The 72089-nt window shown below is 30.0% G+C and overlaps 3 protein-coding genes across 3 annotated transcripts; 2 read left to right on the plus strand and 1 right to left on the minus strand.

Moving 5' to 3' along the window:
• Nucleotides 1-4200: 4200 nt before the first annotated feature.
• On the minus strand, nucleotides 4201-6829 carry LOC129289904 (uncharacterized). The gene is made up of 4 exons (XM_054926658.1): nucleotides 5011-6829; nucleotides 4729-4933; nucleotides 4437-4627; nucleotides 4201-4352 (listed from the first exon to the last, which is right to left on the minus strand). Exons 1-4 carry the CDS (start codon nucleotides 6827-6829, stop codon nucleotides 4201-4203), a joined length of 2367 nt encoding a protein of 788 aa, XP_054782633.1.
• Nucleotides 6830-26723: 19894 nt separating this feature from the next.
• On the plus strand, nucleotides 26724-31249 carry LOC129290208 (uncharacterized). The gene is given in 3 exon segments (XM_054926924.1): nucleotides 26724-26977; nucleotides 29749-30332; nucleotides 30335-31249. Coding segments are annotated over 2 exon segments (1017 nt in total). The 5' UTR covers nucleotides 26724-26977; nucleotides 29749-29806; the 3' UTR covers nucleotides 30826-31249.
• Nucleotides 31250-44248: 12999 nt separating this feature from the next.
• On the plus strand, nucleotides 44249-51423 carry LOC129291275 (vesicle-associated protein 1-2). Its single transcript, XM_054928551.1, has 8 exons — nucleotides 44249-44456; nucleotides 44609-44679; nucleotides 44818-44899; nucleotides 45148-45263; nucleotides 45365-45529; nucleotides 45632-45682; nucleotides 48583-48660; nucleotides 50776-51423. Exons 1-8 carry the CDS (start codon nucleotides 44405-44407, stop codon nucleotides 50884-50886), a joined length of 726 nt encoding a protein of 241 aa, XP_054784526.1. The 5' UTR covers nucleotides 44249-44404; the 3' UTR covers nucleotides 50887-51423.
• The last annotated feature ends 20666 nt before the right edge of the window (nucleotides 51424-72089 follow it).

Raw genomic sequence — 72089 nt, forward strand, 5'->3', positions numbered from 1 at the left:
AAAAAGGATCTATCCATCACAAGGTTGACCTTGTGAAGTCCCATAATGTCACTCCCTCATTCGCACAATGTTATATTGTACCAAACCCATATATAATGGGTGAGTGAGTCTGCCACTCTATGTGAACTTTCATTTTCTTCCTCTTTTTTTCTTTTTTATATTGAATGGAGGCCTTTCATACATGCAAGGGTCGAGAGAAAAATCACACAGATCTTTAGAAGTAAGAAGTAATACTTAGATCATGATGAATTGTAAACAATCTAATATGACTTATGTTGAGCACTGGATGTTGATAGTGCAGAAGCCACTTATTATAATAGAATTTCAGATTTAAAAATAATACCAAAAAAAAGCCAATATATAATATAACTTACTTCTTTTAGCATAAGCTAACTTCGGTAATGCCAAATTTTATTGGGAGAATTATGTTAAAATCTTACACAAGAAAATTAATTGCTACAACACTGGCCTTAGTTCAATTGTTAATGAACTTTGTAATAATTAATGTTCTTGTGTGGAACTTATATGTAATTTTTTCAATTTTGTTTCATTGAGACTTAAAATTAAACTTTCATTTCTAAAATATTAAACTCAACCTATCATATCTTTAATAGGAGCATTGTTAGAGGAAGTATGGAGCTCTTGGACCTTCTGTGTGCTGCCAATCAAAGAAGGGAATGAAGAAAAGCTGAGATGGAAGTCCATGAAGCCAAGCAAGTGTGCACCTTGGAACTGCTCATGTGTTGAGTAAACTTTGATCAACCAGAACATTGTTTTCAGGGTTTTCAAACTTTTTGATGGTTTCGTTGGCAATTTGATTGTTTTTGTGTTGCATGATGTTGAAGAAAGCTTGGCTTGTTGTTATTAAGGGGCTTGGAAACCAAGTTGATGAAGATGACTACAATATTAATTAAGAAGAAAAGACTCATCTTTTTTATTGTTATTTGACTTTGATCCAATTTGACTAATCATTCCACAACTTAATTAGTTCTTTAACTTCGTCTACAATCCATGTTAAATTTTTCTTTATTAAGTATGCTTAAAGATAGTTTACTTCATCAAAATAACTTAAGCTAGTTGATTAGACACATTCCAAACTTCATATATTCATACTCTATATATTTTCTAATTTCTATACGTGAGACTTCTTTTATTTCTAATATTTTTCTACTATTTTTTTTTCAATTTCTTTTTCTTCTTGCCTAAGCTTGTACTTTATATATTCAATTTTTTTGTCTATTTTTTGTACAAAAAGTTGGACACGCATTAACAGTGTCACTCCTTTTTCACTTTAACTCACATCTAGAATGCCCAAACTCCAACAAATGTGCCAAAATTAAAGTGTCATGCCCCAAAAATAGAGGGTGACCGGCACAGGATGTGAACCACCACACATCCCTTAAGCCTTAAATTGGGTAGTCTTTCCATGACTAAAACATAATTATGCTTTAGTTTGAATTAGAACATGCATAAATATTTTTGGTATTAATAAAATATTTCAATATTTTTGTAGAAATTTTAGCAGAACCTCCTCTATAAATAGAATCTACCAAAAATTTTACAATACAATATCTCAATAAAAAATATCAAGTCAATCAGGAGCAGAATTCCTTCCAGCCAGCAGACAAATATATAACAATATAAACAACCTAGCCACAGGCTATGTGGAACACCTAACAACAGACAAATAAAATTTCATAATTAAAACTTTACATCAAGAGAAAGTTTAACCGTTGGCTCCTCCACGTCTAGGCAATCATAAACTCCTCAATGTTTAGTAGGTGTTTCAACGTTAGCTACACTATTTGAGACCAAAATTATTTCCAGTGAATAACGTCCGAAAAATAAATAATTAAACATGAATAAAAGGAAAGTTAAAAGAAATTATGTAAATTAAAAAAACACAACTATCTCCATGAAGATTTAAATAAATTCAAAATAAAAGGATTCTATATAACTTTAAATGAAATCTTAAGCCATTAAATTGTCATATCAAATATTGTTATCCCTTGATTTCAAGGAAGAAAATAAATGAAATGAGTAACTATAAATAGATTACTAATTAAAAATCAATAGGATATGAAATCATTAAATAATCAAATTTATTTTTTATGGAGACTTGTCAGAACAATTAACAAATGTGGACACACAGTCCACGAGAGCAAGTAACCAGACGTGGCCAAAATCACAAAACAGACGTGGACACACAGTTCATGAGGGCAAGTAACCAAACATGGCCAAAGCCACAAAACAGACATAGGTACAAGACCCACGAATAACAGACGTAAGAACAGAGCTCATGAAAATCAAACTAGCTAGTTATTGACCATAGCGCGCTAAGAGCTAACGAAACTGCCATTAGCAACTAGTGTTCTATATGCAGTCCTATTTTAAATTCACTTTCAGACATACGAGAAAATCATCACTTCAAAGATATAATTTCTCCTTTCAATATCAAACTCGCATGAAACATACACAAACATTAAATTTTTCCAAATATGAAAATTCATAACCAATATCTTATAAACTATTTATCAAATTTCATATTTGGCTTTATCAAATTAAGGATTAATAGAATTTGTAAAAGCATTTTTCGTCAATCTAAAAAGTATAAATCATGATTTCAAGAAATAGATAATTTAATTAACAAGAATAGCTAAAGCAAAAAAAAAATGTATACATATCTGTAGATTGTTAAAAACAATATTTTGACAAAGAAAATTTTCTAACATATAAAATGATTGGAACGTTATCCACTTACTTGAAGTATTCTCAAAATTCAAAGTTTTGCTTCTTATCACTTCAATCGAGTTTTTCTTCCTCCAAACATCCTATAGAATCATAATAAAGTTTTTTTATATTAAATACTCAACTAATATAATAGTTCCTTTTCAATCTTACCACCACCAATGTTAGATTATAATACATTTGAATCTTCAAAAATTCGAGGCTTTACATCACTTAAAAAAATTCTCATTTACATTTTTTGTCAAGGCACCAAATACACAAACACACACACACACACTCTTCTAACCCTCTCATAAAAACTCTAGTATTCAAATATTTCATCAATGAACTATCCACCTCCAATGATTCAATTAATCACATGTTATTGATTTCATAGGCAAATCTCCTTAGCAACTTTTAAGTTAAATTTCATAGATTAATAACAGTTAAGTTATCTATACTTTTCACAAGAATTAATAAAATTTTAAAAATATTCAAAATCAAGTTAAATTTCTTCTAACAAGCATTTTAACAAACATCTTATAAGTAGTAATCTCCAAGTTTCATGTCTAAGTCCTTCTATCCTAATCTAATCCTAACCAATTCTTCAACCTCAACTAGTCCAAATAAAATTCAATTTAGCTCAAAATTCTAACCCATATATATTATTATCAAACTTTAAAATAATTTTATAGCTTAATCTCCATTTCCTCCTCCCTACCCAGCTCAGCAACAGCAGATTTCCAAAAGAAAAACAAAATGCAATTTCAATAATGTTATATCACACCTCACACGCACTGGTTAATCTAGAGAAAGAAGAAGAAAAAATCAAGGCTGCTCAATTAATATGAACCGGCGATACATGAAGAAAGAGAAGGAAACAGAACCTTAACTGAATAGGGGAGGAAAAGGAAGAAATGAAATTAGCAACACCAGACCAAGCAGGAAAAAATTTGCGACCAGCACCTCCAACCCCAATGACTTGATTCCTCACAAACACCAACTACACGGACGTGAATGGTGAGAACAGAGCATAACGAGGAAAACAAATAAGGATGAGGAGGATGACGGAGAGCTGAGCGTTGCAAGATAGTGATGAACACCCACAGTTGCCGGCGACACCAAGGACGATGGAGGGAAGTGGAGATTGAGTGATGAAGGTGAGGGTTTTGCCTCTCTTTGTCTCTCTGGCTGCTGAACACGAAAGTGAGGGAAAACCAAGGTACTGAAAACCGGCCCGGCCATTGAACCGGTCAAGGTTGGGGGTCAGGGGTCAGGGGTTCAACCGCGGGTCAACCCGGATTCAAACCGGACATAATAAAATAATATGATTTAAATAAAAATAAATTCTCTAAGACTTAATATCTTATATAATATCACATACAAGTCCAAGATAATCATCAAAACATCATTAAAAACACAACATTTAAAATATTCATCCTTACAATCCTTTAATCATCAAAAAATCTAAAGCTAATAATAATCAACACCAAAATCCTCATTAATTTCATTCAAATCTCCGGGAGTAAGGATTGAAACATTAGGAGATGATTGAGAGAAACCAGAACCACTTCCAACATCATCATTCAAATGTGGATGCTCTGAAATATTCATATCTTCTTCCCCTATTGATGACAAAAATTAACATTAATCATTGTGTAAAAAATAATTATATATTATGCAATATAGACATGTTAGTAAGTATGAACCTTCATTATTTCTCTCAGAAGCTGATGAAGCTACAACATTCTCATTATGCATAGCACTTTCCAAATTAGTGACATCATCAGCATCAAACTCAGGAGCTGGCTCTTGTTCCTCTTCAGCAATCCAAAAGTCCAATTTGTCAATAGATTCATAATCAATTGGATCAAAACTTGTCTTTTTCTTCAATTGGCTCCTTTAATGAGATCAAAACAATCAAATATAAGAATATATCTACCATGAGATAGTAATAAATTTTTATTTATTAAAAACATTCATAACTTTTATTTTTATTACCTATTCTTCAATCGTAGATTGTAGTTTGTAAAGACTAAATCATTTAGTCTTTGATGTTCCAATCTATTTCTTCTTTTGGTATGGATGCGTTCAAACAAGCTCCAATTTCTCTCACAACCAGAAGAGGAAGAAGTTTGGCTAAGAATACGCATTGCAAGATTTTGCAACTCTGGAACAGAACTTCCATAAAACGACCACCATTCATCTGCAAATAAAAGAGAATTAGTTATATGTTATATGATAAATAAAATTACCATGATCATGTTAAATATTAACACTTACAAGGGTCTAGCTTCTGTGCTGCTCTATGACATGAAGCTTTATCAAAAGATTCTTTACGGTCACGATACAAGCTCAACTGCTTCATCATCACAATATAATCAACATCTTCATTTTCAGTTGACTCAAACACTGAAAGCATAGCATCCATTAACCTTCTTTTATGAACAAAGTCATCATCATACAAGAAGGCAGGGTTCAACAAATATGCTGCTGCATGAAGATTGGTCTTCAAGTGCTTATCCCATCGGGCTTGGATTATATCTGTGTAAGGCTTGTATTGGTCTTTCTTATTGGTGAAGACTGCCTTAATTGCTTTTTTTGCCCTTTGCATGCCTTCATAAACATAAGGCAAAGAAGGCTTCTCATCTGAATCAACAATTCTCAACAACTTTATAAGAGGAGACACAATCTTCACAACTTCAAGACATTCATTCCAAAACCGATTATCTAATATGATGGCACTAACAATTATTCCAGCTTCGGTCCTTGATAATTTGTGATCCACAAAATGCTTATCAGTGATTAAAGCTTGTAAGTCATGCTTGTGCATATATATGCTATGCAATGTGATAAATGTTGTAGCAAACCTTGTCGCACCAGGACGCACAATTTCTTTCCAACCCTTTCTTTTCCTGAGCCATGACAGAAAGACCATATGATTATAAACAAACACAGTGATCTTTGATGCCTTTGTTGCAAGTTGTGACACATGAGACATACTTGCAATATCTTTCAAAGTAAGATTCAAGCAATGAGCAGCACAAGGTGACCAATAAATACTTTTATATTTCTCTTTAATCAACTTGCCACATGCTACATAATTAGCAGCATTATCAGTCACCACATGTACAATATTTTTGGGACCAACCCACTCAATCACTTCAGAAAACAATGAGAATAAAGTCTTGGCATCTTTCACTAAATCAGAAGCATCAACAGATTTTACAAATACTATGCCATGTGTAAAATAGACAAGAAAATTTATCAAAGTTCGTTGCCTCACATCTGTCCAACCATCAGCCATGAGTGTACATCCATAAGTTTTCCATTTAGATCGATGACTCTCAATAAGTAGCTGACATTCTTTTTTCCAATCATTCAACAAGTTAACTCTAAATTCATAAGCAGTAGGACCCTTAAACCCCGGCCCAATTGAAGCAATAGCATCCATAGCTTTTTGAAAGAATGGGCAATCTAATGCATTAAATGGAATACAATTAATGATCGCCCATTCAGCAATGGCCATTTTTGCACTGTGTTGTGCTTCTTTAGTTGCAAATGCACTCTTAATGCCTGGTTGGGAACCTGGAGTTGTCCTAGAGGCAAAATAATTTTCAACTAGCATAGTAGGAGGTTTTTTTTTACTAGCATTACTCTCAGGGATTGACTTAGATGGAGCAGGTGTATTGGGTTCATTAGCATTAGACACATGTTCCTCCATGTCTGCTTGTACATCGACAAGCTTTCTCTTTTTCCCACTTTTTAATGATTCTTGCATCTGATAACGAACATCAAAAGGAACTTTACTACAGGAAACTACATTTCCACTTATACCAGCAAGATGATGCTTCAATCTATTTATTCCACCTCCTTTATAACTCAATGCACAATAAAGACATGTATACACATTTTTGTTGCCCTCTTTTCTTAAAGCAACATGTGCCCATGCAGGATCTTTTTTCCCGCGAACTGATGGGGTTCCAGATGTGGAGTCATTATGGCTAGCAAGGGTGGGATTGTTGGAATTGGGAGTAGGATTGTTGGAATTCGGGGTAGGATTCTCAGTTCCATCACTACTAGAATTACTTCCAATATCCATATTATAATTGTAATCTGCAAGCTATGATAATTTCAACATAAATAAATATCTAATGCAAAAAAAAACTAGAGCAGCCGGAGCAATCATAGTAGCCAAAAATCCAGAATACAGTACACAAATAAGAGCAACATAAAGCTCGAATTAATTTTCAACAACCAGAGCAAATCAGCATACATACAAAAACGTTTATTAACTGACTACTCTCTCTGAAGGCACAACTCTAAAAAAAAAAAGCAAAATCAGTTTAGTGATCATGTACTCATTGAAGGGATCAACTTGGCCAGCCGTTCGAGGCTTAAAACGAGTTTCTTTTCTAGCCTTTTTCCTTCCATTTGTAACATGATTGCCATATTCTACACTATGCTCAACGGTGCACAAAATGGCAATTTTAAAGGATACATCTTATTGACCATGGACCAAAATAAAGAGAATGGAAGGGGGAAGGGCTATACATAGAATATCTGACCAACATTTAGAAGACTCTCATGAGGGACATTGAAGATGACACTATGCTCCCTGCATATCTTCCTAAGGAATGCATATATGTAATCAACAGCTATTTTGTATATATGTAATCACGTTTATTTTATATGTATGTATGCTAAATCACGTTTATATATTTTAAGCAGTTGCAATTATGTAAACGTTAAAATGACAAAGAAAACAAAGACCCATATAAGGGAAAATTTAGTTGAACTTGAAATTTAAAAGAGCTAAGAAAAAATCGTTCAACACAAATCCGTGTTATGCAGAATAAATTCAAACAACAAACATCAGAATTTGGTGATTGCATCCAAAATCCGTAGCTCGTTTATTGAGAAAACCAGCAAATTGCAAGAGATTTTGTTGCATAAAAATGTTATAATTACCTGAGTATTAGCAAAGATGGCTTCTCACAGACCGAAGGAGGCGGATCCAAACACAAACTGCGATGCCATATCAGTGGATGAAGCGAAAATCAGATAGAGACAGAACCAAGCAAAGAAGCTGATGAACATCCTGGGTATTCTTGCGAAAGGTTAGGGCTGATTTAGGTCACTCGAGGGTTTAGCATCTAGATTCAGCCAGAGATGAGACGAGACGACGGCAAACCGGCGAACTTCGGACTGAGATAACGTGAAATGCGTTCGACCTTCGAATTCGGGATTCCTATCAGCTATAGCTTCGCTGCGAGATTGAGACGCAGAGATACTGACTACTGAGGCAGTGAGGCACAGAGCCACAGACTTAGGGCGTCTGATTTCTTTTTTTAATTTTTTTTAATAGGATGACCCCCAAAACGACGTCGTTTTGGGGGTTAATTTCTTTAAAAAATAATAACCGGCCAACCCGCCCGACCCGGGGGGTCGGGCGGTTTTACCCGGGTTAATACCGGGTCACCCGGGTTAACCCGGGTCACATGAGGCCACTTTGGCCATATGAACCAGACCGGACTGGTCTCCGGGTCACCGGGTCACCGGTCGGACCGGCCGGTCCGGTCCGGTTTTCATAGACTATTTAGAAAACTGAATATTTGGACCCTTCTGCTGAGCCAAAGTAACTTTATCAGATGAAAGAGAGAGAAAGAAGGAAAGAAAAATCTGGTGGAGGCAAGGGTAATTTAGTAATTTCATAGAACTTTTAAAAAAATGAACTCTCACTTCAGCTAGATTCGAACTTAGGACCTAGAGAATGGGATATACGCGCACTTCCACTACATCAACTTCCCTTCTCGTCATAACGGTCCCAAAAACTGATAAAATTGCAATTAAAATGTATTATTACATATTTTAATTTTATTTAAAATTCTTGGATTATTACAAAAAGCCTAAATCAACCCTTTGATCACACTCAATGGACCATTTAGAATTCATGCAACACACCATAATCAACCAAATACACATACATCACAAATTCAACCATCAACTCCCCAATTCTCTAAAAGATAAGGGGGAGGTATATTTACATTAAATAGTTAATATTCATCCAAAATAACCAAAATGCATTTTACTCTACTTGCATTAGTATTTTGATCCTATATAAATTTTACAAGCACATGACAACAACTCAAGGCATGAAATACATATAATATTTTCATTTATAATATAAGTAATTCAAAATAATGGTACAAGTCCTAGTTGGCAAATTAACCATCAAAAGACACATAAATAAAAATAAGAGGCCTACAAATAGGATTTACTCAAAATCCTATGCCTCTGGTCATTCTCCCCAATTCTGATCTGATGAGCTAGGCCCTGAAAATATTGAAGAATGAGGGATAAGTACAACCACTCAGTAACCAAGGTCAGCCTAGCCTATACAGTTGCATATCAATTAAAAATGGATGCAAATGCAAATAAACTCAATTATCATACACAAATAGCAATTATAGCCTCGACCACAACAATAAAAATCATATGACCGGGTATGCAACTCATATCATTTGATTTATCACAAACATATACACCTTGAGGTCGCAAAAATAACAATCATGCACCCTTAAAACACGCCAAACCATAATAATAACAACCATATGGCCAGAACTAAATGCAAGATCAATGTCAACCTTATACCCTCATGTTACCTCTGACATAAAACCAGTGGTTATTAAGTGGCTATGTCCACAACTCAGACTAACCTAACCTTCCACTTGTGAGGAGCTACCTGGCTAGGGTTAACTCACTCACTTGTGTACTATAGTTTTCCCTAATACTAACAATCATAAGGTGTCATGCCCTTAATCAAGCCTCCTCATGATGAGCTAGGCCTTGAAAATATTGAAGAATGAGGGATGAGTACAACTACTTAGTAGCTAGGGTCAGCCTAGCCTATACAGTTGTATATCAATTAAAAATGGATGCAAATGCAAATAAACTCAATTATCATACACAAATAGCAATTATAGCCTCGACCACAACAAGAAAAATCATATGACCGAGCATGCAACTCATATCATTTGATTTATCACAAACATATACACTTTGAGGTCGCAAAAATAACAATCATGCACCTCTAAAACATGCCAGACCACAATAATAACAACCATATGGCTAGAACTAAATGCAAGATTAATGCCGACCTTTTACCCTCATGTTACCTCTGACATAAAACCTGTGGTTATTAAGTGGCTACGTCCACAACTCAGACTAACCTAACCTTCCACTTGTGTGGAGCTACCTGGCTAGGGTTAACTCACTCACTTGTGTACTATAGTTTTCCCTAATACTAAAAATCATAAGGTGTCATGCCCTTAATCAAGCCTCCTCATGAAGTAGTGGAGACTAGTTAGGTTTGAGTCCCTCAAAAAATAAGTAAAACAATCCCAAATCAACCATAGAACAATGGCTATCTCCCAATTCCAATGGTTGATGCCAGGGCAAGTTTTCAATTCCAACGATAAGCTGTCAGTACCATGTGGATTTACTAATCTACTCCTCTCCCTAAGCAAACTCCTGCCAATAATCATGCTATGCACATATTGACACTTAATATGTCATTTTAACACAATTCATAACCTCATATCATATTCACATCATTTTCTCACTCTAACAAACTCCACATGTTAAATATCACATAATGCTCATTTTCATAATATCATGTTTACAAAACATCATCATGGGACATAAGAATAATCATATATTATTCCAGACAACTCAACATAATGTCACAAACACAATCATCACATTGCCAAAAATTTGCATCAGAGTTTTCAAACACCCAATAAGTTCTAAACAATCTCATTTAACAATTAATTAATTAACATACAACTATATAAACTAGATTTTCCTCGATTACGTCAAACCTTTAAGAGGTCAAAGGTTTATCCTTCAAAATACCAACTTCTAAAGCTTTTTATCAAGTTTGAATGGTGCCAATTGGGTTAATCAACAATAATATCACAAGGATAACATCATTACCCCATTTTTGGGCAAATTTTCCACATTATAACTCCACATACTCCTTTTCATCAAAGTCATAAACTAAATCTCAATCATATCCAATAGGTTTATTAAGTCTCAACAACTCACATTGTCATCAATGAACTATTAACCCACCATTAATGGCCATAAAACACTCCCAACAACTTTATTTATTGTCATTTTTTGGTATTAATGGTCCCCAACCACTAACAGCTCATAAAATTATTAATATAGGGTTTAAACACTCTAAACTACTCTTATTATATCCATTTTAGTCAATGGGTTCAGACCCATAGCTCATATGGACCGAAAATCACTCTCCCAACTCAAACCTTAACTTTAACCTTCATAAAAATGGAAGGAAAGGGAAAAGGAAGACATAATGTACTTATCTTATGAGTGAGGAAGCTTAAACATATCTTTAATAGTTCCTAAATTCATACCCTAGCAGAGTAAATCCTATGCCTTTTGTTTTCTCCTTTTCCTCTTCTCTGGTTTTAGTCTATTTCCTAATCAGTATATTAAAAAAGTTGGCCATACGCCGCGGTACATGGCATAGAGAGGTCCACCCTTCGTTGGATGCCTCTATGTGCCACAGTGAATGTTCCTTATGCCATGGCATGTGGTACAGAAGTTCCTTCTTCAATTCTTTCTCCCTTTTTAACACCTAGATGGCCCGACTTTACTTTGAACTCGTATTTAAGGCTGAAATCATAATCAATTACACAAATTAGACCTCTCTAGCCACACACCACATTAATTCACTTAATTACCCTCATTAAGCTTAGTTAATCAAGTTTAAATTTTTAGGATATTACAGAGTAAGCATACTCTTATGAGATCGTGGCAAAATCTCTAGAGCATTTATTAAAACCAAGCATGCACATGGCCGATAATGCATAAAACTATCGTTAACAATAGAGAATATGGGGGTATAACCTGATCAACATGACCTCTAGTATATAATTAAGATTTGTTGGTTTTTATTAGTCTAAGGCAGGTTCATAGAAACATGGTTTCATCATATTTGAAATGGTTATATTCCATACGATAAGCTTAGATAATCATGTTCCTTTGACACATGTGGGAGATTGTTATAATTATTGAGAGATTGTGTCAATAGAAAAGGTCCCATATTGATTGCATAAGAGAAGCTCCTAGTATATATATACTAAGGAAAGAAAGTAGGCTAATAAAGGGCTTGGAGAAGTGGACTCATGCACATGAAACAAGCCTTCATAGAGCAATCACAGTTGAAAATAGCCAATTTGCCTCCTGCACACGAGTTCAAGAGACACTAAATTCTTTTTGTCAAGAATTATTTTGCAAAAATAATTTCTTAATTTATTTTATTTTGCTTATCTGAAATCCTAGGTTTATGGATTTTTTAATTTTGAATTTCAACAGCTTCAAAAACGATAGTCTTAAACAAAATTAATTTTCCAAGATTTATTTACCAGCATTCAGTATCTAAGACCTTTATTACTCTAACGTTCTAAAACTGAAGATATATGGCATTTTATTCCTTGATCCGATGTGTTGATGGCCGTCCAACGTTCATCTGGGCTTAGCCTATATATACTTGTGTATCTAGTGTTCTTAGTACCTGGCTCTTGAAATTTTGACCCTCTTCTTCCCTCCTCCTCTCTGTTTATACTGTCTGGGTGTTTTATTATGTTACTCTCTGTAGTTTTATGCCCTTGTTTTTTAGGATGAGCTTATTTAATCCTAAGGAGCTGCCATGCGACCGATGATGTGTGGCAAAATAGCTCTTAAGGATAGTGTCCTTGGCATGACTCAGGCTAACATTCTGCTCCTTGTTCTCTACAATTTATTGGTAGGAAATTTGATATTAATATAATAATTTAAATCCACATTGTGGCCAAATCTGAGTGGATCATCATAGGATGCTGTGGAAGATCATATTTTATTCATGTCCTTTTTTCCTTATGCTGATGTCATTGAATATGTCATCTTTTACTTATCTTTTATTTATCGCTAGAAATGTGGACCTCATATTTTAATATCATGAATATCAACTATATATTGTGTTTATGGCTTGTGAAAAAGTGAGAACTTTTAAAACACCCCAAGGACAATTGAGTTGATGTGAACTCCGTATTTTATTCGGGTCTTAATAAATAAATAAGGTAACATTCATAATAAAATAATAATAATAAAGAGAAAATGGAAAATAGGAAAACATTTTATAAAAACAATTTATAAAATAAGAAGAATGGAAAATAGGAAAATATTTCATAACAAGAAAATAAATAAATAAAAAGTTAAAAGATCTTTGATTTGAAGATAAAAAAAATGACACAAATATAATCAAGCTAGATCACAATCTAATATAATAATGAGCTATAAATATTTAAATATCTCAAAATAATATAATAGAATATAATATAATCTAATATTATGATTTGAATATTTCAGAATAATATACTAATCAGGATATACTAATAAGTAAGATAACGATTAATCTTCAAATAATAACAACAAAAGAATATAAAAAAATGCTGATATAGATCATGATACAATTGAGATTCCAAAGAAACCTTAGGTACATGAGTTTATATAAAGAAAAGGTAGAGCAAGGAGATGGTTAGAGAGGCTCAGGAAACTATGTGAGAGAAATGATAGAGGACAAAAAATTTCTAAAGGTATATTCACCTTCCATACTTTTATATTGATCAAGTATTTCATAAAGTTGAGTCTTAAAGGTTGAATCTATAACCTTTTTGAGCTCCTATACATGATCTCTCCTCTAATTAAATTGCAATCTTTTGTCGTCATATGCTTGAACATTTTGTGCATAGATCATGATTTCCAATGGCTATTGTTTTGTTCTTCTTCATCTTGTGTCTTCATATGTAAGCCTTGCTCTTTAAACTTTTCTTCTTTCATGCTATATGCTATAATAACATGATGAGTGTTGGATTTCAATATGATTCTTTGATGAATTTCCAAATAGAATATAATTTCTAATATATGCATATCTTATGTGACAATTATTATTATTATGGAATTTGATTGTAAAAAACACACACACGTGGCGATGAATATCATAGTGCATTATTAAAAGTGTTTATATTTTTGATTGTGTGAGACTTTCAGAATCATTTCAAAGTTATATCCTTTTGATTGCGTGAGACTTTCATAGTCCATACAAGCTCATAAGTTAATTAATTTATAATCCTCCATAATGATAAATTATCGCATGTACATAGTTTTGAAATCATTGGTTGCATGAAACTTTCAGAGTCCTCACAAATTTATAAGTCAATTAACTTATCTTACGCAGTAATAAATTATCGCGAGTACATATTTTAAAATATTTATCCTTACACAAAAAAAAATTTCCTAAAATAAAATATTTTTTTCAAAGGTGAATGTATGAAGCTTTCATAAATCTTATTAAAATATTTTTCACAAAATTATTGCTCAAGATCTTGCCACAAATAAAGAAATAAATATTTTCATAAATAAAAATGACAAACCAACATTAAAATTATTTTGTAAAAAATTAATAATTAATATTTTCCTTGAAAAATTCTTAACCAAGAGACATACATTTTTACTCCCGAACTACGTGAGTTTTAATCCCTCAAAAGGATACATAGGCCCTAGAATTTCATCCTATATCAAGTCCAACTTGTAAATAAATAAAATTTTTTCCTTCTAATTTTCATACTTTTTTATCTTATTGTTTAAGGATAATTAATATATTCTTTTAAGGCCATTTAAATTTATATAGTTAACTTAAAGTATTCATTCATATGATGGGTGTTGTGAGGTGCCTAATACCTTTCGGCTACACAATCAATTCCCTTACTATTTTCTCTATACATAGACTACATGTTAAAAATATTTTCAAATTACCTTTTAAAATTTAGTGGCGACTCCAAATATTTATTTTTGATTCGATTTTCCTTCTCGAGAAATTTTGAATCATGCACGACAGCCGGTGTATTACAAATTTTTTTCTTAATAAAATATAGAAATTATATATTTTTGACCCCCATAAGTTAGCACATTATATAAACTGAGACACTAAATAGAATTCTCATTTTAATTATATAGTAGTTTTTACACATGTATAATCCAACTAGTTTAGTAGTTTGAAGATATAATTATCATAAAATTCACTTATTTTCAACAAGATAATGTTACAATTGCGCTTAAAGTATTGATGTCATTTAATTTTACTTTCATTTTATATTTGATGAAAGAAATTATGATAATTATTAATAAGAAACTTTGTCAAGCATTGCAATAAAAATCCCAAAATATAATAAATGTTATATGTTTGATGATATATTCTTTTAGAAAAAAATTACTTTTTCTTGCAATAACTAAGCCATTGAAATTTATTATATGAATGATTTTTACTATGATATATTAAATCTCATCAACATAAAAAATTTGTAATAATTGAGTATCATCACCGTGTTGATATAGAGTTTTTTAGAGCAAACAGAATATTAAATCCCAATGATATATCTAAATTATTTATTTGTATTACATATATATATAATTGAATATAAATATATACGTTGAAATATTTATATCATGTTAATTATATATATATATAATTTTCTTTCAATTATTATATATGTTTTGTTATCTCAACTCTCTTAATAAAATTTTCTGGCTTCACCCCCGACTAGGCCATTCTCATACAGTCAAGATTTGTCTTGCCAAAAACATCCATGCATAAAACAAATAATTTTACATTTTTTAATAATAAATGGAAAAGTTATAAGAATTTAATCTCAAATCTTTTAAAATTTTCTCTTGGTAGCAGGATAATGCCTGAGGGCGTTGCGCGATCGAAAATGCATTTGAGTGAATCGATACCATATATTAACTTCAAATACTAAGACAGTGAATTTATAAATCTTTTAACTTGTATACTTTTTTTTGGTCTAATTCTACGGAATGCGAAACTTTTAGGTCAATGAGAATCATATTTGATATCCCAAGATATACTTTTTTTATAAAAAAAAATTATATTGATATTACGCAGCCCGTACAAAAGTGAAATGATTTCCTTGTCTCCATCACATAACTATAAAATGTCTCTTGTAGGACCCATAGGCCTCTGGGGAAATATTATAATTTCAAGTGTCGTGCATTGATGATCAAAGTGGACTAGAACCAGATTGAAGGGTGAAAAAGTTATGATCAAAGTGGACTGTGAGAATTCAGATCCACTCTTTTGTCTTTAGAGAGAATTACAGTTAAATTTTAAAAAATTAAATTAATAATAATTAGATCCTCGTTAAAATTTGTAAAAAAATGAATTATACATAACTCCATATCAATTTAAATAATTATAAACAAAAGTCTTATTACAATATAAGTTTCATCTTATACTTAAATACTTACTTGTAATTGAAATTTTTGAATTTGTAATCATCTAAATCAAAGTTTTTAATTTATTTTTTAAAAAAAAATTATCAAGAACTTAATTATTATTAATTTAATTTTTTTGAGACGTTACTGTCATTTTTTCTTACCTTTATTCTCATTTTTATCTTCAAGTTTCCTCCAATTATTGAATAAGGTTGACTTTGTGAAGTCCCATATTGATGTTCCTCCCTCATTCGCACAATTGTACCGACACCCCATATAATGGATGAGTGAGTCTGCCACTGTCAATGAACTTTCATTTTCTGCCTATTTTTATATTGAAAGGAGGCCATTAATGCATGCAAGGGTCTGGCGTCTGTAGAGGTCGTAAGAAGTAACACTGATTATGAAGAAACCATATATATGAGCGTGATGTTATCATTATCCTTATAAGAACAAACTTGCTATTATAAATTTTACATCAAAGAGCCTCACCAGAAAATTGAAACTTACAAATTTAAAGGATTTTCTGGCCTAGTAGTTTTTTTGGGATAAGTTTTTTTTTTTTTAAATTTGTGCTCATAGCATTGGTGATTTCATTCTTATGAGTCTTACATTGAGAAGCTTTAAAAAAAAATAAGGTTTATAAATTTAAAAAACTCTCAAACTCAATGGACTAATATTTTAGAACTAAGCTCTTCCTTTACATTTGTACCTATAATTAGTGGTTGTACTGAGAGTCCATCACTTGCATAAACATATATAATGTAATGATCAATTTCATCATGACTGCTATGCATTAATTAGCCAACAATGAAAACTAGAATTTTTGAAAAATAAGGCCTGTCTGATTTCTATTTTTAAAAGCTATTTTCTTTTTTCTTAAATATAGTTTGGGTAAATGTTTTGGACTTTTTATGTTTTTAAAACTGTTCTCATTTTTTTTTAATCTTTAAAAGCAAAAAATTGAAACACGTTAGCTGTTTTTGTTTTTTAAAGCACACTATATTTGACTATTAGAAACTACTGTAAGCTATAATTAACAATTATCATATTCGTCATTAACTACTAGGGACCACCATTATTGGCTGATTTTTTTTAACTCTAAAATTGTTGTCAAATTAACATAATTAAACATATTTTCCTTTTGTTTTGTTTTAAAAAAAATTTTGAAAAGTGAATTAAAAATAATATTTAAAATTAAATTTAAAAAAAATGAGAACACATTCAAACAGGCCCTAAGGCATCACTTTGGATTCTGGAGTAAAGTTCTGAATTGAAATTCTCAGTCAACTCTAAAAACTACTTCAAATTTTGAAATTATGTTTCCGTTATTAAGGCTATGGTCGGATAGATCAGCTAGATGTTAAATTTCTCCCCGTCCATTTTAGTGAACAATTAATTTGATAACTCTAAATCTGAGCTTTAAACTCTGAATTGATCTATATGATAATTCAATTTATTTGGTTGTATCTCACAACTTTATTTATTTTTGGCAGACAATTTGTTTTTTTCAGCACATACGAAAATTGTAGAGTACACAATTCGTCCCCCTCTTATACATGCATAAACAAACGAGGAGAAGGACAATTGTTCATGCACACGACACGGTTTAATGAAACAATCCTATCTCAAACTAGACAAGCTGATTATAAAATTAGGCTGCTATTTTTAAAAGTCAAGATAAATATCACATTAGTGTGACTTGGCCCTACAACTATAAAAGTAGTAGCCATTTTTTTTCTAAATTAATGGTGAGATTTCATGTACTCAAAATTTAAAAGTTGGAGTTTTTGCATATTTTAAAAATTTAAAGTTTAGGATGATATTCGCACAATAGTTTAGGTTTATGGTGCTCATAAGCCCAAAGTTATTTAAGAATGAAATTCCTTTTTTTAATTAACAAATAAGCATATATAAACAAAACTTATATTATTATTCAAAAATTTATTTATTTTTTAATTATAGATATGACGTTTGTCATATTTATAGAATTTTGTTCATTCATTCAATTTTTTTATATATTAAAAGTACATGGTTTTGGGGGGGGGGGGGAGTACCCTAATTTTGTGAATAATATCTAACATGTTTTAGTACTCATCTAAGCATTTCAAAGTTCAATTCCAGTTCATTTGATCAGAAAGACAGGAAGAAGATAAGTAATTCCTTTTAGTAATATAACGGATCACATTTTTGCCATTTCTTTTTCAAGAATCATATAACTGATCAGATTTTTCCCTTTTCTTTTTTAAGAATCATGTGACCAATCATGCTTTCTTTTTTACAAGAAAATTTGGGTGAGTTGGGTCTCGAGCAAAGCTCGCTAAGATTATAACATACCTTCAGGCTTAATAAACACTTATATAAATACTTACAGAATTAATAAGGTCTTCAAATCGTTAATAGAAGTTGATTCCAAGTTATAAGCCTCTACCAAACTGGGGCTAACCTAATCATGTCTTACCATATCATATATTGACACAACAGGGAACTAACATGTTTTACATATATGACATGCAGACAGCAAAACACTAATTTTTCTTTTGCTTTTTAATTGGGCAAGTCTTCCTCCTCTGATCGATTCATCCTACTTAACATGTTAAGATTACAGCAAAATCGAGAAACTAAGCTCACTATCCAACACCATATCAAATGAAACAAAAGTTTGATAAGGTGACGCGCGAGTATCACAGGCAATGAAGCCCAGATAATGATCAAGAACCACACAAGCAATAAGTGTGGCAGCAAGATTGACAACAGAGAAGCTGAGGAAAGTGATCCAAACACAAGTAGGATATTGTTGAGAAGTTGATCATTGTTGCCATATCTGAGCTTACTCCTCTTCACACCGAGAACTATGCTGTAGAAGCATATGGCCAATAAGAAGATCCACATGTTCACTGGGTGTGTTTCAAATGGGGATTTAGATTTGCTTTGAAACTCAACTTGGATCACACCAAGCAGAAGTGGATCCAGAAACACGAACACAGCATGACTTGGAATTGAACAGATCAGTCCATTATTATTATTATTCCCTTCGTCGACGTCACTGCATGTATTACTCAGAAAGCTGCAAAAAATAATGCTTTTGTTCAGCACTTTTACTTTAAAAGCTTCAAAATTTGGAGAAAGCCATGGCCTTGCTGTGTTACATAACTGCATCGCATGTCCTACCATTCCACCAACGCAAATTGATGTAATATAATAACTTAACCTCTGGACCATTTTTGATGGATCTTTATATATATTGTTTCATAATATTATCCTTCCACTTACTCAGTGGAAGAACAGTGCAAACTATGAACAAATTATATATATATATATATATAGAGAGAGAGAGAGAGAAGCTGACCCTGAAGCTTTTGGCTTACATTTGCACTGCACATGACATGGGTTGAACAAAATCTGTCGGTTCCTTGCCTTTAACCTTTTAGAAAGTTTAACCCTTGAAGATGTGGTTGAGACAATAACAGGCTCGTCATCTCCCATCTTCACAGAGCCATCCAAAAAGATCTTATCATGTGCATGTCCACAAAGATCTTATCAGCTATAACATGTAAAACTAAGTCGATTACATTCAAAGAGTTAAAAAGAAAATACTATAAAAGGGAAATATGATCTAACTTCCCTCTGAACTTGATGGTTGTTTTTGTTTAGCGTTTAACTTGTTTCATCCCTGCGCTGAATCTGTCTTTAAATAGCCTAATCTGATCAAATGGAGAGAAAGACCTATGTGAAGATGTTGTGGGGCCTGAACTAGGCTACTTTTTGCCAAAACTTAGCTCTCAAACTATTCAATCGTCTCCTCAAATTAATGTGCATATTTGTTGACGTTTATACCCCTTTACACGCGGCTAACTCATAATTTTTTGTATTTAAAGTCATTGATGATGCTTACAGTACGGAATCTCAGTATTAATTGAAGCTCCATGTATTTTGCGGCTAATTCAGTGAAATATAGGATATGGCTATTTGGTGCTTAAAGTCATTCATGATGTTCCGCTAGAATATTTCTCTTCTCCTTACCATTTGAATTCAAAACCTTAATTAGTCTCGCATTGATTGATAATGATTAATGACACACAAAAAAAGTAGATCAAAAATCAAAACAATTAGTTTTTATGAAACGAAAAATTATGTCGAGAAACAGTAAGAGAGACGTTTTCATTCTGAGTTGCAAAATACAAATCGCACCTTGCAGGAGGTTAATTAATTGCTAAGTTTTTATTTGAGAACTTTTCTCAAGTATATTTTATTATTCGTTAAAATTAAAAATAAGTCCAATAATAAAAATATTCCATGTGGTTCGAATTTTCCACAGAATTGCCTGCCTTGGTCACAATAACCTTCCTAGTCAATTCAATTCACAAGAAATTAATCCCCTTTTGTCACTTATAAATTAGATCATATTAGGGGACCGGCTACCAACTACAAGAATGTCGTTGTTATGTAGGACCTAGCCACAATATGGCACATTCATTGATTATATAATTTCAGGCGTTATCAATATAATTGAGAAACTAACATCTAAAAGCCCAACTTAAATTAATTCTAAAAACAAATTTCATATTTTAAAAATCCCCGCAAAAAATCAAAGAATTTATAAGTTAATATATATAAAAATTATAAAACAATCTTGAAAATATTTTTTCTGAGAGTTAATTTGTTAAGCCAAACTAATTAAAAAAATTATAAGTTGCACTTGTTGGAATTTACATAAAATCCACGCTTGACAAACCATCAATGGAATGTGACATAAATTTGGTAATGATAAGTTGACCAAAATTTGAAATTAATTTGAATAATTTTTTACTGAATTCAAGAAGGAAAAGTAATCCTTCACAATAATGATGATTATTTTAATCAATTTATTTCTTCTATAATAAAACAAATTATTATTGATTGGATTTTTTTTTTGGATCTAGTGGCCTCCCTGTACTATAAATAAAGACAGATAGTTGGAGGTAGAACACACAGTAGAACAAACAGTTCTCTAGTTTGTTCTTCCTTTCCTTCTCTTTCTCTCTTCGGTCCATCTCCTGTGCACAATAATTTAGACTCTAGTACTCTAAACATGTGTGGATGGTCGGATAGATTCCGCTACACTCAGATTTGGTAAGATTTTGACCCAACTCCTTTTATTTGGTTTATTATTTATTTTAACATTCAATCGGTGGCATTAGAGCCACATCATTCTTACAGCTACAATTATGGATAATACTAATAAAATTTAAATTTATGCATTTTTATTTTTATCAGTTCTTTTTTTTTAATATGCTACTTGAATGTGTATCATGCATCTCTTTCCTCCCTCGGCAATTCATTGATCAAGGGGCTTCCTTACCTTGATTTAGGACTTGGCTGGCTTCTTAGCATGCTTTATTTTTTTGCTGCTATGTTGAATGTGTTCATATTATTATGCGTGTTGTTCTCTAGCTTTCATTCTTTTTCCAAAATTTTTTTGTTTATATTCTGGATTTGCATTTTGATTCTAGATCTATACATATATTTGTTTTTACCACTTCTGGACTCTCTCTCTTCTTCCTCCCCAAACTCTCGTGAGTTAGAAAAGTTTTTTTGAAGCATCCCAAAACCTCTATTGAAGTTGTTATAGAGAACACATAGAGGAGAATTTTTCCAAAAATTTGGATATTTGAAATATGGGTTTTAAGCTTGCAAAATTTGTATGGTTGTGTAGAGGGTGAAGAGACAATTCCAACAAGATCAAAATCACATAAATTGGAGGCCAAACAAAGGAGAAATGAGCAAAAAAAAAAAGCAATGGACCAACGAGTCAAAGCCAGGTTAAATCGACCCGATTGAAGGTTGAAGACAACCTCCACAATGTCATTTTTAACCTTAGCTAAAATGATGCATCATTTTGGTCCTTGCAAGGTGGTGCGTTTCAATTCATGCATCATTTTCAAGTCGGGTGGTACTCGACCTGCTCCAGTTAAACCAAGTTTGACCCAATCAACTAATCAAACTCAGGTTGAGTTGGTTGACCTGACCTGGTCCAACCCTAAAAAATATTAAATATTAAAAACAAACTTTTTACTTGCTTAGGTGGCACGTGCGGGCCATATACTTGCCCATTAGTCAAAGTAAACACATAGTTGGACTTGTGATCGGCAAGAGGAATCCAATGGCTAGGCATGTGTGACAAAATTAAGCCTCTATAGTGGTATGTGTATGTCATGCACTAACACCGACAGTGGGCTTTATTAGATAAGGATGGCACCTAAGAGAGGGATGAATTGGGTGACACTTAATTTTTTTTGAAAAGTATGAAAAGTAAAAGAGAGATACAAGATCTAAAAATTTGACACTAAAGATTTATCCTAATTCAACCCAAAACTTTACCTACGTCCAATCCTCAAGATTACCTTTAAAATTTCCCTCTATAATCACAAGCTTAGGTAGGTGCTTGCAACCTCAATATAACTCACAAGACTTGACTAGTCTTGTTCCAATTTAACCAATCTTGCTACAACCAATAAGTTGTTACAATTCACTCGAAAAATCTCTTTTTAAGATTTCATTTATTTCAAAGAAATAATTCTCTCAAAGATAAACTTACTATAAAGAGTAGATTAAGTACAATTGAACCTTAAGAACTAATGAGAGCTTTTTCATAAAGTTTATCAAGAATAATAGATGAATGAATGCAAGATCTTTTGATGCATAAATTGAATATTTTCAAAATGTTCAAATGTAGAATAGTTCACTCAATGATCAGAATCCTTATTCTAGACTTCAATTGTATCATATATATATATATATATATAGTTTTGCAGTGTTTAGATTATTGGAACAGTGAATATAGCCATCAGTGACATTTCTTACATGCAACCAAGAGATTCACATGTGAAATGGAGCTAGATGAGTTTCAGTAAACATATATGACAATTCAAGCATAAACACTAGGGTGACTCATGCATGATTTGTAAGGTAAAAAGATGCATATTATTCTATGTGACAAATTAGGCATGGTTCCCTCTGACTCTCACACATGAATTGGTTGGAAGAATGCCAAAACCAATCTGGGTGATAGACCACGTGTGGAACATACTAACTATCATGTGTGAAATGGTTAGTTACAAAACCCAAGACATTCTAGGTGACAAATCACATGTGGAGTTCTCTAACTCTCATACATGAAATGGCTAATTATAAAGACAAGCCATTTTGTTAGACAGATCACATGTGGAACTGATATGTATTTAAGAGTGGATTGTATGATAAAAAAGACTTAGTTCCTATAAGTGACAAATCACGCAAGTACACAAATATGAATAAGGCTTGACTTGGCTTATGGCTTACTTAGGCTAAATGTGTTCGAGAAACCAAGTGACAAAATAGGCGTGAAAGCTTTCTCTCTCAGGTGTGAAATGTCACAGTACAAAATGCAATAAAACACAATGTGACAATTCAAGCGTGCATACAAAAAGGTTTCAGGTATGAATTGGAGCACAGAGGCTTCATTAAGGCATCACACAAATAAAGATAACAAATCACATGTGGACCACTTCTGATTCAAGCATGAAATAACATCTAGTATGCCTATAGTGATAAATCACATGTGAATCCATTCTAATTCAAGCGTGAAACATCATGTAGTGAAAAATTCAACTTCTATGATCCAATTCAAGTGTGAATAACATTATTTTCAAGCTTGAATTGACCAAGACAAGTCCTGAGATGCACAAATAAAACTTATAAGCCTAGGATGATGCATTCACTTTAAAATTGATAATATGTGATTAAGCTCTCATAGTTTTCACATTGAATTTAAGAGAAATAAATAACTTAAACTTATAAATATTCTTCTTCTCTTGATTCTTCAAGTTCTTTGAGGTTTTGTCTCATTCATGGATCTTTTATATCTACACAAGTAACACACACCTCTTCTCTTGATTTTATAATCATCAAAACATATGATTCAACAAGCTTCATCCTATTTTTTATTTCAGAACATTCTGGAGGAGCATGTAGGCTATGGGAGCTCCTTTTAGGAAACGGGTTGGATCTAAAAATCCTTAAATTCATGATCTACACAATGATAAGTTATTTTCTTATTTTTAATACAAGTTTTATGTGTTTTATATGTGTTTTTAACGCTTTCTTAAATGTAGTATTGACATTAAATAGCTTACGTCTAATAATTATGAGTCTTCAAACTACTCTTATAATTATTCACTTGAGAGTGAAGAGGATCTGTTAGAGCACACATGGTTCAGTAATCATTCAAGAGAAAAAGTAAAGAAAACAGTGGCTTCAAAGCAAAACTACAACATTTTTTTTATCTAAGAACAGTTCAAAATAAGCTTAAAAATTATTGCCTAAAGTATAGGCAACAGTTTTCAAGTGTTTCTAATTTAAGTGCTGCTTATTAGTTTAAGCAACAGTTTTCTTATCTTTAGTCATACTATTTGTAAAACTTGCTTAAAACTATAAAAATAGGCAATAATTTTTGAAAGACCTGTTGCAATACTTTTGAAATGTTGCTTGTCACATAAAATAGGTAACATTTAATAGTTGTTGTGAAATAGCTAAATAGTCAAAATATAATATTTCTTTCATCCACGTAGATTCAAACCCTCAACCTATTTAAAGGAATGTGTGACTCCAATTACTCTTTTAGCTTGACCTTTTGATATTATAATGCAAAATATTATATATATCTACATATATATACACATAAATATATATATATTTGTGAAATTAATTTTTTTATTTATCTAAATAATGAATTGAACAATTAAGAGAATAAATAAATAAAATTATATAAAAAATTATAAAAATAAATTACCATTAAATTTTTATATGTAGAAAAACGACAAGCAATAGTTCTTAAACATTACCAAAAAGAATATCTATAAGCAACACTTGTATTCTTGTTGCCTATTATAATAGGGAACAATTTTGAAAGGTTACTATAGAATATCCTTTAAATTAGCAATTCTTATATTGCCTATTCAAAAATTTTATTATAACACTTGAAAACTGTTGCCTATTTTACTTTAGAAAACAGTTTTAAAATATTGCCAAAACTTTGTTGTTTAAAGTTGGAGAACAATAATAATTTACAAAAACTGTTACTAATTCTTACATTAGGCACACTTTTAAAATTATTGCAAATAAAATTATTGTCTAAAGCAAAAAATATTATAGTGCAGGTAAAAGGCTTTAAGGGAGGTAGAGGCTTCAATAAAACCATTTTCTCTTAGCAAAGTTAATGGGAAAAGACTTGACTCTAGCTGGAGATCTTGTAAGATGAAGGAAACATCAAATGAGAAAGTTGATCAACCACTAACTTTTTCTACAACTAGAGATCTTGCAAAAAGAAATGTAGATAAGATCAAGCATGTCGATGACCTGACGGCAGTATTGTAAACCTATAAAATCTTCTTGCAAGAAGTTACTATTTCAAACTCATCCTTTTAAAAATCTAAAATCATTGAAATGTTCCTCTTAAAAAGAGGAACAAGTTTTGTGAAGGAAATATATGAGAAAGAAGAAATTAGAGTGGAATTTTGGCTTGATTTCTTCTCTCTCTCTCTAACTATTCCTTCTTCTTCTTCAACTCTCATGCACTCCCCCCCCCCCCACTTCTTTTTGCACTGCTGACAGAAATGGTTACGAGAATATAAGGTCATGGAAGATCCATACAAAAAGAAAAAGAAATCAAGTCATGTCAGATTCCATGATGAATTTGCAGCCTAAAGACGAATGATTAAAAATAATAATATCTAAATTATCTCGAAAGGCTTAGTGAGAAAATATGTTAGCATATCCATTTGTTTTCCTAAACATGTAATCGAAGATAATGATCCAGTCTTTCATGACAAAATCTCTAACTCTCCTCATAGTTTCTAAAAGAAGGTAATTATCAAACATATTATATTAAATAAGTGAAAAAGCTTTCATAAAGTCGAAATGGTGAACTTCACTAATTTCAAACAAGCATTTTTCCCTTTGATTTTGCAAAGTAAAATTAAAAATTCCTTTTCACTAGCAGCCTATTATATTGTCCACGGCATACATCATGGCTCAAGTGGCCTCTTATTAAATTTTAATCTTGGCTAGAAATTTTGGATATTTTCTTGACTTGAATGAATATAATTTTTATAATTGAATCCTAGGGAAATTCTTAACATATAAAATTGATATTGCTCCTTCAAATATTTTTTTTTCTTTTCACATACTATTTTTTTAATTCTTCCTAAATTTCATATATTTTTTGTAATTATATTTTGATACCCAAAATTTTAAGAAATTATATTTTGATCTCAATTGGGCTTGACATTTTAAGGTAATATTCACTCTTGTTAATTTTTAATGCTAGACACTATGTCATAATCTCATTATATTTAATTACATATAATTATTTTTGAATATTAATAAATATCATTTGAGTTTTAAATAAGCTATTATTCTTACTTATTTTTCTTTTTTTTATTTTAATTTTGACAATAATTAATTTTTAATTGATATAAAAATTGATATAAATTTTGGCCGGTGAACCTTAAATCCTTAATTGCTAATTTTTCAACAACAAAAAAAAAAAAATCTCCAGTTGGAATTTCCAGCACTTTCCCCTTTTCTTTCATTTTATGATTTTTTGGTTTCCAGCCGGTTTCGTTGTCCGGCACGTTTCCCTTAACTCACACGACTCCACGTGTTGTTTGCAGGTGATGTGAAGACACCGGGGGTTGCAAAATTTCCTCATTTGCCTCTAATCGCCGAACAATCGCTTTTGATTTTATTACTTGCAGAATAATTCGCCCAGACCCCTAGCCGCCATAGGTAGCTATCTGATTTCTGACAATTTTCATTTTCCTATTGGATTCCTTATCGTCTGAAATCACAATACATTTCTGCTTTTCCTGTAAGTCGTCTCTGATTCATTAGACATTTGCTTTCTAGCCATTTCCTGTTTGGTTGATGGGAATCGATCGGAAAAGAAAACTTGAAAACCTACTTGAATTTTAGCTTTAATTTATGTATGGGTGCCGTATCTGTTTTGAGTTGATCTTTTCCATACTCATTTACGAAGAGCAATAGTATTAGCTGAGCTATGTGCCTTTTTTATTCTTAATGATCAGTTGTTTGAGCATCATATAGGTGTTATAACTTATGATTTAAGCGAGAGAAAAATTTTAGTGTTTTGTTTTTCATCGTCTAGTTTCTGTTCTGCCCTTTGAGAATGAAACACTTCGTTCATAATACAAGTGTGACTATTTCAGAGCTCGTTGACCTTGTTAAATTGATTATTTTATCAGACATATCATGCAATGAGCTTTATTGCAAAAGCCCCAAAACAATTCTTTGACGACTCCCCCTAGTGGCGAGTGGGTAAATTTTAACCATATATACGCACGTACGAGTTTTAAATTGAAAATGAATCATCATAAGATTGAATATTGAGAATATAAAGAAATGAGTGAAAAAAGATCAGAGAATAGCCACAAAGATAGTAGAAGTGTTAATCAGCCAGGATATAGAGTGTTAAACTTAATTGTGGAATCTGTACCCTATTTCTTTTACTATTCTAATGAGAGAGAGGGTCACAGCGCATGGAAGACACAAATTGATAGATCTGGGAAAGGATTTAGTCTGTGGCTTTGTGCTAACTATAGAGAAGGTAATGTTCTCTTTAAACTTAGCACCACTAGTATGAGCCTCAGCCTCAGCAGAGGGGATGCATGCATAAATATTTAATTACCTGATAAGAGTTTAATGTTGCAAATTCTTATTAATCTACCTTTCAAAACAAATATGCAAAAAGACAATAAGAGGAAATTAACATAAATTGCAATGTGTACTAGTGTTGTCACTTACCTGATTGTTTTTCTGTTCATATCTCTTGCATCAGAAACTCAATGACTTTAGACCAATTTTCATGGTTCTATAGAATCTATTTGTTCCCCACACCATGATGCTTCTTATTTGTTTCCTTTTAAAAAGGCCATTCCTGTATTAGACTAAGTTCATACTCATTCATAGTTAGGTATGTCAATCATGACCCCTGATACCCAAGCCATCCATCCAACCCAATCTATCAGGGAGATGAATTTAATGGACTGGATCATATTAGATATATCATTCTAATGGAAAGATAGCAGATAAGCATTTCATTCAAAGGCTTCTTAACCTTCTGGTGAAAGTGTTATATTGGACTAGAAAGTGTTGATAAAGTCAAGGACTAATTACAGTATATCCTGGGTATGTCTCAAAATGTGTTTCGTCCCCATGGTTTAAAGTCCGTCATTAAACACCCCTATGGCTTTGTCTATTAACACTTGATCACTATATGATATTTTACATCCAAATTTAGGCAAAAATAATCATGTTAATATTGAAATAATAAACAATTTCATGCTTTCATTGTGTTCACAATGTTGTGAGAGGGTAGCATTGGAATAATATGACAGAAAAAATCTGGTTTTTGAAACTTCAACTTAATCCTATTAATAGTTGTAGCAAGTAACAAACAATAAAACTGTTCAAGGTATAAGTGAGACATGCTGTTAAGCATGAAATTTTTCATAATTTTAACATTCACAAAATTATTTCTGTTGAGATTTCTACCAATGCCTCGAGATAGTTAAGTAGTAACAGTTTGAACGCAAGGACAGTTGAATGAGATGCTTTAAGCATGGGGACAAATTGATTTCCATGCGACATAGTTGGAAAGTGTAACTTACCCTAAAGTAGACAAAATCATTTTTTCTTTATGTATTTAGGGTTTTTAAAGATGGAACGTTATGCTACATTGGAAGATGTACAAGTTATGAATGATTAACATGATTGTCTGGCCATTTTTTGAATAATTAAGTTTTCCGTTTTTGTATATTCATGGTTTGGCAATTATAAGAACAAGACATGTTAGACTTCAACTTTTATTAACTCTTGCTCTTGATGAAAATGAAAAACATTAAGATAACATAATCAGAATATGCAGTATAATTTTTTTGTATGGCATTATATTCTTACAATTTGTTGTGGACTGTAGTTTATTAAAATCTCTGTCTGGATTGATTGACAGTGTTTTTAACTGTTGCGTCATATTTCAAATTCATATGCTCTCACTGCAGTCAAAATATAATTTATTTATTATAATTATGGTATGAATTAAGGCTAGCATTTTAATAAGGGGTGGTTTTGATGGACATAGATATAAAAAATAAGTTGGATACTCTTCTGTTAAATGATTGATCAATTAATCATATTTATCTATAAAAAAAATTGAATGGTTTCCAAGCATATTACTTTAAGTTATTCTAGAAACTCGGTTGGTAACCCACCCAATCCCCCCATTCACCAGACAACCATCTCATGATGTTCTGTGAAGTTTGTTGTTATCTAGGCACGTGGAATGTTTATAAGATGCTCAATAAAGGTGGTAGATAATATTCAAAAAATCAATGTATTAGCGTGCTAAAGATTATCCTATCACGTAATTGAGGCCCTGAAACTTATATTTTACCTTCCCTTAGGTAACTCTTATCTCTTTAAGTGACTGGTGTTATATTTTTTTGTAGTCTGCTCAAAGTAGCATATGATGATTTTTTATATGTTGCAATTGCAAAAATGTAGTTTCTTGATTATGGGAACGGCAATGAAGCTGCCATCTTCTGATTACCCTTCTTACTTCAGGTGTCAAAGGACAAACAGCACAAAAACCTTCAGAGTTGTTCCAGGCATATATAGAGGAATGACATCATTAGCTCAACCTCTTTTTAAAATTCAAACCTTCACTTTTGGGAGAGCTCATCCTAGAAACCTGGCATTATTAAAATCAGGAAAAGTATTCCAAGGACTCACGTTTCCTCACATTTACAAGAAACAATCCTGCATATGCTGCACAGAGTTGACTCCATGGGAGCCATCACCTGCTGTCACATTTGCTCCTGCCAATGATCAGAGCAATGATTTCTTGCAGACTGGCACCAATATATTTGAAACCCTTGATTCAAGTAAAAGCGATGAGCCAGCAATAAACGATGCTGATGTGCCTGCAGAGACAAAATTTCAGCATGAATTTTTGTTTCAGTTTCTCAAGTGGCCCATGTGGGTTCTGGGTCCTTCTGTTCTTCTCACAACAGGCATGGTCCCAACGTTGTGGTTACCAATATCTTCAATATTTGTGGGCTCTAATATCGCTAGCTTGCTTTCGTTGATTGGACTTGATTGTATCTTTAACCTTGGTGCAACCCTTTTTCTCCTCATGGCTGATTCTTGTGCAGACCAAAGTACCCCACAGAAGATTGCAAAAGCAAGGCTCCCTTTAGTTACCAGTTCTGGAACATTGTTGCAACTGTTACTGGATTTATTGTTCCATCATTGATGATATTTGGATCTGAGAAGGGTTTTCTCCTACCTCAACTTCCTTTGATATCTTTTGCAATCTTACTGGGTCCTTACCTTCTTCTTTTGTCAGTACAAATTCTCACTGAGGTTCTCACTTGGCATTGGCAGTCACCAGTCTGGCTGGTAACTCCGATCATTTATGAGTCTTACCGTGTGTTGCAGCTGATGAGAGGTTTGAGGCTTGGGGTTGAACTCAGCACCCCAGCATGGATGGTGCATACAATTAGGGTGCTGGTTTGCTGGTGGGTATTGATTCTTGGTTTGCAGATCATGAGGGTCGCTTGGTTCGCCAGAGTAACTGCCCAAGCTGGTCGTCAGCAGTCTTCTCCATCCACTACTTCTGTTGCTGCAATCAGTGAATAATACCACTGATGAATTTTGTGAATTTATCTTTAGGATTTCATCCTATTTGTAGTGGCATACTCATGTTCCATCTGTGCATACAATTTGAATTGGTCTAGGACTTGTCGTCATGCTCTGCTACCTGATATACTAATGTCGATTCGTGTGTCTTCAGTCTGTCAGCCGGACAACAACTTAATTGAGCACCTGGTTTTACACCTCAGGAATCTGGATATATCAAATTGTGAGTTGCACACTTGTGTAGGTGTTGACTCGATAAAAGTCTTCAGAATCATGTGATTATACTTTGTTAGTTTGTAAGTATTAGGATAAGTTTATTAGTCTCATTCTTGTGCTATGATAGCGACTTTCCAGAATCCACATGGCTTATGTATGTTTATTGCTTATACTATTTGAATGATGGGAAAAATGAATTTTTCCTACACCCCCACTCTCTCACACACACAATGACAGCCGGGGAACAAAAGTGAACTTCCTGGCTGTTTCAATACCCAAGAATTGGATGTTAGGTAGGTTTTTTTTTTCCCCTTTCGCACTCGGTATCCTGAAGCGTTTGGGTATGTTGGGTTCGTTACCCGCCCAATCCACTCCAGATTAATCCGGATCTCCACTTAGGTGAGGTCTTCTTTGAGGGGGTTTCGTAGTTACCATTGGCAAGACATGCATTGCATACTCAACTACATTAGTTACATATTTTGGAATTCAAACTGGAGACTTCAAGTTAAGCTGTTTAGGTCTCTAACCATTAAGACAAGTACCCATTGGTTGTTTGGTTGGTTGAAACAAAAAGAATTATTTATTTGAAAAGTAGTAGGGATGATTTGGAGAACTTTGAAGGAATCCAGAGGTAATGTTTTTGTTGCATTGTTTATTCCATCTTTTGTTTTTTTTTTTAATAAAAGGTCAAACAATAAAATTTGCATTATTTATTCCATCTAAATATAAATTTAAGTGAAAAGTTATCCTTGTATATATATTTTTTGGTCTCAAATGAAAGTAACGTGTGTGGCCAAAAAAAAAATCACTTGAAATTTCATATTGAACAGGTAATAAATTGTAATATAATTTTTAAATTGTGTTAAAACTTTTTAAATCCTCTAATTCTCCCAAAGAAAGGACCTTTAGAATTACTTTAACATTTGAATTTTAAAGTTCATTTTTATTGCATATAGGTTTTCGCTTATTATTCAAGACAATCTTATGTTCTTTTTATGATTATCATTTGCAAATTTTAGCATATTTTTATTTTTTTAAAAAAAGCAATGATTAGGTTATGAAAATAATAATAACTAGATGGAACTCTTTAAGCAATTTATTGTTGATTTGCATTATAGCAGAATTTTAAGCTGTGTAATAAACTCAAAAGAAGACCTACATGTTTGTAGGACTTGCTTCAATTTCAATTGAATATAATTAATAATAAAAATTTAATTAATATAATTAATTTTTAGTATAATTGATTACGTTATAATGTGAGGATATTTGAATATTATTTTATGAAATTAATTTTAATGAAATTAAAAATATTTGAATAATTTTAATCAAAATCAATTTTAAGTATGTAAATTATCATAAAGAATATTTCTTTTTAAAATGTAAATATTAATAAACTTGTATATAATATTATTAAATTTGTTCAATTCCATTTAACAAATAAAATATGTATTATATAAAAAAATATGTATAATAGTGATCCATATAATATTTATATAATTATTTAATATATAATTATATACTAATTAATTGGAAATTTAAATTATGTTATATTGTAATACTAATAATTTAACTTGTGAAAAGAATAAACATATTTGGCAAGAGGAAGAAACGGATGGAGGAGCAGCGGAACAATAGCACACAAGAAGAGGGACGTGTAAGAGGGGTATATTTGACAAGTCAATATTCTGACAACCAATAAATGCAGGTAATTGTGAAAAGTGGAATTGATAAGCAATTCTTGCTAGCTTCAACTAGAATGTGGTTACAACCTAGATAATTGATTAAAATCAAATGGGGATGTTTGGATATATTTTAGCCAAACCATGGTTTTAGTCAAAATAATCAATTCCATGGAAAATCCAAACCTCATACTCAACATATTTTCATAGTGGAAAAATTTACTCCTTTCATCTTTATACATAAAGTATTTTTATGAGCTAATTAGACAATTAGCTCATAAATATAAGGAGTGTCATAATAATTTTGAGTAATTAGATAATTTTATCTTTATCTTAAAAAGAGAAAGAGATATTCATTGTGCTTTACCCACTATAATGATATTAATTGTAACATTTATTAAGGGGCAAAACTAAAAAAATGTTATTCTTTTATAAGTTTTTAACTAAATAACAAACTTATATTGATATATAGAATTTAGTTAAAAATACTTTAAATATAAGAATGAAAGGAGTATTTTTCAAAAGCCAATTTTTATCATGCAAGATAGTTAAAAAAGTAATCACCTCATCTTATAATTTATGATTGATAGATGAATCACTTTCAAATTGACATCCCTCAATAGTAATCATCTCATCTAAATCTCTACTCCATATCTAGCCAAACTAGGTATTTGAATCTCATAAATTAGAGTAAACATGTGGCTCATTTACTCAACAAACATGGCCCAGCTTTTTTTTTTTTGGCCTGACCCAAAGGGAAAAAAAATGCCCTGCCCAACCATTCGGCCTAACCTAACTTAAGGGTGCTTATTTTCTAAAAAATTACACAACAATGTCATTTTAGCATTTAAACTTAAGAATAAGAGCACAAAGAAGAGAGAAGGAAACCTTAGACCAGTAGCTGCAACTTACTTCACTCCTTCGATTCGCTCGTCCGTCGCTCCCTCTTCACCTCTTCAATCTTGAGTTCTGACTTGAGAGGTTTCAAAGTTCAACTTCCCTCATGACTGGTTGCATTCAAGGTTACTGAAGCTGTGTCTGCTATCCAGCATCTGGTTGCTCGTCATGTCGTCGCTGCTCTTAACACTCAAGGAAGGTTCACTTTGAGTTCATCTCTATTCATCTTTGCTACTATTTATGTACCCACCCACACCCAAAATGAATGCATGTTTGATTCTTGTTGAACCATTTGTTTTAATGATCAAAAAACTAAGAGAAAGATGTTTGTTATTTGTGTAAATTTCAAAAACTATTGAAATGACAAAACCATCAAGAGCACAAAGATCAAGAGAAGACATAGTGTAGTAGGTTTATTTATTTATTTCTTTTAGATTCAATGTAAAAACTATGAGAACTAAATCATATGTCATTTAATTGATAAGAATGTTGCATTTGAGAATTAATCTTAAGCTCATAAGCCCTTTGATCTTAAGCTTCAAACCTTTTATAATACACCTATGTTCAATTGTTTATTTCATACTTAATCTAAAATGATTCATATATGGTTTGGCTATCCTTAGTGCGTAATAGGATTTAGTATATCCAATTCAAGCTTGGATTAGAATGAATCATGCTTGATTAGACCATAAAAGTTAGACGTTACACTGCGAGCCATTTCACGCTTGAATCATAGCGATCCACACATGAATTGGCACCTAAAGTGCGGTAGTTACTGTCTTGGATATGTTTCTATACTTGAATTGATGCTTGAATAGATATTGTACTCACGCTTGACTTGCCCTAAAGTGTCAGCTTGTGTTTTGCATAAGTGATATTCCATGCTTGAATCAAGTAAATTCACTCTTGAAATGGCACATGCCTATTTTGGATTGAAGTTTAACCTTAAAAAGTCTAGAACCAAGGAAGCCAAATCAGGTTTGTTTTGGAGTGTTCCAAGCATGAATTGTCATCTAGAGAAGCTAGGTGCTTCAGTCATCTATTCCATGCTTGAGAACTAGTGTTACCCACACATAAATTGTCACACAAAGAAGCTATGTGCTTCTACCATTCATTCCATGTATGAAAACTTTTTTTTCAACATGTGAATTGTCACACAAAGAAGTTAGGCATTTCTACCATTTGTTCCACATATGAGCACCTTTAACACTCACGCGTGATTTGTCATATAGAGAAGACTAAAACTTCTATCATCCAAATAATGCTTAAAAACACTGAAGTTCCACACCTAAAACATCATCAATGAACCAAAGAAAAATAACCAAGCTCCATTTCACACATGGATAAGTTCATTCCACACTTGAAATGTCTCTAATCGCTATAATCACTATTCTAATGATCTAAAACTTTCTTAAACTATATATATGACTTCATTTACATTAGCAGGCAATCAAGTGGGCATATTAACATCATTTTAAGTTTGTGAACATTCTAGTAAACACATTTCTGAGCATTACAATGTTATCAATTCTTTGACATATTTATGAAAAATCTCTCATTAGTCTATAAGCTTTTATTGTATTCCATATACTCTTTTTAGAGAGTTTTCTTTAAGAGTTTTATTCATGTTACCTAAATTAAAACCTTAGAAAAACAATTTTCTAACTGAGCTATAACAACTTACTGATATACCAAATATTGTTATTGAATTAAAAGTAGTGAAGTCTTGAGAGTTATATTGTGTTAGCAAGTACCTATTGAAGCTCGTGATTATAATTGAAAATCTTAAAGTTGATCTTGATAACTGGATGTAAGCTAAGTGATTAAGTTGAATCAAGGTAAATCAATTGTGTCAAAGCTTTTTCTTCTCAAAGTCTCTTAAAATTTCCAGATTCCTATCTTACTTTCTTATATGCATCCTTCTGAGTTAAAAATCCTAGAAAAATTCTTAAAATTAAATTCATTCCTCCTCTTGGGTGCTAGCCTTATCTAACAATTTTGATTTTTTATATGAATTTTTTATGCCTTGTGGCTAGTTTGGCAAATAAATACTATTATGATTGCTTTTTTTTGTGTTTTTGTTTAATGCCATACTGTTATGATTGACGTCATGTTGTACTAAATACTAGCTCAGTATGATACAATTTTTCAATTGTTTACATTACAAGATGCTATTGGTAATGCTAAACAAATTTGTGATCACTAAGCTTTAACTATGTTTATTAATCAATTGCAAGTTCAAGTACAATGTCTTATTTTTGTAATATTCTCCTTTTTCTATTGTAAATATGCCATGGGTAGGAATGGAGTCTATATGATTTCCGCAACAATCCCTCGATAAAATATGATACAAGACTATATCCTCATGCATCAAAGGGTAGCCAGAATACCATATGGATTTTCTCTACTCCCATCCCTAGGTGAACTCCAGTCTACTAATCATGCCATGTATGATGCTCACTCATTTTTCACATTCCTATTTATTCATTATCAAAATTCACACATTAGGCTCACAACCATGTGCTACTCAAGTGAGCATCAATACTTATTTTCACATTTATCACATAAATTCACTACTTTCAAACTCAACACATTTTTCTTTGTCAAACTCATCATCAACTATTCAATTTTCACACCAATTTTCACACGTATTTCAAATTGCAATTCGTTCAAAAATCACTTTTGCAGCTTTACAATTCAATTTAAAGCAATTATGGAAATACAAAGTTCCATAGTATGTTACACACATTCATAAGCCACAATTCACATCTTACACACACATTTCACATTGTGTTGCAATTAACGTACAACTATCTAACATAGGGTTACCTCAAACTTTTGAGAGGTCAAAGGTTTACCCCTCAATATTATAGCTTTCAAGCTCGATTTTCTAAGCCACAATGGTATAAAAGAGCTCAATCTACATGTATCTAATTCTACACTTTATTATCAATATCAAGCACATAATTTCCATTCTTATTTTCCACTTCTACAATACCCAACATTCATAATTTCCACCCTTGGGCTTATCCATTAAGTTTATTGACTCTCTTTAATCTCTAGTAACATTAATGAACTATTAAACTCCCATTAATGGCATCACAACTCTTCCAACAACCCTTATCAATACTAAATTCGGATATTAATGAGGTCCAACAATTAAAGGTATAAAAACTCAATATTTCTAGGGTTCTCTACTTAAATCTAATCTCATTAACTCTATTTGAGTCAATGGATTTGGAGTCATAAAATATACAGACCCAAAATCATCCCCCATTATGAAGCTCTAGCCAAAAACTTCATAAATGTGGAAGAGAATGGGAAATTAATGTGTATAATACTTACCTTTAGTGTTTCTAGCTTTCAAAACATCCTAAATACTCTCCCAATACAAACCCCAACATAGCTCCTTGTTGGTTCCTTGTTCCTCTTCCTTTCTCTCTATTTTTCTACTTCAGTTCATGACTAATAATCTGTAGTAAAGTCATGTGCCGCACAACATGGCACAGAAAGGCCCTTCCTACTTTAGTGGTTATTTATGTGCCACAACAAATGCATTGCATGTTGCGGCATGTGGCACAAAAACATTCCTTCACATTTTTCACTTCCTTTCGATGCCCGAGTAGCCCGCCTTTACTTCAAACCTAAAATTGGAGTTGAAAATACAATCAAAATTAATCATTAAACCTCCTTGGCCACAGACCACGTAAGATCTCAATTGTCATAATTAAGCTTAGTTAATTCGGGGATTAAAATTCAAGATGTTACATTAGGATATAAAAAAAATTAGAGAAGCCTTAAATCTCTTTCTCTTTCTTGAGCTACCATTTTCAATTCCAGGCACCTACTTTTCTTAAAAAAAGAAAAAACGAAACCTCACTCTTAGACTCATTCTTACCATTCTTGATTTTCTCTCGTCTCCTTCCTTCAACATTGAGCTTGCCAAAGTCCACCTTGCCATCAAGTCTCCTACCTTATTAACATTGCTCAGGTGCTCGATGACTGTTATGGTTCTGAGACAATGTGCACATTCTCTTTCTTTTCTTTAGCATAGCTTCTTCCATCACTTAAGCAAAGATGAAGAGAGAAGAAGAGAGAAGCAGATGAAGACCAACACGTGACCAATGCGTACTGAAAATTCAAAAGTTGAGGTGATTGATGTCTGCTATACATTGGAAAGTACAAAAGGATTTCAAGCTAGAAATAAGTAGGAAAAAAAATTTATATATCATAAATTTTATACATTTGCATTATTTTTTAACAAAATATTTATTATTTATTATATAATGAAAATATATAGTGTTTTATTATGACTAGTTTGATTTCAGTTTGACCCCTAGTTGAACTCCTAACCCCTAATCTCAACTGGTTCAATGGTTAATTTAGTTTTTAATACCTTGCCAATGAGTGAAGTTGGAATTGATAGATTCAAAACAAGTTCTTGTATCTATTTACAGGTGTCTCACCTTGAAGCATCAAAATACTAGTACTATAGACTCTGATAAACTCCAAAACCTAGTACCCTATTATTGCAAACCGAATTTATGGGATTCAAATACCTAGTTTGGTGAGATGTGGAGTAGAGATTTAGACGAGATGATTACTATTGCAAGACATCAATTTGAAAGCAATCCATCTATCAAATACCCATAACTCATAAGATTGTGTTATCAAATCTTACTGCTAATATAAAAATCTTGTTGATGAGTGATATGTAAATATTTCTAAGCGTTTTTTGAATTTGGAAGCATGCTCTAGTCTTAATGAACTCTCAATGCTCAACTCACATAAGCTATAGTGTTATATATAGAGAGAGTTTTCCTTTGAAGAATCTAAGTCCTTCTCCCAAAATAATTTTACCTTCTAGTTCTTCTTATCACTTTCCCCCATTTTCTCTCAATCCATCACTTGTACTGCCCAAAACTATGAACTAATTTTTTAGTGACATGTTTTTTTGTATTGGGGAGAATGGTAGGGAAGGTCCCAGAATAGAAAAAATCAAGTGAGGGTTGAAAACAACTCAAAGTTCATCCAAACATAATTATTGGTTCATCAATTCACTTGTATATAAATGAACTTTCAATTATTTTGGATTTTGACTACTATTTTTTCTCGTATAGGAGCCCTCACTGCCATTTGGAGCTCTCACTGCCATTCTTCCGAATACAAGACACATTTATGCACAAATTGTCAATTACCAATAAAAATTATTTGATTTATATTATAATATATCTGTTCACGTGGATGCCCTCTCAACACAAGCAAAGCCACATGAACAATGATAGAATTGACACCCGGTATGACTTCCGACATGAATAAAGGATAAGAGATCATTTTATCATGCTTGAAACTAACTAATAATTCTCATTTTAAAACAAAAAAAAACTCTAAATACAAATTATGAATAATATTTGCAAAAGAAGAGCTGGACCTGAGATGATCGAGGAATGAGATGGCCTTGATGTGATAATTTGAGCATTAAATTAAATTAAAATACTAATAATCTCCGTGTTTGAACCTTAATTAAGGAGTGGTGAGTTAACATGTTTTTTAATTTTTCATCCTACTCTCTTCATCTCAAAGCATAAATCTTTTTGTTGACAAGAAAATATAAATCTTTTTAGGAAAAAATATTCCATATATATTTTGGTCAAAAAAATTATATGTTTATATTTTCTTTGAAAAATTCAATGCAGTATTTGTTGAATATTTTTTCATTATACCATTATTTATGTTTTTACTGCACTTATTTATAATCTTAATATAACATCTATCAGCACACTTGTTTCTTTAATTTTTTATGAGTAAAGTACACTAATTTTTCTTCTATTTTATCTTAATTATAGATTTTTTTTATTTTTAAAACCTATATAAATCTCTTCTAGAATTAATAGCTACAAAACACAAATGTCCCTTCTACTTTAAAAATTTTATCTATATACCTACCCATTAATTAAATGTTAAGTCATATTTATTAGATCAAAATACACATATTTAAATTTAAATGTTATCTAAAAAGTTATCAAAAAATTAATTGGATATATATTTTTAAATTTTTTGTTCATGTATTAAATTTTTTCAATTATGCCAACTTATTTATTTAGTTTTCTTAAAAAATTGAATATATGAGTTGGCTAAAATAAGATTTCAAGCACGCACACCAACACACACATATATAATTAATATATGTGAGAAAAAATTAATATGATAAATGTTTAATATAATAAGAGATTAATTTATATTTTTATTAAATGTTATAATTTTAATAAATATTTTGAATTTATTTATTTAAATATTTTCATAACTAATTATTTAAAGTTCATTAAATTAGGAGGAGAGTTTACAAATTATAAGGCTAAACAATAATTTTAACATAATATTCCAAATGATAGTAAAAGTTTGACTACTGTGAAAATAGTTTTTTTTTTCTTACTAAAGTGAAGATTTTGAAAACAAATAAAATGTATCTATAATTTAGTAAAACAGCATGCAGATCAAATGTATTTGACTCTTTTTTTATTAATCATAAAATGAATTAAATAAAAATTTAGAAACATAAAACAAATTTGTTTCTTACTTAGGGTGCCAACATTTTAAATACTTAACTTTTAAAATGGAGAAAATATTTTATTCCATTTGTGACCCAATTTAATTATTGAGAGAATGATAATTAGGTTCCAAAATATTGAATTAATATAATTTTATTTTTTGAAAATTTTTTTGAAAAAATAAGTTAAAAATATAGATCCAAATTTTTACAAATTCAAAAATTTCAATTACAAATAAGTATATAAATTATCAAATATAAATTTATAATTATAACAAAAATTTATATTTATAACTATTTGAATTAATATATAGAATTTATTTCATAAAAATTTTTATTGATGATTTAATTGTCATTAATTCATTCTTTTGAGAATAAATTATTCTCCCTTAATTATTTGAAATTCAAACTAGAGATCTTTCTCGTGCAAAATTAGTAATCTATAATGAAAATTTTCTAAAAAATTATATTCATCTCTTCAATATATAAATTTAAATTGTATTAAAATATGTAAAGAAATATTAAAAAACTAGAAGGATTAAAATACAGTTTTCTCTCTATACTTTTCTTTAAAAAGCACCAGGCACCTTATATTAATAAATTAGGCATTTTTCTATTTAACAGATCATCCATCATTATCTTAGTCTTGATAGATATAAATCTTTGAACTTTCCAATCTTTATATTAAATTTATTATTTTGTATGCATTCAGTTTAAATTATAATATAGTATATTTTGGTTTTAAAATAAAAAAGTCAGATATAATCTTCTTAGTTTTGTTTTTAATCAATTATATCTAATAAGATTTGAAAGTGCCTTCTCTTAAATATTATTTAAAAACTAACTCCATAAAGTTTTTTAAAAGTTATATTTATTCAAAGAAGAGTTCTATTATTAACATTTAAAATTTATACTTTGAGTTAAGAGTTTTAGATATATTTGATTTTGACTTTTAATCAATATTTTCTCTAAATATCTTAATATATAAATCCGTTTGGTATAAAAAAATTTTCATTTAAAAATAGACATATACCACTTTCCAAAGCACTCTATCTCGTTCAGAAGAGATGTTATGAGTTTTCAAAGTTAACTTTTGAAGCTTCTGGAACTACATAAAAATGTTCATGACATTTGCTCTGCTTTTTTATTATATCTCTTAAACTACTTTTAATTTTCAATTAGATCTCACTTTGCACCCTGCAACATGTAACAAATACCTAAACGAGTATAATTGATATTTCACAGATAAAACTAAAAATATGTCTCATTTATGAAGATGCAAAAGAAAAGAGGAGAAGTCATCAACGTTATATTATCTGTGATATTATTATACTTTAATGTATTCATTTACTTAATGAGTGAATTTGTTTTAAGATCACTTTAACCAAAATTTCTCTATTATTTATTTGAGCACATTTAAGATTCAAAGATCTTAAGTGGATGCTGAAATTACCTCTGTGAGGGAGAGAAAAATAGACTTGTGAATCTGAGAAAATATAAATGACTTCACAAGTGTCCAATTGTAAAATTTTTGTAAAGAAGAGTGATTCGGACATTGAATCTGATATTATATTATGGTTTCACAAGTGTCTGAATCAAATTTATAGTTATAGTAAAAAAACTTAACAAGTTCATATATGTATTGCTCTTTATATCTCTCATTGTCATTAGCTTTGTTTATCTTCTAATCATTTATATTTCAAGTTTTTGGGATCAAGAGCTTTGGGTAAAAAAATTGAAAGACATCCACTTTGCTCCCGTTTTGAGTGACTAGTGTATTTTGCACTCTACCCCCTCTACGACGAGATCCTTGCCAAATGCAAGCAGTGTCTCAGCCGCTCTGCCTTCGATGTTGTCAACAGCGAGCGCAGAAGCCATCATACCACACACAAACCATTATTTGGTTACTAAATTGATGAAATGTCCTATGAATTAGTTACAGAAATGCATAGTATATATAAGTTGATTCTGGCTTCCATATGATCCTTCCTGATGACCTCTCTGTGGCAGCCATGTTTAGGCCCCCTTAGTTTTTTTTTCCTGCTCTGTTCTTTTTCGATTTTTTAGCTTTTTAATTTTCTTTTCCCTTGTATATATAAGTATATGAAAAACTATATTTGATGTTTCTTCCTCACAGTAATATGAATATCTCTTTGCTTCTATGAAATCTGAGTCTACCATGAATTCTGCTGTGTAATCCACTCTCTCTGCTTAAACATTCGATTTCTCCATCCAGTTCTTCAACATCGCTTCTTTGCTTTTCCTTGGACCCTTTGTCCCTAATAACCAAACCAAATCGATTTAACCAAAAAAAAAATTAATTTTTTTTACATATCCTCTCGTTTAAAAAATATAAGATATTTTTAATTGAATCTTATTCACAATAAAATAGTTATTTATTTTTAAATTAAAACTATTTTTTCATATGTACCCTATTTAATAAGATATTTTATTTTAAAATAAATATAAAGTAATTTACACACTAAGGAAACTTTTGGAAAAAAAATATAATTATTATACCTTCAAATACTAAAAATATTTTATATTTTTTAACATCCAATTTTTTAAAAAATATCTTACATTTTTTAATGGATAGAGTATCTAAAAAACAAAAAATGTGAGATTTTTTCTTGGGTGAGTCTATTTCTGTATTAATGAGTTGAAGAAAAGATTAATTTATTTTTTTTTAAATTGAAGAAATATCATCAAGGATGAAAATGGAAGAAACTTAAGGCAGAATTCAGCATATTTTGGTAAATGAGCACTAAAAATTAATTACAGTGAGAGTCCATAGGACTTATAATTTCTGCATTTTATAGGAATTTAATATAATTAGAATCTTTTGGTGGGACTTGGAAGCATTTCTCCCTTTTTTTGGCCAGAGAAGAAGGATTGATTTAAATGGATAAAAAAGAAAGAAAAAAGGATAATTGATTTAAATAAACAAAAATATAACAATAATACAAAATTTCTTTTACTTCACTAATGCACTTAAGGAAAGTATGAATCCTTTCACTTCAAATTATCTATGCCGCTTCTCCTTTGAAAACTGTCAATTTTCTTGTAAATTCTTTATAAAAAAAATTAATAATGTCTTCTTCATAAATGAAAACATGTCTTTACAATTGTAAATTATAAGGAATAATGTCCGGTTTAAAAAAGGAATACTATAATAAAAGAATCTTATTAAGTAAGTTAACTTGCTCAACTTGCATTGCTATATATTTTAAAGGCAACATGGAATATGGAATGCTACGTTTGCCTAGTGCTAAAAAATTTGGGGGAATGACAATACAATACAAAAAAAAAAACTTAAATAAGGATTAAAAGAGCTTCAAATTAAAAAAATAAATTTCAAGCAAGAAATGAAAGAGCTTGAAATTTAAAAAAAATAAAAGATTTTTTGTTGATCTAAAAATTTGTTACTCTTGTTCTGTGAATTGGCTAATTTATAAAAGAAAAACTTGTTAAACATATAATCACTTTCTCTCATTTGGTATTCCAATACCTCTATTTTTAATCCTCAAAGCACTAATTTGCAAGTAAAATTTATTGATTTGTGAAGAAAAATAATTTTCAAATAATAATATATTTAACACATTTTTTCTTTATAAATTAAAAAATTTTACTTATAATTTTTTATTTGAAGTTACAAATCATGCAACGGGAGTAACAAATTTTTATATCAATTCACTAAAGGACTTTTAATACTTATTTTGGATTTTCAAATATTTGGATCATTTCAATCTTTTGATCCTTTACCATCATTTCCTGCAACTTTCATGTTAAATATTAATATTACTTAGAGTGTAAATACTTTTTATCAATTTTATATTAAATATTAAATTAAATATTAATATTCATATGAGTATATTATTATTATTATTATTATTATTATTATTATTATTATAATAGTGAAGTAAAGTTGCTTAAAATGAATTTTGCTTTAACGAATAAATTTTTAGAAAGAAGGAAGCAAAAAAGAGAAGCTTAGATAAAGAGAAAGGAAAGGGATACCTTTCGTTCTAGTTCTAGAAGATTTTGGAGGTGGATAAAAGACGAAACTGTCCTTCTATCAATTCCGCACGCAGCAAAGCTTTCCCCAAAGATCGAAGTAAGACAAAACACTCTGTCCCACGTTGTTGTTCCCTTCCTTGCTTCTCTCTGGAATTCGAAAACTGTTCTTCCTCTGCTTGACGGAAACGGCCATTTCTTCTGGCCTCCGGTGATCCCCTCCGTCATGAGTACCGGCGAGCTCCTCAATATCCACCCCCAGGACCTTCAATTTCCCTGTAAGGCTTGAGTCCCAAAAGGAGGATAATAATAATAATAATAATAATAATCTCGCTTTCGTTTTTTTGGGTTGCTTTTCCGGTCCTTTGTGTTTCTTTTTTGGATTCTTGGCGTTCTTCTGATATTTCTTGCTGTTGTGTTTCTGAAATAGTTGAATTGAGGAAGCAGATCTCCTGCTCATTGCAGTTGTCTAACAAGACGGATGATTATGTGGCTTTTAAGGTTCGAATTTTATTTCGGCATCTTTCTTTTGGGTTAATTTTTCTGTCGTATCAGTTCGAGTTTAAGTCGTGAATTTCTGGTTTTTATGTGTCTTACAGTCTGAAGTTTTAAATTTGTGGTGAAATTGGTTGTTTGTAGGTCAAGACAACGAATCCCAGGAAATACTGTGTTAGACCTAACACTGGAATTGTGTTGCCGAGGTCTACTTGTGATATCATAGGTTTCTTCCTGTTTTCCTTCGTCACTTGCATTTATGCACACAATCACGAAAAGAGACTATCTTTGCTTGGTAGTTGATATGGATGTCTGTACGCTTTAATTGGTGTTAAATTGTTGAAAAACATTTTTTATTCGGTGATTATTTTGGGCTTATGTTCGCAACAGATTTATTAGAGCCTATCTTTATATTTGAATTTTTAACGCTTGCTGTAATGACCTATTGACCGTTCATTCATCCATACGAGTCAGTGACAATGCAAGCGCAAAAGGAAGCACCTCCTGACATGCAATGCAAAGATAAGTTTCTCCTTCAGAGTGTGTTGGCAAGTCCTGGTGCCACCACCAAAGATATCACTCCTGATATGGTAACTAGTTGGCCATTAAGTTATTGTGCATCAGTAAAATAAAGAAAATTTGAAATCATTTTGCGTTATCTAATTATTTTTTCTGTGCTTATTGCATATAGTTCAATAAAGAGTTGGGCCGTCATGTTGACGAGTTCAAATTGAGAGTTCTATATGTTGCTCCTCCTCGACCACCATCCCCAGTTCGGGAAGGATCAGAGGAAGGTTCTTCTCCTCGGGCTTCACTATCAGAAAATGGACATTTAAATGCCTCTGAATTTACAATTGTGAGTAATCAGTGGTTTTGCTATTTGTTTGTTATACCCAACACAGATCGTCACTGCTTTTCATCTTCATTAACTATGGTTAATTATGAACATGCAATATAGGCACCAAGAACTTTCAATGAGCGGGTTGAACCTCAAGAAACTTCATCTGAGGTACTATAATACCTTTCAATTTCTGTCTGACTTATATATTTCTTTATGTTAAGTGCAAGGAGCACGAAGTGATTTCAATTTGAACTCATCTACACATGTGGATTTGTTTTTTTTCTTATTGCTTGTGCCTAATTTGAGTCCTCTATTTATGTGAACTGTCTACCATGAGTTGCTTTCTTGACTCTTGATTCCAAGAATGCTTATATTCCTAAAGATTCAAGTCTAAATCTGTTTTGCCCATCCTGTGGATCACATAATATCCTGTTGGAATGGTGCCATTAATGATATTTGACAACAATTATGTTTGAATATGCTATCCTAAATAAGGGGCTTTATTATTCTCAAACGGGCGTTCTTCCAATGGTTAGGCTAATGATTACTTTCTTAAACTATCTTACTTTCATGCCTGGTTTTGACTAGCAGACCTTCTGTTAATCATGTTAAGTTCTTGACCTAAAGAAACAATGGATAGACTTGAGAGAGAGAGAGGGAGAGATTTCTTGTTTGAAGGTCTTTTCTTAAAATGATTCTGAGACATGGATCAAGAAAAATGTTCTACTTAGTGCAGCTGAAGGGGCTCACCTCAGCATAAGGGGCCTCAATGCCTCTTGCTGGAATGGGCGAGGGCCCTTCATCATGGCACTCGGTAGTGTCTTTGTCACCTTTCTACGAAAGCAAGGCACTTGCTTGAGACAGCTTGCATACCCTAGGTTCATTTTAACAAGATATTGACCTAAACTGAATGATTCATAACTATTGTGTTGAGCCTGAACATTTCAAAACAATATTTTGAACATACAAAAGCCACAAAAACCAGGTAGTCATAAGCAATAGGGAATATTGGTCATTCGCTCTTAAAGTTAATGTCTGGGTTTTAATAATTAGCACATTTCAAACAAAGCAGCAAGATCATAAGAGACAACACAAGTGCACAACATCCTTCCTTCTAGGTATTGATGCATACCACTACTTTAAAAAACTTAGTCTTATATGCTTCTTTGCCTCCCAACACTTTTCTTTGCTGTCTTCTTTTACTCAATATATTACTTAAAGACCCAGTGTGCTTGTAAACTTCAGCCAACACTGTCGCACACTGTCGAGCATTTTGAACTTTTCTTTATATGATTATGATAGATATTTATAACTCTGACACGAGAGAGACAAAGAGAGAGTGCGAAAAGAGAGAGATAGAGAAGAGAGGTAGAGAGAGATACAAGAGAGATGAAAGAGATAGGAGAAACAGGGAATCACGTTTACAGGGAACCAAAGCCTATTACAATTTGTCCCTAACCCATCTATTTATAGTCATTAGCTAATGGGCATCTCTCCTAATTACACCAACTACCCCGTAACTATTTATTTATTGTGATATCATCTCAGATTATTGTGCCTGCGTAGTTAATTTTTATGTCATTAGTTATCACAATTTGTTCATACTTATCTATTTTGAATTACGTAGCATATTTTCAACTTTTTTCCTCCTTAATTTTAGTGCCATGCTTCAATTGGGCAGCACTTTTCTAGGCCCTCAGACCTCAAGGTTCTAGAGGGCTTAGTCTAGTTTGCATTTGATTAACTTGTTTCTACTGGATAGTGTATAAACTCTGGGCGCATTATTTTTCCTTTGTTCAGAGTAAAGAGTACTAGAAACATTTTGCCATTGATGTCAACTTCGACTTTTCTACTGTTCAGATAAAAATTACTAACCACTTTGCTGTTGTCTTCCCTTCTGCTTTTGTGACTTTACTTTTGAGTTTGCAATTTTCTTTTTTTTATGGTGCACTCATTGAAATGAAGAATTATTTACGTTCATAGTTAAAGTATACTGTAGAGTGTAAACTGTACTTTGCCTGTGCTTGATCAACCAGCTTCAATTTTCTGCTGAAGCAGTTAGTACTTACTACTGGCTGAAGTGATCATCTAATTGTCATAAAACAAACATAGTTTAGCTTATGCTTGTTATTGGTATAATTATTTCTGTTCCTGTCGTCATTTTCATCCCATGTTGGTTGTGTGCTGATCCACTGCTGAAACACTGATATGTTTTTAACTGTGAGGGGGGAAGGAAGAGTCAAATCACACTTTTTGATCTTCAATTGACAATTTAAACCCTCTTTAATTCGAACTGTGACAGATTATGTGGATAGTTTTTTCTTTTCCCATCCTTAACTCATCTTGATGCCAGCTAGTGAAAGGATAAAAGAAATCTCACAAGAGTGAGGCAAGATCTGTTGACAGAGGTGTGTGCAGAAAGGCACTAAGTTGGTAGCCTCATTGTAGAGATACTTTACCTCGAAGCATCAAATGCAAGGAGCCTCTGTAGTGCTTCAACAGAATTCTTTTTATCTTAACTGATTGGATCATATTCTGGACCAGCCAATGATTCTTTGTACACAGTTGCAAGGGAGTTTATACGTCATAAGTGGCTATACACATAGGATCGCTAGAAATAAAACCAAGTGTAGTGTAGCTACTTCTTTATTTCCTTTTCTTGTGTGCATGTACCTAGGCTGTTGCACATGAGTTTTCACATGCACGCCCACATGGTCGGCAGGGCTGAGATTATTGTTTTCTCTTGTGACTCTTATAAACCCAACAAAATGGAATTCAAACATTCACCTATTAATAGTTTTGTTGCTGTATAATACTTCTTTGAATTTTTAATGGACGTTCAACCTGACTAGTTGTGCATTTTCTATTTGTTTTTTAAGCACTCATGCACTTACTGATGTATAGTTTGAAGTTGTTTGATTTATGCCATTTACTTTATTTTTGGAAGAGATTTTGCTGGTAGGTTGTATTGTTTTTAACTGTCTCTACTTATGAGAAGAGCTTGGGATTGCTCTTGCTGAGATTTGAATAAAAGCTTCCTGTTCATTTATGTTTTATTATTCATTCAGGCAAGGACTCTCATTCCAAAGGTGACGGAGGAGAGAAATTATGCTGCTGAGCAAAATAAAAAGCTTCAGCAAGAATTGGTATGCAATTATACAGAAAACCTTTTTTAGCTTTGTGGCATGCTTAAAAGGTTCCTAATTTCTATAGGTTTATTCATGGTTTATCCCATACCATCATAATACGGCCTGCTGGGGGGGGGGGTAATATCCTTATCATGACATTTCCGCTCAACTATTTTGGATAATTGTTCCTCATATTGAAACTTAGAAATAGGTGCGGAAGTGCATTGCTATTATGTCAATAATGAAGGACTACTTTTTTCATAAAGCACATCTGGCGTGTTTTGTATGGAAGTATTATCTTATATTTGTTTCTTGAAGTTGATTTTATGATGTATAAAGTCTGGTATAGCTTGATGGGGTGCCCCTGGGAAAATATCATTGTGATTAGAACAGTGATTAAGTTCATTTCCTTTGCTGATTTTGCAATATCTTTGGATTTTGGCAAAGCCGCAACCTGAATGTCCGCTAAAACTGAGAAATGTTTGCTTTTGCAAAACATACGGGCTTCCCATGTTGAAAATTTGTTAGGGACTCAGAATGGTAAGGAAAGCAAATAAATCTATTAAATAAATTAGAGCAAGAATCTCACTCTTAAAATATTTAATAGCCAAAGTAGGAGAATCTCCAAGGGAAATTGTATTTTATTTTCTGAATGTCTAGCTATGATGAGAGCTAGCCCATTTACAATGCAGGAATTGCACCAGAACAATAAATAAATAATAAGAAAATACCCCAACATATCTGGGATTATAACTGACTCAAACAGACTCAACATGGGTGAACCACATATCAAAAGTTGATCCACTTATTTAGCTAACTAAACTGAAAATGAAATAATTAAATCAAAATTAATTTAATTCTGCATAACTGATTCTAACTACATCCCCTTTCTTCTCTGATAAGTCAATAGTGGACATCCTTGTTGACTCAACATGCTATCAAAATTGTCCACTAAATTTGTTGGGTTACTCTGTGCTTGTGCGGTGTTTTCAAGGTTTATTGGGTTTTCCCTTTTTACAAGCTCTTTTTTGTTGCAAAAAAATTACCTTATCTGACGATAGTGCATGGGGTAAAGCAGACAGAGGAATAAGTTTTTCCTTTTGTTTCCTGATACAATGTCTTAAAAAATGATATAGGGATTTTAATTGATATCGAAATGGATTCTTTGACAAGGTTAGTATTGGAGAAGAAGAGATTTGCTTCATGTTATAGTGTATTTGAATGCAATAAATTTGGTGGGATATGCCAAAGAAATATCAGCATCGCTATACATTTGAAATATGAATTTGTTGCAGCTTGGGAATTCATTCATGATTCAAGGTTTATTTTCCCATTTTTATTCAATTGTGGCCTACTTTAGGTAATCCAAGGTCGTTTGGCTTTTAAGTTGGGTTACTTGAAGTCTGCTGCACATATCTTGATTTGAGAGTCCTGAATTCGGACTCAAGATTGGTATTGAGCTGTTATTCAACTCTTTTGTTCTCCTTTCCCTTTGTCTGTTCTATGTGTCCTTTGTCAAAGACACCACTTCACAATTTCTCACCTTATGTCTTGAAAGAGGGGAAGGGCAAAAAGTAAGTGATGAAAAGGGGAACACAGAAAAGCAAAGGATCTTGTTTTGCTTTGTAGTTAGACTCTTGTAGAGGCTGATTCTTGCTCTGTATCTTCAGCTTTATTTGAAGTGAAGTTGAGAGGGGAGAGCTTGCTAATGAGGGCTGAGGAAGACAAGTGAGATAAGGGATACTCTGAGAAATGCAGTAGCTAAAATCTGATTTATTTAATTGGTCGGTGTAGTTTGCTTTATATCTAGGTTTCATTGATTTGGTTGGTCAGTGGTCCCAAAAGTAACCTTAGAAGTCCATTGTATCACCTGGTGTTTTAAAACCTCATGAATTCCTTGACATGCACCTAGCTGATTCAGTATGCACAAAACGAAAAGGAAAATATTTATCTTGAAGGAACACAATGCCTCTTGCTTATTGTCTTAGTATGGTTTTAAGTATTGATCATCAAATTTCAGTGGCACTATTAACATTCAGTGTAGAAGTTAATAATCCTAGCAATGTGATTAAACCTTTACATGGTTGCCAAAATATATATTTATATTATCAACTTGAATCCTTCACATTGCAGGATCTCTTGAGGCAAGAAGTCAGCAGAAACCATGGTGGCGTGCCATTTATGTATGTATTTCTGGTTGGCATTATTGGCATCATTTTGGGATACGTTTTGAAGAGGACATGACCCCCAGAAACTTCAAAAGAGACGAAAATGTAGAAAGCAATGAGATTGTGAATGATCCAGAAACTCGTGCTTATTGTACCAACCAATTGTTGTCACTCTTTGAAGGGGGGAGGGAATTGAATATGTGTGAGTGTTTCTAGCTTCATTAGCAAATCGATAGATATTGGGCAAGTTGATGACATTTTGTATCTTTGGAATTTGGGTATTTTTATTTAGTGTGCCAACTCTTTGAATAATCTTTTAGAGACTCTGAAATGCGTAGGAAACGTGGCTAGTTGGATGCGAAGAACAGTGAGAGGTTTGTTTTATCTTTTTTTTTTTTTTTAACTACAAGTGGTAGCATGCGGGATGGAACCCACAATCTATCACCAGCAAGGACAAATGATGTCATTATACTACAAGGGCATCAGCAGGTTTGTTTTTTTTTTTTTTTCTTGAGAGTTATTTTTCCCAGTTACAAGGTACTATTATTCCCATAGTATCAGCAATATATTTGTCCATCAGTGATCAAATTTTCCACTGAAGGTGCTTTTTGAATAGGCTGATCGTTTTAGTATCAGCTAGTGTCTGGTTCAGCCCTATTGATGTCCCAACTTAGAATGAGTTTATTTTGGTATGTTAATAGTGTTCGTGATTTGTGCATAATATGATTTTTTTTTATATATATTTATTTTATTTGTTAATTGATTTAGCTGGGCATGGTGATGTTGGGTTAATCAAAATATTTGTTGGATGAAATTTTGCTGAGAGTTGGATGAGTGCTTTTGGTATTAAGGAAAAAAATAGACAACAAAATAAACATAAGCTATCAGCAAATGTTGGTCCAAATAGAAAGAGCTGTGGTCGCTTAAGCATTAGGTCTTGAGTTTGAGTTCGTATAAATGCAAAATATGTTTTTGAAAGAATTATCTCCAATTGAGTTCAATGATGTTAGCTGCATGCTTTCGAAAAGCCATTCTATTGTTAATGTTGGTGATGCATAAGGGAAAGAAAATCTAGTTTATAACTATTTCCCAGAATGTCACATTCAAAAATTTAAATTTCGCTCTATTAGCTTTCCATTATCTGGTTGTTTCGAGTGTAAGACATTATTTGGGTATGAGCTTTTCTTTCTCATTTGTACTCGTACTTTTTTCGACAAGGCCTTCGTCCCAAGTACCCTATTTTGTCTGCCATTTCCTATGTTACCTGTCTTCAAATTTTTGCTCATGAAGAATACAAGCAGGACATGGAATGCTGAATAGAACAAGTCATTTGTCTTTCTTTCTTTCATTCTTTTTTGTTTACCCATAGGTATCTATTTGAGGTACTGCTAGGCACTAAATGGAGGCACTTATGTCAATGGGGATTCAAATTTTGGTTCATTATCTTGTGAGGGATTAACTATTTTTGCTACATTCAATTCTCGGTTCTTTTCTTAAGATAGATAATGTCTTTAAGTTTTGAGTCAGTAAGTATTGCCGATGAAGAGTTGAAGTTTCACTATTTACTTGAGTGTTGGAGATAGTTAACTAATTCATGTACTAAAAGAAATTAAATAAGTTACTGATTTGTAAAAAAGGTGTTGGTTTTCTTATAATATTTATCTCCTTATTCATTGGCATTAGAAATTACTTTTTTTTTTTTTAATCGTGAGCACCTGGTGTCCTGGGCTCATCTCACTCAAATTGGGGGCACTTAATAGCTCTCAAATTAATCCAAATTGAGGCATGACAAGCACAGTAAGGGTGGGTGTTCCTAACTATTTACGTTGCTGGATTTTTAGAATTCAAACTTGAGATTTCTAATTAAGTTGGAGCAATGTTTGTTAGTTGAAGCTATTCTTGTTGACTACACATAATGCTAATAATATATGCTATCAATAGGGGTATTTTGGGGGAGATGAATAATGAAGGAAACGAGAGAAATTAAAATCTTATATTTAAAGATCAAAGCACACTATTCCTAGAGCTTCTATGTTTGGGATGGGAGTGAGTTTTATATGAATCACATCACTTCTCACTCATAAATTTTACAGACACGTTGATATTTTATAGCATGACAGAAAGAATCACATCAGATTAAGCTGTGTTGCCAAAAAAATGGGCGAATTTCATTTGATTGGTTTACGAGAGTCAATTAAAGAATGGATTAAAAGCAATCAAATCAATCAAGAGTCATTAGATGCCTGGACTTATCATGGTACCTATGGTGACTCCTCATTGTTTGGAAAGGTTTTTGGCAGACAAAGAGATTGGTTCGCTTACATCCGCCTGATCCTGATTTCACTAATTTGTAGTTGTCTTTGTTTTATTTCTCAAGCTTTCTATTTGCCCTTTTTTAAATATATATATATATATATATATATATCTTTACAATTACCTGACTAGATTTTTACAGACCTATGGATCGTGCAGTCCACCAAACCCAAAACATAAATTCCATTATTAATAACTTGGGAACAATGTAATTTGTTGTGTGTGTGTTACATATTAATATGTATTGTAAAATGACTTTTGAAAATTACTTTCTTATTGATTAATATATTGGTAAGTTTATATGAAAATTTTAAACATAATTATCATCCTTAAATTAATAAACTAGGAATTAAAATTTCAGTCCATTCAAGTACCAATCTAATTCTAAAAATAGTTACACTTCAATAATTTCATGGTTCAAAAGGTACATGTGACTCTGTTTATCAACAACCAAAGATGGGCCTACTAACATCAACTCCTTAATGGTGCACAATTTATCCAATCAATTTGCTTATTGTATATTTTACCAAAAAACATTTGCTTAATATATTTAGGGGGAACCTAGGAAAGTAACATTTCTCTCTCTCTCTATATATATATGTGTATATATGTATATATATATTCTTATGAAAAGAAACCTACCTTTCTTTTCATCAAAAAAGAAAGAAAGAAAGAGAGAAACTTACCTTTCGCCAAATATTAAGTGGCGTTACTCAACTATTGTAACATTTTCTTTCTGATTGTGTTTGTCCCAAAAAAATGTTAAAAATAAATATTTGAACATATAGTATAAATTTATAATAAATCGCACTATGTACGAGTCAAGAATAATATAGCCCATTTTCTGAGACTTCGTACAGCACTAAAAAGGTGTTCAGTTTAAGCAAATTCAAGAAAATTTAAAACATTTTAGTGGATTTTTTTATTAAATATATTTATATATTTTATATTTTTTTATTTAATTTAGACACTCTAAATCTTTTCAAAAATAAAAGTTACTTCATTTTACATTGATATATATATATATATATAATTGATAGAAATCTATACTATTCATAAGTTATATTGATCATCTAAGACTTCAAGCAAAGTATATATGGCAACTAAATGAGCAGATCACAACATTATGACAATTTAACATTGATGAAAGCCCATCTTATATTATATACACTTTTAATCCTTACTTTATTAATATTTTGATTAAATCATTTAAGAAATATAATTATCTAAGGATAATCTACTTAGAGTTTCACACTTTGACCATATGTAATTATTAATACAGACCCCACCATACATTCATAATTTTGATTGCTATGATAATGACCCCAATTTGCAGAACATTTAGGTCCATCACCATACTAAATTCAAACAATAATTAAACCTTTTTTTCCTATAAAGTTAAGAACACCCTTTTAAAAGGGAAAAAAAATCAAGGACCTGAATTCTTTGCATTGAGTTAAAATTATATGATTTACGTGTTTATTTATTCATTGATATAATCATATCATGCATTGTCAATGATTGTTTCAAACATGTGACCCTTAATTCTAGTCTAATAGACAGACAAAGGCACACAAACACAAGGACCATTAAGGCCCATGAAGTTCCACAAAAGCAAATTGCATTTGAGGTTGGTCTGATCAGATTGCCGATTTTTGCGTATACAAAAGATAGAGTTGGCTTACAATACCTGAATATATATATATATATATATATATATATATAATCAAATTTGGCCTTAACACCTCGAGCTTTTAGACTTGTTCAAGCTTGAACGAATACCCTAATTATTCAATATTATTTTTTTAACTTTTTTAGCCAATTTCAAGTTGTATCTTAAAAAATTAAGATTTTCAATTTTTCTCTTATTTTAATTTCATTTTATAAATAAAGAAAAACATAATTTTAAATCTTTGTACTTTGCCCGTTTTTTGCTGTAAGTCTTTATAATTTTTTTTTTTTTGGTGTCTAGGTCCCTCTAAAGTTGTCCATGAAGGGACCTAGAACATCGGGGGAAAAAGTGTAGGGATCAAGAATATGAAAAAAAATACAGGAACTTATAACAAAATGTAAGCAAAGTGCAGAGACTTAAAGTTATATTTTTTTATAAATAATAAAAAGGAATTTAGATGCTCAAGCTAAACTCATTCAGGATTTGAGCCTAGCTCATTTTTTTTTTTTTGAACTTATTCAAGCAGCTCAAATAAGTCTAAAGTGAAGAAAACTTAATAAACTTTCAAGACTAATCCTAAAATATTTCAAGCTCATTCAAACTGGCCCGTCAGGTTCAATTAATCTGAATTTTTGACTCTAATCATTTAAAAAACGACAATCCTTTAAATGACGTTCAAATTTATCAAAAGTTAGTCCTATGACTATTAGCCGTGGGGATACCTTGGAAAACAATTGAAGAAAATAATTCCAATAAATTAAAGATAGGCCTAACTGATAAGGATACAACTTATATCTTACAAAAATGTATTTTAATCCTAAGTTCATGTCGCAAGAAGGATGGGGTGCGGTGTCGATATAAGTCAAGGATTTATACCTTTTTAATATAACCTAATAAAAATGAAATTAATATTATTGATTTGAAAATCTTATTTGTAGGTAATACATAAGTACATTTATAAACATTTTATAAGTCGTAAAATAGACTCGAACATTTATAAGTTTTTAAAACTTAACTCATCTAAACCTTTTTTTTTTTTACCAAGTTAAAAAGAGAACAAAGCAATGCATGTGAACAAAAAGTCATGAATCATGCATTTCAAAAGAAGAAGAAATGAGATAATATAACATGAATCTATGGAGTGCACATCTTTTTATTGAATTTTTTAAAAAAATTAAAAATTGATTTTGATGGTTTAAATTTTGTTATTAATCATTTTTTTCATGATGAATAAAATATGGTGTAAAATAATGATATTCTAACTATCAACTAATTTAAATTAAAAATAATATTATATAATAAATCGATATAACAGAAGATGATGGCATTTAAAAGGAAAAACAAAAAGGAGGAAGTTTTAGTGTTTGTTAATGGATTGGTGGACCCACCATACCATAGTGCCTCCGACAACAATGATAATATTATATTATATTATATTATATATATATTTTTTTATTTTATTTATAAGACACTTTTAAAATAATTTTTAGTATGATATATAAGACACATTACAATAATTAATTTTTTTAAATTTTATCTCTTTTTTTATTAGTATGAAAGTGTTTAATGTAATTATTTATTATTTAAAATTAAAAAAATAAAAATAAAAGTATATATTACTTTTTTTATAATATAAAAAATAAAATTTATAAGATACATTAAATAATTGAAAATATTTTATAATAATGATAGGGAGAGTATTAATCATGACTTCCTCTTTCTCTGTTTTGGGATAAACTTAAATTCGTGGAACGCCAAGAATGCGTTGTTTCCAAGCTGACCACAAGAAATTGAAGATTGTAGAAACATTATTTATAAAAGGAAAAAAAAAAAAGTGTTGGAGGAGATGAGTGGGTAAGAATCCAAAAAAAGTTGGCAGCAAAGATAGAAAGTTAGAGGGGTTGATGTCTGATGATAAATCATAATTGTTTTTCCTCCCAAAAAGAATGATAATTGTTTTTTTTTGGTTTCAAATTAAAAAATGACAATTATTTAAAACAAAGTTAGACAGTCTAATTGATTAAGATGGTTTTGATGTGTTAGACAGTTAGCAACAATTGTTTTTTATTTCTTACATATATCCTTATATTAGAGATAAAGGAGACAATCATGTTTGAGGAGAAAATTGATTTACTCCTTTTGTTAGACCCATCCTTATTAGTAAAAAAAAATATTTTTAATAAAATTTTATGCTATCTAAGTGATTTATGAGCAGCTTGTTTCAACTTATTTTATAAAAAAATCACTTATATTTTTCTTGCAAAAAAAATTAATTTCTTGAGTTTTAATGATGACTGTTTAAAATTTTAAAAATAATTAGAATTAAAACAAGATCATATTTTTAATTTTTTTTAAGAAATTACTTTAAGTAATTTTTGAAAATAATCTGATGCGATAGAAGAGAGAAAATGTTTTAAGAAGGAAAGATACACGAAGATATTATAAAATTTTAAAATAATTAAATAAATATTTTATAAAATAAAAATTAAAGAAGATATCATATAATTTAAAAATAATTAACTAATAATTATTTTTTATTATTATATCCAAACATATGAAATGTTTCTTCTTTTTTATAAAATCTCTAAAGTATGTAAAAATAATTTATTTTTAAATTTTTAAACAAACCGCTCTTGATTATTTATATTTATTATAAGTAATTTTTTCATTTTCAATCAAAAAAATCCAAAAGCTTCCAGATTCTAGATTGAACTTTGTATATATTTTATATTAATGACATTAGTCAAAATTCAATAATCATTTGGTTGTTGGATTCTCAAATTTAATTAACCAACTTTACATACCCATGATTTCTATCAACAAAAGGAAAATATTCCCTTGAGCTTATAAAATAGACTTCTAGGGTTTACTTCCTAGCTAAGGAAATGTCATATTCACTGTATTCACTTCAACGCAGAGCCTTCTAGGAATAAAGATTCTTTGTTAGAGTCTAAGTCGGTAATTCAAACCAATATACTAAAATTAAACTCAATTTAAGTTGATTTATTTGAATTAAATTTGAAATATCCTATCCTATTAAAAAAGTTTGTATAATTAAATTCAGTCCTAACTTTTCTTAGTCAGGTTCAGGCTAATCTATCAGGCCTAGCCAAAATTAATAACTCTATATATATATATATATAAAGCTAAAAATTTCAGCAATTGAGCTTATTTAAGTCGAGCTCAATTCAGGTTAGACTTATTCAGATCAGGCTTAAAGTATCTTACCCTCTTAAAAAAATTCGTATAACTAAGCACAGCCCTAACTTTCTTCAGGCGGGTTCAAGCTGATCCATTGAGTTTAGCTTGAATTACTAGCTCTATTCTTGCTTGAATTTGAATTATATGATTGTAAAGTTTTCATAACCTACACACACTCTTTTTTCATGAAAATATAAAACATTGATAATTAATTTACAATCTTAAAATAAAGTTAGTTGAAATTTAATTTTTTTCAAAAACTGTACATCTTTTTAATTAGAAAAAATCACATTCAACCCCCTTAAGAAAATTAATTACAGATGAGGACTAATGCAAAATGAATTATTATTAAAATAAGAATATAACTTATTTTTTTTGAATAAAACTTGTTGTTGGTTCTTATCTGTGATTAATTCCTTTAGAGGGCTAAATGTGATTCTCCATTTTAATTATATCCTTGTTAAATGTTAAGTATCTTGATACTCACAACTGAAAATATAATAGATCATTTTAAAAAATAATAATAAATGAAGTAAGGATATGATTGAAAAAAAATTATCAATATCCCATATTCAGGAAAAAATTTTAAATAATTAGTAGAAAATGTAACAGCTAAACATATATATTTTTTCTATGCATTAGTTGAAATTTGAAAAATGCGTAGTCCTATTATTTTTTCTTGCATGTGGAAACTGAGATTTGCTGCATGTAAATTTGATGTGTATTGCATGAAGTTTAAAAAATAATTAATGTGACACGATATTCGATTATTCATAACTTAACATGACTTCGATGTAATATATTCCCTTCCTTTTTTTAATCCGTCATATTTCATTACACATCACACAGATAAGAAAGATAATTAATGTGTTAAAATTTCTATCTGATGTAATTTGATAGATATAATTGATGATTTGTTTAATTTCTTTGCTATTTTATTACTGACATGGCACCATGCATATCTAAGTTTAATGGGGTGATTTACAATATTAATTAGTGAAATAAGTAGAAATACAACTCAAGCATATTTTTCTACATATTAGTGCATGTCTGAAGAAATGAGTCACCATTCCCGACGTGTGAAAAGTTAGGTTTCATATAAATTAAATATTATATTAAATAATTTGTTTAGTATTGCATGAAGTATGAAAAATCACCCATATTGTTCATAACTTAAAAATTAAATTGTTTGATAGTAATTTTTTTCACCTTTTGATTATTTGATCAATCTTTATCTCCTTCTAAAGAGAGAAAATAACATCATGTTTGAAGTAAAAAATTCATATACTTGCGTTGTCACATTGGCTTCAAATTCAATTGGTATTAAATTATTATTGGAAAAACTAAAGTGTATAAAAGGAATTATAAATTTGAGGAAAATATTATTCATCAAATTCTATTTATAAGTCACTTTTATGTTTTATTGAATAAAAAAATATTAAAATTCATTAACTTTCTATAAAAATTTAGTAAGTTTTCAGCCTTGCTTTTGCTAAATATTTATACTTAAACAACATATTTTTTCTTAATCATATTTAATAAGGGCAAAAAGGGTAATCTTTTAATAAAAAGCTAGAAACATGCTCCTTCTATTTCTAGATATAGAAGAAATTGTCACATGTTATTTTGTTTTTCTATAACCAAAATTATACATGTCAATAAACATTTATTACAATTTTTTTAACTTACCCCTCATAAAATCATAGTTTTTATTATTGAGACAAAACATTAATGCAGCTTATTTGATTAAGTATAAGAATATTTTAGTTTAGTTTTCTTATTCTTAGATATAATTATTACATTTAACCAACTTTTGTAAATTGTTTGAATTAGTTGTTCTCTCTTATATTGGAGAGAATATCTCCTAAATATGATTAAAAAATAGTGTTACAATATTTTTTTTTCGATGTACTTTACTTTAAGGAGCACTAAATATTATATACTAATAAGTGAGGTATTTTTCTCTCTAAACTATTTTTTAAAAGAGTAAAAAAAAATTTACTATTAATAATTTATTAACTTTGTCATTTTTTGCTAACGTTACATTCCTTTAATGCTAATCTATTCTCAAACTCTTATTTTTAAAAGCAATGGGCAACTTGAAGTTTTTTTGTTCGAAAAGTACTGGACACCTTGTATTAATAAGTGTGACATTTTTCCTCCTAAATCATTTTTTAGAAAAGCAAAATTTTTCCTCTCCTAATGGACCATTAATGGAGGGAGAATTTTGCTCCTTTGAAAAAGAAAAAATATATTATTTAGTAATATAGGATGTTTAACCCTTCTAAAAAAAAGTACATGAAAAAAAATGTATTTTAATCTTAAAAAAAATATTATCTCCATACCTTATAAGTAGTGCAAGAGAAGTAGTAATCATTTGATTAATGGTATTGGTGGGCATGTTAACAACTGAATTAAAAACGCTGGAATGTCGGTAAGTTCAATGAATCATCCATCCTCAATAATTGAGATATTCTATATAGCAGTGGCTTACAAGCTTGAGTGTTTGACTACGTTTTTATAAAGTAAAAAAAACAAATCAAAGAAATTAATTTTCTTTGTCTTCCCAAGCAGCAAAATCATTATTTTCGTTCTAGGGTGAAACATACGTGTCATCTTGCGGGAATTACGCCTCTCATGAATTTTGTAATAATTATCTAAAAGCCACCCTTAAATATCATGTCATTTTAATGAATTTTTTAAAACCCAAATTAGTAAAGGACAAAAAGATAAAAATATTTTAAAAAATAATCAGTCAAAAGCATACAATAACTAAAAGTTAAAAAAAATGCATGAATGTTTATGAAATTATTTTAATCAGTATATTTATGATCAAATCGTTAAATTTTAGATCAACATCACGTCGATGCATTTGAAATTTAACAATTTGGTCAGATGCACCGGCTCATGCACTATTTTTTTATTTTAGATTATTGAATATTTTTTATTGATGATTTTTTAAATATTTTTACTCCTGGTTTTACCTAAATATCACGATCCTTTTCTTTCCTTTCTTTTTTTCTTTTTGGTAATCTTCAAGAAAATCATATTTTTGGGAATTATATCTCCCATGTTGAATTTTTAAACATAAAATTTGATAAGAAAAAGTGTAGTGTAACTTTTTTTTTTAATTTACTATTCGCAACTCCCAAGAGGCACGATTTTAATTAGGTTTTAAGCCTATGTTCTACAATAATAATAATAATATAAACATTGCTATTTGAATTTGGCCTAATGTCTCTCTTCTATCAATTATTTTTTATCTTTCTCCATATTTTTTGATCATTTGAATTTGATTTCCAATATAAAATTTTAAGAAAAAACTTATATACTTAATCTTTATACTTAAAATACTAATTTCCAAATACATCAAACATGTAAAATTTTTGTAAATAATTTATTCAATAACAAAAATCTTGTTATTAATATTATTAACACATTAAAATTCACTTATTTTAATTTAATTAAATAAAAATATATTAAGTATATAAAATTAAGTACATAAGTTTTATTCAAAATTTTATTCAGACCAATCTATTAATTAGTGGAATAAAATTTTTTTAACAAGTTATTATTTGTCCTTACCATATGTAAATAAATGTGAGATTTAAAAGTGATATTTTAAAAAAAAAAGGTACTGAGATTTACTATAATTTGAACATTTTACATTAATTAATGGTTGGTATTTATATGTTAGAAACGGCGAGTAAAAGGAGGGAAGCGTGACATGATTTATCTTCCACGGCGTCCAAGTTGCATAAAAAATTGGGAATGGGACCCACTTTTCCCCGTGGTCATAATCTTGTTCTGCGCCACGTGTACGGATTCTGTACATCTCGACTACGACAATTCATGTGCGGGTACAAGTACCATATCAACGATGTTAAACTCTAAAATATAGTAAATAAAATTGCATCTTGAGTATATATTGATATGATGAAATATTATAAGATATTTTGAGAAAATATTATAAATTTGCTTTCAGTCTCTCGTGATGAATTTGCACTTCCTACTTATCAATTCTTAGTAAGGATGTTGCTCGTTGCAATAATATACAATTAGATTTAAAGCCTAAATAAAAATCACTGCAAAACATTATTATATATTTTTTTGGTTCTCTTTATAAATTATTTCTATCAATCTCACCAATACTAATTAAAAAAATAAAATAAATAAAAGTGTGTAAAATTTTAAATACGCCCTCATATAACAAATATAAAAAAGTGATATTATGTTATTTTTTTCTCTCATAAAAGGTGATTTTAAAAATATACCTTAAATTAGTGGTAAAGCCAAGATACTGGCTTAGGAGAGCCAATGAGAAGCTAGGATTCTCAATAAAAGGAAGATATTTTTTTCTCTTTCAAATTAACTATTTTTCTTTTCTTTTTTTTTATTTTCTATCCAACTTTTAATTGTAGATTCATAAGTGTAGAAAGTTAGTGAAAAACATTCACCCAATTTACTTTTGAGTTTTAAATTTTTATTATTTATCATTACTTTTTATTTCTAACTAGCCCCTGAGTAGCATTTAGGAGAAGGAGTGAGTCTATATAGTCATATTAAATTTTTTTATTTTTAAATAATTAATAAATAATATTAGTATTTAAGTATAGTGAAATTGTAGGCTAATATTCATGAGGCTAAGTTAAAAATTTGAATAGATCTTGACTAAAAAAGTAAAATTAAAATGGGTTAAATTTTAAAATATGAAAATAAGGAAGGTGCAAAGTATAATAAGTAAAAAATATAAATTACAAAATATAAAAACAGATACTCTCAAACATGTCATTTTTTTCAAGTAAGGGGAGCATATGTCCTCCTCAATTACATGTGGCTTTGCCACTGTCTTAAATATTATTAAAAAAATTATATTATGATTTATAAATAAGATCAAGTGAACTTTTTAAAACATACTTTATGAATGAGATTAAAAGAAAGCAGTCAAGATCCATTCACATCAATCAAGTTTTGATAGCCATCTTGAGTCAATTCCTATCTATCAATACGGTTGAGTAAGAAGATCTGTGGCCTGGCAAAACTGGTCTTGTCTAAGCTTATTTGGGTAAGAGTAGGGTGATGCCCAAGCTCACATACTTCATATTTTTCAACGATGCTTTTACTTTAAGCTGCATTTTATCTGCATTAAATAGGGTTGTGAACTTCAAGTCCATCAAGCCTCAAAAGTCACTTCAATTTTTTCCTAAGTGGAGTTAAAACTCATGCCATAACTCATATAGGCCAAGAAGAAAAGGTTTATTTTTATGGGATAATAGCATTAAAAGCCCCCAAATGAGAAAAAATGGCAATGAGGGCTTAAAACAATAAAAGGTTTAACAATTCAATTATACATACTAAACTTTTTGTTATTCTAGGCTTTCATTGCTATTTTTCCTAATCTAGGGGCTCTCAATGTAATTCTCCCTATTTTTAGGGGAGAATCACACTAAGGGCCCTTAGATGAGGAAAAATAGCAGCGAGAGTCCAGAACAATAGAAAGTACAATGATGCACGAAATAAAGTTCAATGATTTAACTATGCATATTAAGCTTTTTGGTTATTTTGAGCCCTCATTGCCATTTTTTTCACTTGGGGGCCATGATACTCCCTATTTTTATTGTTTAGTTCAAGAGTTGCATGACTAGAGATTTTGCCCCTCATCACAAATATTGGTAGGTATGTGTAAATATTGAAGGTTGAATTGCACATACATATGATATAAAAAATTAAAGTCATTCAACAACTATACTTAATTGAAGAAGCAAAGAATAAAAGTGATTGAACAAAAGGAATTTTTGATATTGGTAATGTCATTCTCAGAAGGAATAATGTATTTTGGTTTACTTTGATAGTGGGGTATCACTTGCCCTTTACAAATTTGGGACCATCCCCACAAATGAAGGGCTAGTTTTTATCCAGCAATATTATCGTTTCTTGAATCATTATGTGTAAGATTATCTTAATTATTGTATTAGAGACATATTTACATTCTTTAATGAAATGTAAAGATATTTTTAATGACTATTAGCTTAAAAAGTTAATCTTAAAAAATAGTTGAAAATTAAATTCTAGAGCATTCATTTCATATTTAAATAATTCTCGCTACTTAAAAAAAAAAAACTCTTCACGCTACCTGAAATTGATTTTTTCACATTAATTCTAGAATTGATATGGATTTTATCAGTGTGAAAAGTCACTTTCCACACTTGGTATAATGCCAATGTACAAAGCAAGCAAAAAAGTAATTAATTTATTTTTTTTAAAACTCAACACAGTTCACATGCAAGTTCTATTCTACTTCCACACCTATTCTAAACACAATAGAGAATCGGTGTGAAACTTTTCACACCTGTTATTTTTTTAACACAAGTATGTTCTTCTTAAATTAACAAAAATGAATAGAACATGCACATTAATTATACTCAAACATGAGATTTTATTTAAGAAAAATATTAAAAAAAACATTTGAATCCACTATGGCTATACACACACGCACACATTTTTTATGTATGGTAGCATGTTTCGGTCAAGTAAGGGTGGTCTTTAAGGAATACCATTTGGGTTTAAAGTGATAAAAGTGGAAGAGAAAAGGAAAGGTTGTTATACATAAATGAAAGAGAAGAAAAAGAGAAATTTTTTTGAAAAAATATCAATGAAAGACTTTTAAAATAATTTAATATATCATAAAAATATGAACAGATTGAATACTTGTTAAAACAATAACTTAACTTATTAATTATTAATGCTTACTTGTTAATAGTTCTTTTATGAAATTGAATTGCTTTAGGGTTCTTTATTGATAAATTCTCCCAATTTCTTTTATTATTTTCACAATAATTGAACAAATTCAAAATTGCCTTTAGTTATCTAACTTGTGCAAAAACAGATTGCCACACAAGAGACTGCGAAAAGAGACCAGAGACAAACAATCCAAAGCATCTTACATTTACATTATAGATATGGGAGCCCATAAAAAGTTAAATTGTGGGAAAATTAAAATTCCGATTAAAACCCTTATAATCTATTATAATGGAAAAATTGATAATTAAGATTCTTAAGAATGAGCTTTAATTATTAATATTTTCAGATTAAATATTTTTTAAAATTAAACTTGATGGTATAATAATATTTTAGGCTTATAATAATTTTAGAAAATATGAATAATAACTTTATAAAAAAATAATTTTGAAAAGTGCGAGGAATAATTTCAATATTTAAATTGATATCACTAAATTTTAAGAGTCCCTGTCTACTATTATTTTCTTTTACTTTTATGTTTTATTGGTCGACCCAACAAAATTGTAACCTAGCATTGAAAGTATAATGATAAGCACCTTTTTATTAAGGAAGTGAAGTAAGCATGAACTTTTGTTTTTGTGGAACAAACCTTTCGTCCTTGGAGTAAGGGATTTAGTAATATATTATTCTTAAAAACAAAATATTGGCTCTAAAGTCTCCAACACATTTTGCAGCTTTTTCTTTTCAAGTTGGAATGTTTCTGTCAACAGGAAAAGTATTTTTAGGTGATGAGTGATGAGATGGGATATTAACTACTGTAGATTATAACTTAATAATTATTATTTACATACACATTAACAATCAAAATAAAAAATTTCAATATAATATTTTAAAGTACTATTGTGATTTGATTGAACAAACATTTAAATGAATTAGGATGCTAACGTTTATGGGAAAATATTTAAAAAATAAAATTTTATTTTTTAAAAAATCAAAAGTAATATTTAAACTCATATGACTATGAGGTCCATTTGGTTTAATTTATTTTATGAAAGAATTATTTTTAAAATAAATTATTTTGTGATTTTTCATAATGTTTGTTGAAACTTTTAAAAATAATCATAATACAAGAAAAAAAATATTTTTGATTATTTTATGAAGTTATTTGAGTAGCTTCAAGAATAATTTAATCTGATAGATGAGAGAAAGTATTTTAAAAGGGCATGATATGCGAAAATATCATAAAATTTTAAAAAGAATTAAGAAAGGTGTCATAAAATTTTAAAATAACTAACTGATAATCACTTTTTTATTATAACCAAACATAAAATACTATATATTTTTTATAAAATTCTATAAATAAACCTCTTGTTATAAAATCTTTAAACTATCTAAAAGTTACTCCTTACATTTAAAAATATAAAGCATTTTGAATCAAATTTCACCTTCAATGAAGCAGTTACTTACTTTCAAACTTACTCTATCTTTTTATATTTATCCCTATTAAATACCCTACAATAAATATAAAGTCATTCATTAATAAGGGCACTTTTGAAGAAAAAGTAATAATTACACATCAAAAGATTAAAAATACCTTATATTTTTTAACATTTAACTTCTCAAAAAATATTTTATATTTTTAAATGAAGGAAGTACTTATTCTTAATCTTAAACAAACAGACATGTGATCTTATACAATTTACTCTCTTAGAATCATATATAAAATATTGATAATTATTTTATGGTTTTAAAAAATATTATGTAGAACTTTAATCTCTTAAAAAAATCTACACCATGTCATAAATAAAGTAAGGAATAATTGAAACAAATAATTATGACAACTAATCAATGTTATATATTTTTTATCAAGTGGGACTTTTGAAAAATGTCTTATGTTGGAACATTGAGGGAATATATAATGTTGTATTTCAAACTAATCTTGCCGGTCAAAAATAAGAAGGGGAATAAAGCTGGTAAAAAGGGCCAACCCCATCTTATAGGGCCGGCCTTTGAAGGGATCGAGCCTAAAAGAGCCAACTTTTTTAAGCCCAAGTTTCTTTTAGGACCTTAATATTCGAAACTCGGCCCTTGACATAGCAGGCTCAGGCCGACCTTGCGGGCTTTAAGCCCTTTTAACTATTTTTATTTTTTAAATTTTTTAATCAAACAAAAAATTACTTCATTCTAATATAATACTCAATCAAGAAAGGTACAAAAAAAACTAACTAAATAACATCTAAATGAACTAAAAACACAAATAAAATAATAGTAATACAATAAGCAATGGATCAGCTAAGCCGACAAACATCCAATCAAAATTAGAAGAGTAAATGTTGAACTGAATGAATCATTATCATGAATCTAGATAAATTAGGGGATTTAAGGTTGTATTTTTTTTAGAAAATAGCAGCCAAGGATTACTTTATGAAATTTATATTAATTAAGAATCAATTGTTGTCAAAACCTGAATGAAAAATAAGCTACAATAAACTATTGTTAATTTAAAATGAGTTGTTATTAAAACCTAAATGAATACTTGTGGATAAAGGCTAACTCGAATCCACAAGTATCTACTCAAATTTTGACAACAAGTGATCCTTAACTGATATAATTTTTGATCAGTGATTCTTCATGCTATTTTTTCTCTTTTTTTTTTACCTTCCATCCTCAGTAAATATAGGCTAATATATAATGTGGAGTAAGATTTAGTTTAATTTTTTTTTCAAATCTAAAAAGAGTAAAAATTATGAGAATTAATTAAAAAAATGCATATGCGGGCTTAAACGGGCTGACCTTGGTCCTATAGGGCCGGCCTTTTAAGCTCTAGATTAAACAGGCTTAAACGGGGCCTATTTAAGCCCGATTTATTATTTTGGAGTCCTATTTACAAGCCCAGCGCTACTCTTATACGGGTTTAAATGGGTTAGCCCGATGGGCTCGGCTCATTTTTCTAGGTCTAAGGGGGAATGACATTAAAAGACTAAAAGGTTGAAATAATTTTAAATAAAGGCAAAAGATTTAAACATATGAAATGAGGACCGAAGATCGTTTAGTGAATTGATATAAAAATTTATTATTCTCATTCCTTAATTTACAACCCTCACAACAAAAATTTGCTAGTAAGGTTCGTGAATTTATAAAAAAAAATACTATTATAAATATTAAAATATTATGTGAATGTCTATTATTTCAGATTTTTCAATATATTTTGGTTGCTATAATAACTTTCATTTATTATCTTATTTATTTAATTGATATATTTATGCCTATAAATATAAGGCACCTAAATTGTATTTTATACACCGAAATAAAAAAGCTCTTTATTCTCTTATTTTTTAATATAGTTTTTCTTCTTATCTCCTCCTCTCAATCTCTAATTTTATAACAAATACTAGTTAAATATTTCATTATTTGAAAATCATTTTCTCTTACAAATTACTGCATATTATTTGTAAATCCGTGTTTTGAGGGTTAAAAATAAAAGTATGTGAGCAACAAATCACTGAAAATGATGACATGTATTTAGCAAGTTTTTTCTTTACAAATTAGACAATATTATTTCAAATTCTTGTTTTAAAGGTTGCAAATTATGAAATGCAAATTTTTAAACTAATTTACTAAAGGATCTTTGGTTCAATTTTTTGGATTTCCAAATATTTTAATCCTTATTCTAGTTCAATTCAATCTTTCAGTCCTTTAATATTATTTCTCTAAAACAAGAACCAACTTTCAATCAATATTATTCTAAAGTTTATATAAATATTAATGTGTGTGTAAATCTCTCATCAACGAAATAATTTTTTTAATTTATTTTTTCAAGGTTTTATTTTTTTTATTTCTCTCAAATGTGAAATGTTTTTTCATAAATGATATTACTAAGTAGGGTTAACAAGAAATATGCCTCCTAAATTATTACATGAATAACCTCATAGATCCTACACTTAAAAAATGTGCAAAAAAATTTTGCAACTTCTAAATTTCTAACACATAAAACATTATTGTTAAGTAGTAAAAAATAGGTGTTACTTTTTAGACTGTGAGGCCTACTCACACGCTTAGCTAACATGTGAGTGGGTCTCATAACTTGAAAAGTAACAGTCATTTTTTAGTACTTAGTAGCATAGTTTTAAGTACTCAAAAGTTTAAAGTTGAAGAAAGCTTTACACATTTCACAAATTTATAGTTCATAATGTTATTCATCTAATAGTTTAAAGGGTATGTTACTCATTAACTTATTATGTATTATATTACTATAAATTGGATTGTAATATAATACAAAGTTTATACACAGTTTATCTTGTGTATAAGGTAAAGTTAGAGTTGAGCAAGGATGTTTATATTAAAGACAAAAAAAAATTCAAAGTTTATCTTATATTAAAGATGGGTGGAATATATTTATTTGACGCTCAAATATTTACTTATCGGGGAGTTTTCTTGATCTAAAATGTAAGTCATTTTCCTACATTCTTTTAATCATCAAATGCATTTTTCTGGAATACCTCTAGAAAGTGTTTGGATTGGTGCATTGGGTTTTGATTTTTAGATTTAAAATCTTGTATTTTATATCTTACATTTAGAATTCACACATTCAAAATTTTTTTTAGATAGTTTAAAAAATTTTCAAATCAAAAAAAGAGATGAGTTGATATTTAAAACAAAAACAAAAAATTGAAAGTAATAAATTTATCTATATTTTTAAATCGACAAGAGATAAAAATATTTAAAATTATATATGCATCAACAGTAAAAATACAAAGAGAACGAGGTATAGGAGGAATGTAATAAGTGATCAATTTTGATTTGAATTAAATTCAAATTCATAAAATTTTATTTATCTAAATAAGAAATTTGATCTAAATTTAAATTTAAATTCTCATTAATCCAAACATACCATTAATATTTTCTTGGATTAAGGTTACTTTAACTAGTTTTATACCCTTGTAATGCTTGGAAATATTATTCTCTATTTGATTTGAGAAGAATGGAGAGTTCATCTTGAGAAATGGATGAGAAGGGAAGGGAGATTTTGATGAGTTCAATTTAAAAAAAATAGAAATAAAATATAAGAGGAATATAGAAGTTAAAAGAGCAAGGAAAATGAATAAAAGAATTTCAATCTCATTTCTCAAATTTTATTTTCAGTTTAATTCATTTCAAATTTTCTTGGCCTCCCTTCCATAGTTCCATTTCTCTCGAAACAGACAGTTCATAAACTCTTTTTTTTTAATTTGTTCCTTCCATACTGTATAAAGCTGTTTTATTTCAGAATTTATTATCCCATGCATTTTAAAAGTATAAGTGATAATTCATTTTATTTTTATATAAATTATTTTAGAATTTGATGCCCATCCATATTAAGAATATAAATAACTTCCTGTTCTCATAAAACTTATTTTAGAATTTGTCACTATTTAAAAGTATAAAGAATATTTTTCTATTTGAAGATGTGTGATGTACTCATAAATTAAAATTTAGATAATGTATTTTATTTTATAATTTATGATACCTCATATATCAATAATCATTTGTTTTACTTTAATATTTCTTATCCTCATATAGATTAAAAATATAAATAACGCCTTATATTATTTCAGAATATTTTACTCAATACAAATTAAAATTTAAATAAAATATATTCTATTTCATAATTTATTATTCTGAACATTAAAAGCTAATGTAAAAATACAGAAACAAAATAATATGTTAAATAATATAACAATATATAAATATAACGACTTGTTATATTTATAATTTTTTGATATGTGCATATTAAAAACATAAAGTAAATTTTATTCGTAATTTATTAGCTTGTGCAAAATAAAAAGTATAGATAACAAAGTGTTCTAATTTAGAATATTTCTACCTTATGTATATTGAAAGATGAAAAATAAGTCGTTGTAATTTTAGAATTCTTATTCATGCACATATTTAGAATATAATTTAAATATTATTTCATTCTATAATCTTTCAGTCGTGCAATTTAAAATCGAGATATCAATTTGTTATATTTTACATTTTTTTGGTAAATATTATATTTTATAAATTGTTATCTTCATGCACACATAATGAATTAGAAGTTATTTTAATGACAACTTCTTTTTTTTTTTGCAATTTATTATCTTATTCTTGTACAAACTAAAGTTACAAAAAAATATTTTATCTTCAATTGGTTACTTTGTAAATATTTAAAATATAAGAAATAAATTATTTTATTTAGAAATTTTGTTATGCATAAATTAAATTTTAAAAAATAAATTTTCTACTAAGTTATATATATATATATATATATATACTCTCTCCATTCAAAATATAAGATATTTTTTAAGGAGTTGGATGTTTAAAAATATAAAGTATTTTTAATCTTTTGAGGTGTAATCATTGTCTTTTTTTTTAAGTGTCCCTATTAATAATGACATTATATTTATTATAGGAATAAATATGAAAAGATAGAATTAGTTAAAAAGTAAGTAACTTTTTATTATAAGGTAAAATTTGATAAAAAAATACCTTATATTTTTAAATAAAAAGAGTATATATTATAATTTATATAAATTAAATTTATAATTTTGTTACAGACTTGACACCCTCTTTTTTATGTTGCCCCTTACTTTTACTCTGTCTTTTAGTTTGAGTTTCGCACAAACGTTTTTCCTTTGTGGGTCCCACATTTTTCCTTCTTCCAACCATACATTTTTTATAGAAACAAAACATAAATAAAATAAAATAAGGAAAAATATTTTTATGAGTTTAATAATCAATTACTTATTTTGGTTATTTAATAATCACTTTGATCTCTTTCATTAAAAATAAAAATATATGATTAACCATAATCTGTTCAAGAACTTCAACAATTGTTTCCACAATCAAGGTCTCATTGGAGTCTTGAATTTTTATATACTCCTTTGTATGGTCGATTTATTTTAGTTTATTTTATGAAAAATTACTTATTTTTTAAATAAAATATTTTTATGAGTTTTTATAATATTTGTTTAAATATTTGAAAATAATCAAAATTTGAAGGAAAAAAGTATATTTTTAATTATTTTAAAAAGCTAATTTGATACGGTAAATGAAAAAGAGAGTTTTAAAGAGGTAAATAAGAGAAGATACCATGAAATTTTAAAATAGTATAATAATAAATATTTTTTAGAACAAATAAGAAGATATTATAAAATTTAAAAATAATGATTAATAATTATTTTTTTATTGTTTTAACTAAAGTCTAAACATAAAATAATTTCATCTTTTTATAAAATTTCTATAATTTTTTTAAATTTTAAAATATTTAAAAATTATTTTTAAAAAAATTAAACAAACGAGTCCAATATAATTCTTAAATAATCTAAATTACCCAA

The sequence above is a fragment of the Prosopis cineraria genome, unplaced genomic scaffold (genome assembly GCF_029017545.1).
Source record: "Prosopis cineraria cultivar Desert tree isolate PC_DT_omini unplaced genomic scaffold, ASM2901754v1 PC13, whole genome shotgun sequence".
NCBI classification, from domain to species: Eukaryota; Viridiplantae; Streptophyta; class Magnoliopsida; order Fabales; family Fabaceae; genus Prosopis; species Prosopis cineraria.

Coding starts and splice junctions, on each gene's coding strand:
- LOC129289904 (XM_054926658.1), bottom strand. CDS start 6,829: ATGGATATTGGAAGTAATTCTAGTAGTGATGGAACTGAGAATCCTACC. Junction 4,628..4,728: donor AATCTACGATTGAAGAATAG/GTAATAAAAATA, acceptor ATCTCATTAAAG/GAGCCAATTGAAGAAAAAGA. Junction 4,353..4,436: donor TTCTGAGAGAAATAATGAAG/GTTCATACTTAC, acceptor TGTCATCAATAG/GGGAAGAAGATATGAATATT.
- LOC129291275 (XM_054928551.1), top strand. CDS start 44,405: ATGAGTACCGGCGAGCTCCTCAATATCCACCCCCAGGACCTTCAATTT. Junction 44,457..44,608: donor CCAGGACCTTCAATTTCCCT/GTAAGGCTTGAG, acceptor TTTCTGAAATAG/TTGAATTGAGGAAGCAGATC. Junction 45,264..45,364: donor AAGATATCACTCCTGATATG/GTAACTAGTTGG, acceptor TATTGCATATAG/TTCAATAAAGAGTTGGGCCG.